Source organism: Gallinula chloropus (assembly GCF_964237585.1).
Source record: "Gallinula chloropus genome assembly, chromosome: 7".
NCBI lineage: Eukaryota > Metazoa > Chordata > Aves > Gruiformes > Rallidae > Gallinula > Gallinula chloropus.
The window spans coordinates 8,317,764-8,389,852 of NC_140092.1; the positions used below are offsets into that span (position 1 = coordinate 8,317,764).

At 38.1% G+C, this 72,089-nt stretch overlaps 1 long non-coding RNA gene across 1 annotated transcript; it reads right to left on the minus strand.

Annotated features, from left to right (window-relative positions):
• Positions 1 to 31,891: 31,891 nt before the first annotated feature.
• LOC311193734 lies at positions 31,892 to 59,799 on the minus strand. Its single transcript, XR_014617412.1, has 4 exons — positions 59,735 to 59,799; positions 55,922 to 56,046; positions 42,405 to 42,533; positions 31,892 to 31,964 (listed from the first exon to the last, which is right to left on the minus strand). It is a non-coding gene; the product is annotated as an uncharacterized lncRNA (long non-coding RNA).
• Positions 59,800 to 72,089: the final 12,290 nt, after the last annotated feature.

Genomic DNA, 72,089 nt, shown 5'->3' on the forward strand with positions numbered 1-72,089 from the left:
TGATACAACATATACAAGCAGTCTGTGGCTGATATGAAAAGATTAAAGCAAATAGCTATCTATCAATTTCAGGAGTATCAGAAATGTAAATAAGAACCTGACACTCCAATTCCTCTTTGAATGCTAGCTACTTTCTGCCATCCAGCTCTCTCTTGAATAAAATACTTTTTTTTTGCAATCTGCATTTCTGAGTTTGCATATTTACAGCTTTAAAGACCACTTTGCTCTGCTTCTTTCTTTTTCTTTATTTTTTATACTGCAACTTCTGGGCTTAAAAAAGAAAATACAACAAAACTTTTGTGTGTGTGGTTTTTTTTTAATTTCTTATTTTGGCACATGCGTCGAAGTTCATAATGTAAAAGTGAAAAGTCTGTTCCTAAGGAAAGATAGCAATAGATTGATGCTTGTAGATAGTTTGTATATAACACCCAGGGTAATACTAATCCAAATATAGAAAGTAATTACACTGACCTTGATATCTGTCATCATTATTTTGCTTATAGCAGAAATGTTTTGCTAAGAATGTCATCAAAACTGTAGTTTCAGATCTATTTCCAGTAAGAAACTCCTTCTAATCATTGCTCTACAAATGTTGTGGTTCTGAGCATACAAAAGTATCACTGTATCTAATCGCCATAATTGTTCCAAGGGAGAATTAAGATAAACTCCCTTAATAGACTTCATTCCAATGGCTTTCATGTACTTCTTGCAGTGTCAAAACATTTCAAAACATTGTTTTGTATGAAGATTATCTTGTACCTGAGGAAAAAGAAAGGAGAACAAAAAGAATGATTTTAGGGAGTTAAAACACCTGAAGTGCACTTCATTCTTTCATAGGAAAAGATGTCAGAAATTGACAAAACACCCTAATGTTTCCCAACTTGTAGGAAACATTTCTGGTATATAAGGTACGTACCAGCAGTGTGGCTATATGCTACACTAGCCCCTGAGAAACAAGAGGCCTATACATCCACACAAAGAGAATAACACACAGTGATTTTCAATCTTCTGACAACAGTAGTGAACTACTGGGCTTATTTCATGATTATAAAAGCCTCATAATCTATGATTGCTGCAAGCAGAAGTGATTTATTGGAGTACTCTCACATATATGAGATAAACCTATAACATGCTGGCAGCTATTTTTTTTTAAAGGAGGGTATTAAAGGAAAGGCCAACAGCTTGCTTACTTTGTATCCTCAGAAAGAGATGATTTGCAGCTCCAAAATATCGGTTTTGATAAAGAGTTGTGGTGAAATTATAACCAGTGTTGTACAATGAGATAAACTTTCACCTCCATGAGGAAAATATAGATTATAAAAACTGATTGTAAACAATCAATGCTTTATATTCTTCTTCCCTAACTGAGCAATTTTTGAATTTATGCCAGTCCGACAAATGCATTAATAATGTTTAGCCACTAGGTATTTGTGAAAGAAATTGGAAATTGTTTTTAATTTGTTAGTCTGGTGAAGCAATAACACCTGGATTCAAGAAGGAGGAAGAAGTGGTGGTAGGTGTTTGCTATTTTCATATGTAAATGCAGAAACGCACACATGGATGTGTGTTCTTTTACATACATACTCACTCTCCCACACAAAAGGTAAGTATAGTGAATACAGAGAAGGAAACCATCATCAGTTTCTAAAAGATAAGGATGGAAAGTAGTGCAAAAGCAGGACAGACTCCAATGAGTTATGAAGTTAATTTTCTAAGTATTACAAGCATTTTAAATATTCCTTTTATATATGTATATAATTTAAATTAGTTTTACTTTAAGTTCTTACTGAGTTTTCTTCAGTTATCATATCTGTAAAAAGCAGTGTACACCACACAGCCTATTTGATCTGTGTAATCCATGGGATGAGGTCTGGAAGAGAAATTTACTACAAAGAACATAGTGAGCTGATTTTTAAAAGATTTTTCCTATTCACCTGTATTCACTCACTTCGATTTCAAAATCAGTGCAAGGCTCATATGCTACAGGAATAAAGAAATGGATAATAAAGAAAAGAAGATCAGAACAACAGATAACTGCTTGAACATGACTCTCAGTTTTGCCAAACCTAAACATGAGATATTACATGTTACACTATTCAGATGAGAGCCTATGTTTGCACAACTGGATTTGGCCCCTGTTTCTGAATTAATTTAATTTAAAAGAATAAATCTTTTTTGAAGAGTGTTTAAGTTGACCTGGATTCACTATCCCTTTTTTTCCTTCAATAACAAAGGTCTTGGTACTAACTAGTTTATGTAGATTGATTAAGTGGTTTCAAAATTTACCAAAGAACTTGCCCATGCTGAATGTTGACTTTCAAATTTATCTCTTAATTCTCAGAGAGGGACTTCTCACCTGCAGACCATGGGATATTTGGAATAGGAGACACACAAGACTTCTTCCTCTTCTGCACAAAGACACTCTGAGATTCAAATTTTTGAAGAGAAGGTAGAGTGTGGCTCAGGGCCCCAGACTGATGGGGCAAACAGAGGCCTTCTGCAAAAATACAGAGATGGTTCCAAGGAGCAAGATCCTCGTCCACGGAGTTTCAGCTCCTCTTAGCAGGTACGCTTCCCCTAAATATAGCTCTCCAACTTGCACAGTCACTGTATCCCAAGAAGGAGAAGCAGAATGGGCAGAAGCCTTTTGTGAATCTTCTGAATGATATTTTGAGTCAGAAAAGTGTATTTCAGTAAAAATGCAACTTTTGCATGAATGTATTGGTTTCAGTGAAACATTCTTTGCAAAAGATTGCCTCAGATACAATTCCTGATGAGAGCTAATGTGTCTTAGAATAGGCCATTACTGGGGGAACCAGGAAAGTACCTTAGCCACGGAGCTAGTAATTCTTCTTATGTTGGCATTTTCAGCATCTTCCAGCTGGTGCTGTTCCAATTGAGTTTTCATTGTGCAGGAAGCACTGTCTCCAGGCTTGAGCATAGAGCACTGGGACTGGGGCAAATTAAACTTCCTCCTCCAGATCAGGAGGACAGGACAATTGTGTGAAACTGAGGTGTCTCATGTATGAACCAGTAGGCTATTCCAGGGTGCCTTGGTCTTTGTCATTTTGAAAGATACTTGAAATGTCTTTGTTTTGTCTGAATAAAGACTTTGACTAATTTTTAACTCTTCTTTTTGATTTTTTTTTGAAGGAAAAAAAACCCCTGGACATCTCAAATTATGGGTGTAAATGAGAATTACTGTCTTTCACACATTTATTGAAACCTTCAGTTTACTCCAGAAAAGAATTTACAGAGATCTGCCTAAAACAAAATAGCAACAAGGAAACCAGAAAGTTGGAATCCCACATAATTCAATTAAAAGGTGAAAGCTAAAGTGTTTAAAATCATTGAAGATCTACTTTGTACATAAACCAAAAGAAAGTAGCCCATTTTACTAATAGGTCTGACCAGGCAAAGCATTAAACAGAAAAAAGGTGAAAATTGAATTACATGTCTTCTAAAGATGGCATCAATTTTTATCTTCAGCCTGATTTGCTTTTTGATGTATTTTAAATTATCTTATAACTTTGCTTCTTACTATAAATTGTACAGTTCTGTCATTTAATTTCAAAGGTTTTGTGACTTCCAAATAAATTATTTTTTGAAAAAAATTAAATCACAGGCAAGTTAAATAAAACATTTGTTATTTCTTTCTTGCTTTGTGCTCAAATGCTTTGGCTGGATTTTTATCAAAGCAAAGGATCATATCCCTGAATAGACAATCCCTCACAGCCATCAACTGCCCTTTTTTTGGTCAGGAACCAAAAATAAGATTAATTATGTAATCTTCCAAAGAGAGATTTCCAGCTACACTTTAAATGAAACGCTCCCCCCCTTAAAAGGATTTAACTCAGACTTAATGAGAAAGTTATTGTATGTTAATTAAATACACACTGATTACTATGAATATTTATCAAAGTGTAACAATAATTTGCATGAAGATAGATGTTGAACAACTGAATTTCAGTAAATATGTTCCTAATAATTATTTAACATTCAGTAAATTATGCAACTAAATGATTTTTTGGCAAAGATATTGAGTATTTATTATATATTATAGGCCAAATTGTATCATTACCTACACAGGTGCAATCCCATTTAATTAAAGGGGAAGTTGTTGTCATGTAACTGAGGGCAAGATGCAATCATATATACCAACTGATTACTAAGCATATTTAATGACACTGAACAGCAGTTTTGAGATCTAAAGAAGCCAATCTCTGCACTTCTTTCAAAACCTCACTGAAAACTAAGCTGAATGATCCAGCCAGAGTCTTTCCTTGTTAATATACAAGGTATCCTTTGACCAGTTCCAGTCTTAGGATCCTCACTGCCTATGGAGTTTCTTGCCTGCTCACATTTATATCATGTTGTCTGAAGTTTCGACAGTCTGTTTGGTTGTGCGTGTATCCTAGCTGTACTCCAGCACCAAGCCCTGATAAAAGGTGTAATGGAAAAACACCCTAACTCAGTTCTTTCCTACTGCTGCTCCTTTATGAAGCAGTCCCCAAGTCCAAAGCTAATCTAATGTACCTATGGAAACAGTCAAATCTCATTTTGGATATTAATCTTCTCCTTTCTGGATGCAGTACAGATTAGTAAAAATATTATATGTGGCATCCTTAGTTTTGCTTAGTCTACCATTTGTTATCCTACTTAGCAGGAGGAATTTTAAGACAATTTCTAAGATGTCTTAGGAGAAAGCAACAATCTCCAGGCTACTGTCAGAACTGGCACTTTCCATGCCTCTTGTTCAAGTCAGTCCAGTGAGCAGTTCGGAAACTAAGCAGAAGGAAAGACTAAACATAAGAGACAACCTGTTTCTGTAGGTCAGTGATGACAACATTTATTTGGGACTGGAAAGCATCCTGCCCTCAATCTATCTTTGAAATTCTTGCTAGTGTACCCTTAAATGATTACTCAATCCTTGAATCAGTTATCAGAACAGAGATTCTCCATCCTTAGGCTTGCTTGTAAACAAAAGGGAGAGGAAATGTCACAGACTTTGTTCTAGGAATATCTTCATTTAGATCAATTTGTGAGTTTGCTGCATACCACTTATACTAACAGTCTCAAAGAGAATCAAACAGGACAGAGAGAATTGAGCCTGAAGTTATGCCTTTTGCACATATTTGTCAGTCTGCTTCTATATTTACTTCTCATGCCACATCTTTTGAATCAGCACAATGTCACAAATTCTCTCCCTTACGTGTGACAGTGAAGCATTGGAATGGGTATTGGGATTTGCATGCTCACTGCACATCCAGTGCACTTCAGCCAGAGGTGGAAGGATACTGAAAGGGAAGATGTACTTCTAAAGGAAAAATCTGTCAGTCATGGTGCAATGGTCGTCCATCTTCTTCCTTTCTATCTGTCAGTACTACAAGATAAGTGGAAATAGATTGTGTCTTGGAAATCTCAAGGTCTTTCTTAAAGCTGTTGGAACACAAAAGGTTCCTATCCTTAGCTGGAAAGTCCATCTGGAATTTTCTTCTCCATCCACTAAAACTTTTCAGATTACTTATTCTCTAAGAGTAAAAAAATTAAATACCTTCATGCAATTTTATTTTGGTGCTTATATGTGTCTGGAAATTGTCCTGTCTTCTGGCCTTAGTCTAATTTTCAGAAAGCTAAAAACTGAAAATGTTGAAGTAAGAAGTTTTCTTCGTACATCACTAAATTGTGGACATGTATGGGAATGACCCTGTTATTTAAAAAAGCTAATGGCATTATCAACTGGATGGAAAGAAAAACAGAATTATGAAAAGGGTTGCATAACAATATTACCTATGTTTAATAAGCCTTCTACAAGGTTAAAAATTAATTGTAATATCACTGATGTAGATAATAAATGCTGATATATCTGATGTATATTTAATGAGTGGGTTTTGTAAGCACTCAAAATTAAAAATCTTGAAGTTAACCAAATCTGACTTAGAACTGCCTGGAAAAAATTAGTGTCTAAGGCAAGTAAGATAGAACAAAAAAGTATACTTAAAAGAGTATTTCTTAGATTTTTTGTTACAAGAACTGGGCTACTTTATTCTTCCTGGTATTAATAAAGTAATAAAAAAAAATTTAAGTATAAACACAGATAACAAGCTGAAGTAGGCACTGTCTCCCACTGTGCTTTGATTTAATAATGAAGATTTTAATAATGAAGAATAGTAACTGTGAGCTGATGTCAGTGGCTGACTGCTTTTAACTTTTTTCAATCAAATGGTTAGTGATAAACCTAGCAGAAGTGACCAGTTTTTCAGTTAGATACTACCTGATCTGACCATCAACAACTCCCATCACAGCTGCACAATGAATATGAGGAAGGCACAAGAAGCTAGAAGCTCGGTCAGACTCCTCGCTGTTACCACCCTGACTGTATTTTCCACACACCATTTCCTAACTCCAGACACCACTGACAACCTCTCTTCAGACTTCACAGGAATCTTAGCACTTTTTTTGACACAAAGCAAAACATTTCAAGCCAAAGCCTTGATTGTTTCCTTCGCGGTCTAGGACATCAAAGGTGTCATGGTTTCCAGCCAAGAGTTCCCAGGTTTATTAGCTAATGTCCATCTCTATTATAAGCTCCAGCACTCCAAATCCTGCAAGCTTGAAACCTCTTTCAAACCGAGCTCATGCAGCTTCTCTAGTCCTCGGAAGAATGTCCACATCGTTAATGTATGCTAGAGTAAGGTGTTTTCAGCTGTACCTCTTCTAAGGAGTCATGCAGGACAGACAGCTGTTGCAGACAGTATTTCAGGAGGGAAGTATTATTGTCAGTGCTCCAGCAAGGCATTGCCTCCCACAGTCTGCAAGTGGAGAATTCAGAGGGGAAGCAGAAAAGAGGATAGAACAGTGTCAGAGCTGAATGGTTTTGAGCTGTGCTACCATCTTGCATATCTTACCCTCTTTTTGCTTAGGATTCGTAGACATAGTAGTCTCTGTAAATCCTCTGCATGGTGACTGGCAACACCTCTCTTGGAAACAAGCAGCCTTCTCAGAGATAGACGAAGGCCCAGTGTGAAGCGTTATGACTATGCATCTCCTGCAGTGGGGCTTAAGATGAGGTCAGGCCTTCAAGGAGAGTTGCAGAAAAGGGTAGGCACACATTCCTGATTTTCCTAGTAATGAGACACATACAACTTTACAAGTATTAACAGGTGTATTGGCTAGGTAATATGCAGGTGCAAGTGCAATAGTGTCATGTTGTATGGTGTCTATTGGGGTGAATGAATGGAGGGATTAAGGATTTCTTAGGACTTCTCAGTAACAATTTTCCACTTCTGTGGAACAAAGTAAAAAATAATGAATAATTACTAAAATGGTGAATGCAAGAGAGATATAGACATATAGATCCCATTTCCTTCCTTTTCCCCCCTCTTTTTTTCTTTTAATCTTCTTGATTTATTAGAATGTGGAGAGGGAATGGGGAGAATATTTCTCTGTCAACACCAATTCTTACTCGTGTTTCCGTTCAGTAAAGACCATCAGGCTTTGAGTCCCAGTGGGGGGGGTTGTAATTCTCTGTGGCTCTAAGCAAGGTTTTTGTGTCAAGAGCTGACTCTCTCCCCTGTGTAGTGGAGTCTACTGAAGAGGATCCAGACACATAAATCCTTTTATGGATCTGGCCTTAACCTTGTCAAGTTCTGCATCTTGGTTTTTGTCAGCTCCCAGACAAAGCGGACATGTTTAGATGTGTTCATTCTCTTAATATCTGTTTCCTCTGTAAGGTTTCTGTTCTAAATCAGACTGGTTTGGAGATCATTATTTTATGCTGTCATTTCCTGGACAAAAGAGTGTAGGTGCTTACCTGACAACGGACTTGCTGAGTTGTCAAACTGAATAGAAGATCACAAGTATTTAGCAACTTATGACACTATTCTTCAGAGAGGAGACTAGAGATGTCTAGGGCAAGAGTGCTGGTCCCAGAAGGTTGATGGCCAGGTGTCTAAGACTGATTGGAAACCCCTTACTGCAGTCAAAAATGGGGCCAAAAGTGCAATTAACTCAGAAACTGCTGTAATTTGTATTTCATTATTAGCTGTAAATCAATACAAATAGTCTTGCCAGACACAGTCAATTGCTTTTTTAATAAAAGAAAATTAGTAATGAAAGAGAATGCAGTATGTGTGATAAATATGTGTTATAAAAACTTTTTACACTGTGTCTCATGAAACCTTAGCTCCCATACCAAGTAACTGATGTGTGTACTGATTAGCATGGTTTAATTGTAACAAGATATTCCTAGTGTGCATCAGACTTCATGAACATCTGGAGCAGAAGAGAGTCTGCACTGAGAACAGCAATTAATAAAAGACCCCAGAAGAGTCAGATCATTGCAGGGATCTCCCAAACTCATAAAGTACACACTGAGAAAGAAGGAAGAAAAGATAAGCAGCTGGAGGGACCATCCATTTAGACTCTGTTGGACTTCCTGGATCAGAACCTCAGCATACAGGAATCAGAGGGCACTTTTTCTTATGCACTGCGATCAATCATTTTAGCCAAAATGCTGACAGTAACCAACCAACAAAATGCACATAACGTTAGGTTGTAAATTTCCATGTTTATGAAGTGGTGTTGTTACATGAAGGATTTCTTCTCATAAAACATTCTGGGTTTCTATTCTTTTAAAATAGCCTTTTAAAAATTAAATGGAGAAGATAAACATTTTAGTTTCTTGCCATTTAAAGTCCTTTTGACATCAATCTCCATTGCTACCGCAGTGCATAGCTTCAAAATGTTGTTACATAACCCAAGGCAGGACTAAGGAAAGAGTGTTCCTCTGCTGAGGTGTCTGGACATAGGTTTTGTGTTATGGAAAGAGAACTCTCCCATTCATTGAGAGAAACCTTGATGCAGGCCCTGGGTAAGCTGTCATAATTAGGTAGTAGAAAGCCTAGGGACAGGGAAAACATAAGTACCATAGATGACAAAAAAAGAAGTTGAGGATGAGATGGTGCAAGATCCTGCACAGCCAAGCAGCTCTCTTATGTAAGGAGCCCAGGCAGTGCTAAAGCAATTTAGAAGAGCTCCTTTGTCTACAAAAATTAGAGAAGACATTTTGTGTTCTTCTATCCCTTGGGGTCTCTATGCATAAAAGTAATTAAAAGGCACGTTTTCCTTTATCCTGCTCTAACTCTAGTCATTCCAAGGAAATTTTTTCTCCTTTAGTGTAGAAGGCTAAATTTCCAGGATGTTGAAATAAATTTGTGAATACAGTGTTGATGTTCATAACCGCTGAAAAACCACTCAGAGTTTGTTATTACCACTGTGAAAGATGTCTCACTCTACTATTATCTTAGCTTTATGATATCATGTTTTGTGTGGGATGAGACTTTGTGCATATATTAAAAGAAACAAAGACAATAATTATTGAATTGGCACACCAAGAGCAGGAGTGGTTCTTTAATCACACTCTATTCCTTGAATACTGAGTAGAATACTACAGTAAAAAACCCTGATATTTTGACTGAGACATAGCAGAGCTTTAGTGCTCATAATACTCTACTTTTATGGGGTCATATTTCTGTCTAAGATATATTAGTAGATTGTGCCAAGATTTAGGCTGCGCAGCTGCAGGAACTTGAAAAGTTGCCTCTAGTGTATCAGATACAAAACACGCAACATTAAATTTTGTGAACTATAACAGTTAGTGTATGATGTCTCTTTAAGGAAAGAGATTCAAATCAGATTTCACCTAGGGCCCACTGAAACAAATGTGGATTTTGCATGTAAAATGACCGGAGCTCTAGCTCTTCACCAGAAAAATGACAACAGGTTACATCATTTGATATCTGTTCCCAGCTGCTCCTTCCTTGGAGGAAGAGAGAGCGACAGAAAAGCTGACCTCTATCCAAAAGGAATTAGCAGGATAGAAACCGATTAAGATTTCTGATATCTAATTGATATCAGCTGCTGATACCAATTCCTTGCCATATAGTAAAAGGAACAATTAAGAAGGAAAGAAAAGTAGTATGTGGAGTTTTAATGGGATATTCTAAAAAGGTGATTTAATTCTGCTTTTCATTTTGTAGTTTTATTCCCTTATCTGTTGGCAGCTAATACACAATCCCATCAGGTAGAGATGTGTTATGATGTAGAATTTAAAATGCTAACACACTTGCTGTATTTATTTGCTTATAAATTGAGATCAAGGAGTTTAGAAATTATCTGGGTATGCTATGGACAATCATACAATCACAGAATCATAGTTTAGGTTGGAAAAGACCTTTAAGATCATCAAGTCCAACCATTAAACCTAAGGCTGCCAAGTCCACCACTAAATCATGTCCCTAAGTGCCACATCTGCATGTCTTTTAAATACCTTCAGGGATGGCAACTCAACCTCTTCCCTGGGCAGCCTGCTCCAGTGCTTGATAACAGTTTCAGTCAGGAAATTTTTCTTAATATCCAAAATAAACCCGCCCTGATGTAATCTGAGGCCATTTCTACTCGTCCTATCACTTGTTACTTGGGAAAAGAGTAATTCTGCTATTTAAAGTTTTTACTAACAGCATTAATTGCTACATTTGATAAAAATGACAACAAGGCAGGTGGGAGTTTGTTATAGACCAATCAACCAGGGTGGAGAGGAACATGAAGTATTCTATAAGCAGCTGAGAGAAGTATCACAATCTCCAGCCCTTTTTCTTGTGAGGAACTTCAATTTACTGTATGTCTGCTGGAAATACAATACAGCAGAGAGGAAACAGTCCTGGAGGTTCCTGGAGTGTGTGAAAGACAACTTCCTGAAACAGGTTGGGAGTAAGCCAACTGGGAAGATGCCCCACTGGACCTGTTTCTTACAGAGAAGGAATTGTGAGTTATGTGATGGTTGGAGGCTGTCCACTATAGCAGTCAAAAAGTGATTGAGTTTTTGATTATCAGAGAAGTAAGAAGGATGAGGTGTCAGCAGAACTGCTACCTTGGACTTCCAGAATGCAGACTTAGGCCTGTTTAGGAGCCTGGTTGACAGAGTCCCTTGGAATGCAGACCTGAAGAGCAAAGAAGTCCAGGAAGGCTGGACATTCCTCAAAAAGGAAATCTTAAAGACACAGGAGCAGGCTATCCCGATGTTCCAAAAGATGAGCTAGTGGGGAAGAAGACCAGTGCTTAACATCATCTTTGTCGCTGTCTTTAACGGTAAGACCAGTTCATTTCAGGGTACCCAGCCCCTGAGCTGGAAGACAGGGGCAGAAAGCAGAATGAAGCCCTCTATAATCCAAGGGGAAATTATTTGCAACCTGCTACACCATTTAGATACACACAATTCTATGGGGTGAGATGGGATCCACACAAGGGTACTGAGGGAGCTCGCAGAAGTGCTCACCAAGCCACTTTCCCTCATTTGTCAGTAGTCCTGACTAACCGGGGAGGCCCCAGTTGACTGAAGCACATGACTGTTAGCACATGACACTCATCTAGTACAAGAAGGGCCAGAAAGGGGAAATCCAGGAAACTACAAACATGGCTGAGGCCAACTGTATAAAGTTCAACAAGGCTAAAGGTTAGGTCATGTACTTGAGTCACAATGACCTCATGCAACACTACAGGCCTGGGGAAGAGTGGCTGGTGAGTTGCTGGGCAGAGAATGACCTGAGGGTGTTGGTTGATAGCTGACTAAATGTGAGGCCAACAGTAGCTTGATTTGCATCAGGAATAGTACGGACAGCAGGAGTAGGGAAGTGATTGTTGCCTTGGACTCAGTACTGCTGAAGCCATACCTCAAGTTTTGCAGAGTATGATTCCCAAGAAACTGCTGGAGCCAGAAAATCCTGAAAAGTAGAGTGAAAAAAATTCTAAGAAATAGGACAAGATATAAAATGGTTCATCAGTTAAGGAGATATATTTGGGGGAATACTAAATCATTTGATCTAGATGCAACTCCATTCTCTGGAAAGTTTATGTTAAATTACTCAATAGAAGACATTATCTGTAAAACAGATCATAGGTGAAGATTGCCTTGTGCTTTTAGTTGGATGGATTGTAACTGAAACTAAGGAGTGTAAAAGACACTATTTATTCAGGATGAATTAAAAAAGCAGTTAATATCAGTTGTGAATGAGACAACACCCAGATCACAAATCTTATGCAAAACTCGAAGCTGAGCAATGAGGACAGATGAAATTTTCAGTGGAAAAGATAAGTAAATAAAAAGGCGGAGTTTTAGTTTGCATTTTGTAGCCAATGGGTGGCAGCACCTGGATGCAGCTGAAGACGTCAGAAGAAAGGAGTGTTAGGAACCATGAAGCTAGACGTGATTCTTCTAACAGAATCCTGCTAGAAGGTCATCTGGAGAATCCTGAGGAAGGAACTGACTTTGCTTCATTCTCTCTGTCTGTAGGGAAATCAGAGCGAACTTACATTGCTTGTAAATAACAGGATCAATTTTTAAAAGTCCTGAATCTTCAATCCAATTTCATTTCTCCTACTACAAACAGTTCATACACCTTCAAATTTTGGCTAACTATTCTGGGCACAAGCAGATAAAATGCTTGAGAATATTCTACACATTCTCAGTATGCTCCAGAGGGCAATGGTATCTCTGAATGTTGTAAATAATGCAGAAAGGGCATAAGATGCAGAGAGGAGGTAAATATTTAGTCTGAGATTGTCAAAGAAGCATGAGGGAATTAGACTCCTAAATCCTAATAAAATTCAACAGGAGTTGGAAACCTTAATTCCCTTAGGCTCCTTGAAAATCCCATTCGTAATTTCATATTAAGGTAGAACAGTGATTCTACATAATATCAATTTCACTAAGAAGACACCAGACTATGTTCCACACTTTTTGTTTCAAAAGGCTTGATTTTCAGCATTGTAAAAGGACCCAGTCCAGCTGGTCAGTGAGCCAACATTAGACTCAATGTGGGGGGTTACTTTCTGTAGTGATTTATACAGTGAATACTCATACTATTTTTCATTTGCTTTCATTAACTAGCAGTATTTAGACTATTCCCCTGGTGTTTCCTACTCAAGCGCTTTAATTATGAGATAAGGACTTACTGTTTCCTGCTTCGATAGGAGTTGCTCACCTCTCAAGTAAGTTAGAGTTAACCATGTTTTTCTCTTTCTTCACATTAAATAGAACTCCTTTATTAATTTCTTGGTTTAGTGCATGTCAGTGTATTGGAAAAAAACGAAAATGAACTACACTAAACTAAACAAAAAACAGTTTTTCAGTGTTGTGTACTGAAAAATCACGTTTACATGATTTTTTCCATTCCTGAAGTCTATTTTCTTGTTTAGTGTAGCATTTGCTGTATTTTCCTCTTTGATTCCTTCACTGTTTTGATTTACTAAGCAAGCTAAACCATGACAGCTAAGAATTTTAAGAAACACTTCTTGTAAGGAGGAAAACAATGTTTCCTTTGTCACCTTCCAAGTTTGTTTTCATTTTTGTTTTCTGGGTTGTTTTGTTCAACAATGTGTATCAAACTGGGAAAGTAGTAATTTATACCTATTTGGCCCCGGTGTGCCCGAATACATGTGAGGCTGTGAAGAATCAAGCCCTCTGACTCTTAGCTTCCCTCTGTACGTTTTTGCTGCCAGACAACCCCAATTCTATTAGACAATACTTTTGGGGATGTAGCTGTGTACTAATTACCTTTCCAGCCAACCAGCAGAAAAATGAAAGCAATATAGTGTAGTCCATTAATTTTACAAACATTGGGTCAAATCCTCAACTGATGTATGTGGACGTAGCTGCAATGACTTTATCTGATGCATTTACTCCTGCCGGGGATAAGGCCTCCTTTAATGACTTTTCAAAGCCTTTCCAGGTTTCAGGCCAAGCTTTGCAGTGCAGTTTGATTAATTTCTCTCAGCCCATGTAGATCTTACCCATCTTGTTGCCTGTGCAGATTATACTCGTCCTGTATCTGAAGTGTAAGGTTACTATTGTATTTTATTTGCTGTGTTCTGTAAAGCTCCTCACTGACTTTTAATCTTTGGATCATTCTTATAAAGCATTACAAGTAGATTTACAGGATCTTAACACAATAAGTCCAAAAAAACCAAACTGCTGTCAGCTACAAGCTTTTCAGTTTAATAATTAAATAATTCTGCATTATTTGTGTATCAAACAATACTGAATAACCTTATATGTTGTTATGATTGAAAACATGCTATTCTTCTTAATGTCATTTTGGGGACTGCAGAGAATATTGAACAGTTATTGGATACATCTAAATAATTTCATTTTCCTTTTCTCTTTCTCTTGGCTGTAATGTGCTAATCTACCTACACTAAGGGCTGAATAGAAAGTATGAGGAAGAAAAAAATATGAGAAGGTCAATGGAAAGTAAAGGACCAATATTCATTGTTGATTTTGCTAATTTCAAGTTGAATTAAATCCATAATTTGAAAGTACCTTTTTAAAATGCTAAATTGAATGTGCTTCTAAGAAAGCAACTGAAATTAAAAGGATCCTGAACCAGCAGGGATACTGCCTTGTGGAGGAGTATTTGATAAGCCCATCCTGAAATGGCTCTGTGGTGAAAGCCAAGGCCAACATCTTTTATCCACATGGTGCCATGTAAGCACCTGAATTCAGTCTGAGTTAGAATGGGGCAGGGGGTGGGTTTTGTATCAGGCAACATCAAGTCTCATCTAGAAAGTACTCTTCAGGAAGAGGCAATGGTACAGCTGGAGGTGATGCACAGTGGACCCATGGTTGTCCATAAACATTCTCTGCTCTGAAGGTGATCCAAAATGAAAAGGACGCATCTGAAGGAGTCACAGGAAAAACACATGGATCCTTCCAAAACTGACTCCAAAGGCATTTCTTTAAATAAGAAGCATGAACAAATATCTCATCTGGCTTAAAGAGCAGCCTGGAAAAAAAAAAAGTGGTAGATAAATTCTTGATTAAGGAAGATAGGAACCACCAAAAGAAGTATAAAGTAACAGTTTCATTACAAAAATGTCTCCAGTTTCACATCCCAAGAAAAGGAGAACAGGAAAATTTATGCCTAGTATAGATGTTGTTGGGTTTGTACCTGTAAGTGCCAGAGAAATAGCAAAAATTAATTCTTAAAAAACAAAAAGAATCAAAGAGATAACATTCATTAAATATCCATGGAAATCCAAAACAAATACATTGCCTAATCAAGATGAAAGAACAGGAATACTTCTGATGTTTTAATCTGAAAAATAAACAGTTCAGTATATTGATAGGGCTTAATTATGTCCTTTCTTACTTAAATGACTTTCTGTATTAAAACTGTAGATATTAAATTATGCTAAAGTAAAATATTCTTTATCATTATTTAACATTTCTTTTATATTTGTGAAACTTTAGTGAGGTTAGTCCATAAATCCACATCAAGCATTTTAATACAAAGAATGTTGACTTAAACTCATCATCTGCTTAATCAACAGTTTTAGTTTATTATCACAAAGCATCAGTAACCTTGATGCACTTTTTCTTAATTCATGCTTTCATCAAATAGAGAAAGAACTAAATAATAAGTGATTGCATTACAAATACACTGCAAAATGTGCACCAGGAAAATACTTCAGCAACATTTGGCAGCAAATATTATCTTCATGCCACTAAACACTGACAAAATTGTAACACATCCATTATCACACTGGGGTGGAAACATCTCCATCTCCAATTATGAATATAGTTGCACCTACAGTACCACTGGGTTATACTTGACTCCCAAAGTCAGTACTATGATCCTGAGGTATCTTTTCTGGAAGATATCCTTTCCAACATTCTTCCCTGAGTCCTTGTATATAGTGACTTGAAGGGGTTCCCAAGCACTTCAATCACATTAACTTGTGGGCAAACTCAAGTTTATATTGGCAAGTCTGAAAAAAGCAATCCCATGCCAGCAGAAGGCAGGTGCTGAATGCAAAAAATGAGGGGTCTCCTACTACCATGGTCTCATGTAATAAAGAAGCATGGTAGCAAGAAGCATTTACATGAAGATTTTTTAGCTTCACTCTTCTCAAACACTCCTGAAAGCTTTGGAAGGTGAAAACTACAGTAAAAATTCCCATGACTTCTCCATAAAGATAGCTTCTTCACAGTTAGAAACATCCAAACCACTCAACTGTTAGAAGTGTGGGAAGGGGTTCCCCCACATACTTATGCACATCAGAAACACACTGGATCATTAGCTTCTATAACGTTTTTGCCTAGTTTCACTGCACTATTCATCCAAATGAAATATTAAATATACCATAAACCCAAAGGATGTCATGACCAAACATGGATTGTGACAGCAGCAAATCCTAGGTCCACGGGTTGTATGTGAGTCTGCCAGCCACTACATATGTTTCGAAAGCTGGTTCTCATCATTGTGGTTTTAAGATTTGCTTACTTTGAACAAAGCATTAAAAGCTTACATATTCACTGCATCCTCAGAGTAATCCATGATCATTAATGCATCATGGAACCAGGTCACAGTTATTTCCAAATGTCCTGGTTTCATCAGGGATAGAATTAGTTTCCTTACTAGCAGCAGGTATAGTGCTGTGTTTTGGGCTTAGGATGAGAATCATGTTGATCATGCACTGATGTTTTTAGTTGTTGACAAGCTGTCAAGGACTTTTCAGCTTCTCATACTGCCCTGTCAACAAGTAGGTGGGTGGTGCCCAAGAAGTTGTGAGGGGACACAAACAGGACAGCTGACTCCAACTTGCCAAAGGGATATTCTATACAATGTGAAGTCACGCTCCATATATAACTGGGGGTCGAGAAGGAAAACAGAGCAGCTTGGCAACTATCTGAGCATTGGTTTCAGGTCGTGAGTGATGCTGTGCACCACTTATTTTGTATATTCTTCTATTATTATTGCTGTGGTTGCTGTTGATGATGATGTTGTTGCTGCTGTTGTCTTCCTTTTGTGTTCTATTAAACTGTCTTTTATCTCAACCCACAACTTTTGTTGTTTTTTTTTTTCCTTTTGATTGTCTTCCCCATCCCACTGCAGTGGGGGAAAGTGAGTGAGCATCTGTGTGATATGGAGGAAATGGTGTATTTTTCCAAAAATATCAGACATTAACCAATTCTTCCAAGGCTGGACATTTTCTAGAGCTCACACCTTTTTTTTTTCTGGCATTCTCTAGCTGACTAGAATTTTTTAACACAGAAAAATGCCCCTAGTTTTGTCTGTCACACATCTTTTGCTTTATTTTTCTTGACTGTATTTGTATTTGCCCTTATCAGATTCTGTGATGAAAAGTAGAGTTACTTACTACATTTTTTTTTAAAACTATCATATTATTGTTACAGAAAAAAAGGTATAAATTCATGGAGACATCAAACTAAAGAAGGTAGATATACCAACTCACAGAGTAGGATGAAAGGTCAGACCTTGCACTGGACTCAAGGAAGCTAAACTAATTGTTTATGAGAGTCAGATGTTATGTTTGCTTTGATTAAAATCAATTTCCAGACAGAACTGTAGCATAGCCCTAATATTTTCAGCCAGAAGTGGTCTTCTTTCAGGGCTTGTTCTGTAAGACTGTTTTTTTGGAGACCATAGAAGTTCCTACTCATCTAAGCCAAAGTAGATTGTACATAATATAAATTCATACTGCCATTACATGGAGATAAATAAGTAGATGCTTTCACAAGCCTTCCACAAAGACTGCTTAAGTTTTTTACAGGACAAAAGCCAAATGAAAAACTCAGCCAGAAATAAGCAGTAGATTTCAATTTAACCACAAACAAGCCTTACAAATTCACTTCCAACACCTGGAAGAAACAAATGGAAAGAAATATGTAGGCTGAACCTTTGGATGTCCATCTCTTTTAGATGCTTCTGTTCTGAAGTTAAAGTCAGATAAGACAGCTGATTATCTTCTGCTGTGAAGTGTATGGCTGCCTCATGCTTGTGATATTTGCATAATGTAGTCTTTGCCTTTACAGTACCTTTTGCATTCTTGGATAGTGAACTCCATCACTATGAATAGATTATTAACTTTTTTGTGTCTTTCCCAGGAGAATGAAGTGAGCTCTTGGTTTTTGTGTGCTGTACTTGATGAATGTGTTTTTCTCCATGTTATTATCTTTTTGTACTAAGAACATTTTCAGTAAAAATCTTGTTTAGGAAACACATGAAACTGACACAAAGCATATGCATCCCCAGATTTATTTGTCTTTTTACAAAGTGAGTTTCTATTACCATGTGTACCCTTTTAAAAGCTGCTGAACTATAAAAGCTTTTACCATTTGGTGAGCACCTATTTTGCATTACTACTTTATGGAGTCACATCATAATCTGTCAAACTCCCCTTTATAATTATTAGTGAATCCTAAATGATTGAGTTCATTCCTTGGCACCATGTATGACAGTGAAAAAAAAAATTTCTTGTAAGTTGCTAGCAATATAGACTAATTGGCATACTAATTGACTTTTACTATAATTTAAGTTTATTGTTTATTGCTTTTAGATTGTTAGCTGACATTCGTTTTTCTGCTAGAACATAGTAGATGTTGGTTTTGTAAAGACAAATGCGCTTTAATTGTACTATACCAGTAGAGATGTTTGGGTTTTCCATTTGAACAACCTGTGTACCTATGGTGATTTTTTTGTCTCCAGTAAAGATCAAATTGTATTTTAAACTTCTATGGGAAAACCAGACTGTATTGTCATTACATTGGTAAAGAAATTAGTCTAGAGCAGATCTTATGCATTCCGCTGGAAGTCCAGTCTAACCTGAATTAGCATTACTCAAGTGTCAGGAGCCTTTACCTTCCAACTGGTTTAGGTCAGCCAAATGTATGTGTGCTAAGACGGTTTAATGTCCTTTAGATCACAATTAGCAGGTTGCATAGAGCCAGTAAATACAAAACTGAGTAGCACTAAGGATCTGTTCTAGGCCAAGAAACAGAAAAAAAGATAAATCAACTTTGGAGCAGTCTTTTGTAGACACATCCAGGAGAGCAAGACACTTGATAGCATGACTTAGAAACAGTCACAGGCTTACATCTGTATTTCTAGATTTTATAATGCTGATGTCAATCACTGGCTGCAATTTATTAAAATAAATTTAATAGTTGTGATTTATGCATATGCTGTGTCAAGGGATCTAGCTGATACATTAAAATTCCTAAAAAAAAAGTGCCGCAGATTTTTGTGTGACCTGTTAAGTTTCAGGATACACAACTGACCATTGCCTGGGCTCTATTCAGATTTTTCATCAAGAAAGACATCCATTTCTTTGACACTATCAATAAAATTAGTCTATTTCATTTAAAGCATGTATTATTCTAAAGTGTATACGAATATTACATCATCTTTATTTTTAAGCATCTATTTTACAGTAATGTTATTACCCGTAATAATTTTCATAGTGATAGTGCTGACAGCACTGAAAATTGTCCTCTCTTCATGCACACAGGCAAGCAAAGTTAATTTTCTCCCACTGCAGTCCAATTTTAGTGCCACAGAGATAGACACCATGATCTGTATCACATTTATACATACATGTCTAGGTATTCGACACAGTAAATTACAGTGATTACCATTATATGGTACAAGTAGTTCTCATTCTAAGGCTGTGGTACAGTTGCTCTTAAGCTTTGCTTAGGGAACTGGTTTGTCCTTATTATTGACTGAGGAGATGGATACAGGTTCATTTTTCCTCAGGATTAACTGAGGAGAACAAAATGACCTGCCAGAACTTGCACAAGTGTGGCAGAGCTGGGAGCAGGACACTAATTCTTTGAGAAATAAAACTTCACCACTTCTTGTGGACAACACGTATTTTTCACAAATGATTTCACAACTTGGGGAGGATTTAAGTGTTACAAATGAAATGCACATGTAACTTCAGAGCATGGAAACAAACAAACAAAAAAAACCCCTCAAACTTCTAACTTCTCTGTTTACATTTAGAATACAGAACCAAGAAATATTAATTTCAAACTGAGAACATTTGTGCATTTTTTAAGAACTAACATTCAAAGTTTTTAAAATGGAAAAAAAGTCAAGGCATTGATGGCCAGAGCTCTTTTTAGAGGTATTAAATGGACTGTCACTTCAAGAAACGATTGACATTGACAAAGAAATTAGATGCTCAGAACAAGACATTTTATCTTCCAGTTAAAGCCTGGAAAGCAGCGGGCAAAGACTGAGTCGCCAAGAAAATATTGAAAACTAGTTATGATAAGACTCCCAGTAAAATATCCTAAAATTTCAGTGGAGGAAGAAACCAGAAGAAAACTTAGAGCAAAGTGAAAGCCTGGCTGCAGTGGCTGCTGAGGTATTTCATGTCTTTCAATGACAGGCAAAGTCTTCTGTAGTGTCACATTAAGCAGACTAGCATATATAACCTGGGAAAACTACAGGAAACATAGAAAAGAAATGAAACATTCATTCAATAAAAAGGATTCATAACAAACACTGAGATCTGCAAAGGCTCTGCAAAACAGAAGATAGAAATATGTCTGGAAAATGTCAAGTATCTGCCACAACAAACATGCCATCAGGCAGCTGGTGAAACAGGGAGTTATTACTAAAAGCATCAACCCACTGAACCATTTTGAGAAGAAAGATGTGAGTGTGGTTTCTTAAGTACTCCTGTTGGGAAGAGACATACACAGAAATCATTACTGTAACAGTATCATTAATAATTCCATTCAACATCATCATTAAGTGTCCATGCACTTAATTTCTTTATGGCACTCAAGATGTTTCAGCAACCATATAAGCTCAAGAGGGATGGAAACCTCCCGTTGTGGTTGACTTCAGCAGACTTTATCTCAAGAAGAGCTTTTACATTATGGTGAAGTTACTAGGACAAATCAACCTTTTAATTTGATGGTTTAATTAGAGTTAGGGTGACTTTTAAAACTGAGCATACTGGAAACAAATATTTTGCTCTGTTCTACTAGGAAAAAGTATTCTTAATTGTGATCAAAGATATGCAGAACTTCAACAGTTCCAAATACAATGAGGTATTACCATATACCTGTTGTGCCAAAACATACATGGCATTAGAGAACATAATACTTTGGTAAAACATAAATTTTATACTAGCTGTGTATGTAAGTCACTATTTTCTCCTCTATAACTGGATATTTCACTTTGAAAACCTTAACTCAGACCATGGTTTTCCCACTGCAGCGTAGAATGGGATCAGCCTGGCCTAGGAGGTAAGGTGTGGAGTTGGGGAGCAGAAAGATGCTGGCACACAGAAAGAGCTCCTGGTTCTCCATGATACAGAACAGCTCCTTGGAATGCCAGTGAGTATGAGAGGAAGTGGCAAATCATACAGATGAAGTGTCTCCTGGTAGTGGAGAAACTGAAGCAAGCAGAGGTGTGACTGACATTTCCTCTCAGAGGTCATCAGGATGAGGCAGACCTAATGTGGACGAGAACTCTGAACAAGACATTAGAGGCAGGGAAGTCCCACTGGTGTAGAAGAAGCAGAAAGAGAAAGAAGGGACTTCCCAAAGAGGAGAGAGGACAAACTTCAGAGTCCTTGAAGACAAAGCTGCAGAAGTGGATGGATGGCGGTGGGGTGGAACAACAGAGGAAAAGATAAGAGGGAATTTCACAGGAAAATGGGATACATGGCACAGAGAGGCATCAGAAGGATTAAAATGAGAGCCAGGAAATGCTGAATAGCAGAATGGGAATATAATCTGAGTGAAACTGGAGTTGATGTCAACTTTCTAGGATTGAGCAGATATTTAAACAGGAAGAAAAGATTGTCTGCCTTTCAGGAAGAAGGATGAGAGAACAGGATTGGAGTCCAGGGGAAACACAAATAGGTAGAGAAAAATTTGAAGAAGGAAAGAATGTTGAATGTGCAGAACAGATAAATAGCAATGTATGAGGGACTTTTGAGAGTGGAAGGCTCCAGGGCCAAAGGAGAAGGTATAAATTAATGAAGATGTTGATAGGGATAATAAAACTTGTCTCTTCAAATACAACAGATTCCATAAATGTCTCTCTTCTATTTAAATAAATAGACAATTACTGGTTGGTTTCAATGAGATCAGTTCAGCTGTAAGGATGTGGTTTTCAGTTAAGTGCTAACCTGGGAGACATGGAAAGGGACAGGGACTTGTCCAGCAATTATATACTGTGTTTGAAAAATATTTATTGTGGACGTGTTCAAAGTTTAGTAAAGGCAATTGGGTTGGTGGTGTCTGTGTGAGGTGGGGTGAGTGGTGAAATTCCCCAGTTGTCTATGACCCTAACAAAATGAGAGTTGGACCCTCATGAAAGCTCTTTCCCTTCAAACTTAACACCTTAGTTACTCACTTAAACTGATTATTCTTTACACTCCTACTTTGTCCAATTGCAGAAGCCTGTGTCAGGATTTAAAATTCACCTCTTAAAACTGCATTTCGGTTTAACGACATAGGTCTTGTTAATGTTAATTGAAGTTTGCTATCTGAGTCCTTGGAAAACCATTTCAAATTTTACTCTCAGCTTTCAGTCTGTATCCTGACTTATCATTAAACTCATTGTGAAAGGGACTTATGGTTGTCAGGCAAATTCTGTTTCTGATTAATTAAACTTTAAAATTTCTCTTTCCTTATATAAGCAGAGGAATATTTCGTTAGTGTAATGCCCCACTTTGTCTATAGGATATATGAATCATTGTGTATCAGAATAACTTCACTCTCAGATAACATTCATGGGTGGTCTGTGTGTCTACTTACCTTTATTAATTCTTCCTTAACCTTTTAGCATTCAGCTTTCAATTTCCAGTATCACAGAGCAGACATCAGCTATATAAACTAATCAATAGTTCCTCCTGCTACAGGACACTAACAGAAAACAAGATGACATGCTATTTTTTCCTTTCTTTTAGACCACACACATTTTCTCATGATGAAAACTTAAATTCTGTGAGAACTGCTTTGGGTTTTTGAAATTAATTCTTCCCCCAAGCATAATACATGAATAGTTTGTTGAGTATTTTTTATGCTAACTCTATTTTCCTCAAACACATGCTATATGCTTACAACTTTTCAGCACTTCTAGTGTGCAACATTTTAAAATTCTTGTGACTTTAGACAATATTTTCTATCATTTTTCATCTAGCTCATACAATTTCCCTCACAATACTCTCTTTAATCCTACTTTTGCCATCTTGAATTTAAGATTTTTTGGTACCGATGGGTACTGACTACTTTCAAAAACTGGTTTTAAACTTATTTTTGTTGAATTTATGTTTGCCCTCATTAGTTATATTTAAGGCTTTTCATTTTCTTTCTTTTGATCTGCAATCTTCTCTCTGACATACTCTGCCTCAGATTTCTGGATCTTAATTTGTCTTTTTTTCCCCCCACTTTTTTCCTAATTGTGTTTCTTAAAACAACAATTACTTAGCTGAGCCAGCTCCTGATGTGGTGGTAAAACACTTTTTAAATATACTAAATTGATCACCTTTTGGGTGTAATGTTTGAGTACCACACTCTGAGTGGCTTACATTAACTGTATAAATGGTGCACTTGCTCTCAAAAATTTCACTTGACAGCCACACTAGCCATGGTAGCATTCTAGTGGTCTCAAAAATGTATCAGTGTTCTAACAGAGTCCCTAATTCTTCAAAAATACAGAACTGAATCAGTACAAATACCTTTGAATCTTCACTGACTAAAAATGGCGAGCCATGTGTCACAAATGACTCTCCAGCTTTCTGCAATCCGTTCACATAATGTGGTATGTAAAACAAGCATTTCAAATACCTGGCATACATAGTCCAAAATCATAAAGCTAAAGAAAATAATAATACTATGATATCTAGCATAAAATGACTTTCTTATTGGTTCCATTATGTTATTAATCTTTCTAGGTGATATTCATGGCATATTTTCTTCTTTATTGCCTTCTATGCATTTCTTTATAGTCCACCTCAACGATAGTCAGTCTTTATAATACCCAAAGTCTTGAATATGCCAGATTCAAAATGTCTGCTTTTAGTTTTCAGGGTCCTGCCAACAAAATAATTTAACCTACACATTCATTTCACACTGCTGAGCCCTAGGTTTGCAGCTTCATTTGCAGTCACTCTTCTGTCTGAACACATCTCCTCAGTTCCACCATTCCATCATTTTCTTCTCCCTGTCCCACTTCATTTGTGCTCATTTCATGAGGCATAACATATCTTGTAATGCAGTATATATTCTTCTACCCTGACTTGTTTTGCAGTAAGCATGCAAATGCACTGGTCTTGTTGAGCTTTCTTGATTTTTTTTCTGAAGTTATCATTGCAGTTGAAACTCTAGTCATTTTATATTTGCAGAAATTAAAATGTTAAAGAATGCAAAACTTCTGGTTATTTTGTAATTTAATCGAAAGCAGCAATTGTACAGGAATCGGAGAGTGATGTGTATCCACACTAACACAAGCTCCTATTTATTTCCTAAATAGAGGCAGTCATTTCTTACTGGGATACATTTCTGTGGTCGTAATTATTTTGGCATACAAAGGCTTTCCTAATGCCCCAGAGAGTATTTGTAGTAACCCTTTTTTAAACATCTATCAAATTATACATATTTCAGTACATTTGCAGAAAATTACCTATTTTTATGTCAGTGATAGGAAGGTGTTTGCATTTTCTTAATCTTAAGAATGCAAGTCCTTTAAAATCCTGCTGGTGTGATTTAGACTTATGGGGACTCAATTATTAGCTGAGCACTAGCATTTGACAAAGGTATGGTAAATGTTATACAGAAAAAATGGGGTTTTTCTCTTCCTTCAGTTAATATATGCATTCTTCCATGTTGTTGTTTCCTTTTATTTTAATAGCTTCTTTGTTTTCTAGGCTTAGTCACGGCATACCAACCACCTTGTTTTCTGCCCAGATTCTGTTCCACTTCCTTGTTCCCCCTAAGATACAAACTTCTAAACAGACCTATACTAACTATTTTAACCTACCTAACCTTTCTAACAGTTTACTTTGTCCCACATTATTTTATCTTCTTCCTCTAATACTGTGGTAGTTTAGCCCTGGCTGGAGGCCAAATGCCCACCAAAATCAGTCTATCACTTCCCTTTTCAGTTGGACAGGGGAGAAAATATATATTGAGAAGCTTAGGAGTCAAGATAAGGACAGGGAGAGATCATTCAGCAATTAGCGTCATGGGTAAAACAGACTCAACACAAAGTAAAGGAAAGAAACTCTCTAATTTATTACACCCTACTACACACCCAGTGAAACTATAGTGGGATAATGATAAGCACGACCAGATCTTAAAGCATGTCTCCTCACCCCTCCCTTCTTAGCAGACTTCACCCTAGTCATGATTTTATTCCCTTCTTCCCCCACACTGTGGCATGAGGAGGGGCAAATGGGGGGTTTTGGTCAGTTCCTTACAAGTTGGTTTTCTTCTTGGCCAGGGAGGGCATTCCACACATCCTTCCCCTGCTGCACCATGGGGTCCTGCCCACGGGAGACAGTCCTTCACAAAATTGTCCAATGTGAGTCCTTTCCCACAGGGCTTCAGATCTTCACCAGCTGCCCCAGCGTGGGTCACTGCTATGGTAGGCAGTCATAAATCACGATGTCTCTCAGTCCCAGTCATCCACAGGGTCATAAGCCTCTCCCAAGCAAACCTGTTCCGGCACAAATCTCTCTCTCTCTCATCTCTGTGTCTCTGTCTCTCTCCACGGGCTGCAAGTGCTGGCAGAGGCTTGCTCCAATGTGGGTCACAGCATCTTCTGTATGTCTCCACCTGCTCCAGTGTGGGGCCTCTCCACGGGCTACAGGTGGGGTCTCAACCTTTTCCATGGGCTGCAGGGGTTCACCCGCTCCAGCATGGGTTTCTCCATGGGCTGCAGGGACATCACTCTCTCTGGCACCTTGGGTGCCTCCTCCCCTGCCTTGGTGTCTGCACAGCTTGTTACATCTTCTCACTCCCTTCTCCGGTGGCAAAATGCAGCTGCTTGCATTTTTATTCTCCTAAATGTGACTCCCAGCGGTGCTGTGACCATCGCTGATTGACTCAGCCTTGGTCAGCAACGACTCTGGCCTTGAATTGGCTGATGTTTACTCTCTGGGGCCTGCAGAGAGCTTCTGGCTGCTCCTTGCAGAGCACCTCCTGCAGCCCACCCCTTCTCCACCAGGACCCAGGCACACAAAACTGTGACAAATACACATTGTATACCTTGTCACTTCAGTTCTATTAAGCCCTGTCATTTGTACTACAGTAAGTCATTCCAGAGTTAATCAACATCCCTACTTACAATGCTTATTAATGTGACACATTGTGCTGTTCCTTCTTCTGTGACCACTAAATTTTAAAAGCATATTCCTACTCCTGTCATCCCTTTCCTTCTTAGAAAGTGATTTTTGTATTTTACTTTTTTCTTCTCATTTCTTTCCCCACCCTTCATGTCATTTTAATTACCTTTATTTTATATCCCATTGTCAAGTAAGTCTAATATGGTCCTTCCTTCCTTCCTTCCTTCCTTCCTTCCTTCCTTCCTTCCTTCCTTCCTTCCTTCCTTCCTTCCTTCCTTCCTTCCTTCCTTCCTTCCTTCCTTCCTTCCTTCCTTCCTTCCTTCCTTCCTTCCTTCCTTCCTTCCTTCCTTCCTTCCTTCCTTCCTTCCTTCCTTCCTTCCTTCCTTCCTTCCTTCCTTCCTTCCTTCCTTCCTTCCTTCCTTCCTTCCTTCCTTCCTTCCTTCCTTCCTTCCTTCCTTCCTTCCTTCCTTCCTTCCTTCCTTCCTTCCTTCCTTCCTTCCTTCCTTCCTTCCTCCCTCCCTTCCTCCCTTCCTCCCTTCCTCCCTTCCTCCCTTCCTCCCTTCCTCCCTTCCTCCCTTCCTCCCTTCCTTCCATTTACTTACCACAAGTCTCTATGATATCTATAAAGTAGAATTTTCCACTTTACAGGGACAGAAATGCATTTGGGTTAGAGCATAGACACTATTTAATTTGGGGTTAAATGTACTACCTTGCTCTCCTAACAACTCTACCTTAGAAGAAGAGCTGCAGGACTGATAAGGAGCATGCTTTGCTAAAAAGTATCCTTGGAGGAGAGCTGAAGGACTGATAAAGAGAAAACATCCTGCCCCAGCAGGTGCAAGAGCTGGGGCATTGCCAGAGAGGCCTGAAGGCAACAAAAGTCAGCAGTAAGTAGAGGAAACGTAAAGGTGGCAGAGCAAGTTCACAATCACCTGCCCAATTTAAGGACTATGCTAAATTGAATATGCTTGACCAAAAGTAGATGATGCGGTAATTACTAACCAGTTAAAGTAAATTTAGGTGGTTTCTTCTATACAAGATAAATAGGTTGTAGGTTCTATGTGTAGTGTGCTGGTTTTGAGGAATTACCTCCTAGCACCCATCTCTGGGCAGACTTAGAATAATTGGAATACCTTTGCTCTGTCTGAATACCGGCTAACAATCCCAATTTTGGAAAAACATCTGCAGAGTCTACAGGGACAGACAACTAGAATGAAGCAGTGTGGGAGCTAGCAGCCTCCACACCAGACCAATATAACTTGGCATCTTATTTTAGTCCTGCAGAATGGGAAATCCTGGAAATTCACATTCAGATGTGACAAAACTTGATATGTCTGTACAAGCAAGTATTTGTACTGACTATCAACATTTCCTTCCTATGGCTAGTGGCCATTGCCATTTGTAAAGCCTCTTTGTCAGTATTGATCCAACAAATCTGGCATGACGATAGGAAACCCCATTTACTCAGTACTTCCAAACTCTTGGCTGAGTTATGAGATGAGAAAAGTGGAGTTTATCATGTTTTCTTCATCCTTACAACACACAGTTGATTTCAAGTTCCTATTTAGGCTTAGTTTAATGGCAAATCACAGGTCTTTTTATCATTTTTTATTGTCAGGAATATTGCATGATGCCAAGATGAAACATTTACCTGGATTATCTTGGAAACAATTATAACTATATATTTTACCACTTAAAGTAAATCTTCACCTTTTTCTTCTACCAAATTCTTCAAATACTAGCAGAATGTCAACACATCTTGTCTTCCCTACATTTTACTGCTGTATCTGAGTATGCAAGAGATAATTAGTGAACTTTGCAGTTGTAGTACCACAAGCATTTTTACCTTATTCCTCCAGAAGTGGCAAAAAGAAGAAATTTCTGTTTCAATTGCCATTCAATCTGCCCCTTTCAAACCACTCCAAGGCACCAACCATTACCTGGGTATTAAAATGCCATTACCACATCTACACAGTTCTTTCTTCACAGGTCAGCCCATCTGCATTACTGTTAAATTGCTACTTACCTGGGTGTGAGCTGCCAGCAACTTAATGACATTGGTCTTGTAATGCAGAATTTACAAATAAATATTGTATTTTGGGGCTGTTTCATCAGAATCTAACTTGCAGAGATTATCATTGCATTTGCCTTTTCACTGACATATACCATAGGCTTGTATCTACAGGTCAGGTCTATACTTGAATGTTATACTGCTCCAATTTGGATGATGATCTTGTTATTTAAAAATAGTGTGCACTTTAATGTGAAGATATAAGTACAAAAGTACTTTAGATAGAGATTTCCTAACTCCATTACTGGGTGGAATATCTATACTATTATATAACACCTTCATATCTATATGATCATGAGCGCGCAAAGAAGATTGTACAACTTTAAATATATACTATAGTTAAAGCAGGAGAACTTGCTGTTTAAGATGAGCTTCTTTGCTTCCTCTAATCACTCAGACTTTTTCAACCCTAAAAACTTCCAAGTTTTCCCTTCTAGTTAAATATTTGAGCTGCAGATCATTTTTTCCTGAGGTATATTAGTTTTCATTTTTCCCATGTTAAATCTCATGGGCAGTTAGCCAGCTTCTTTATTACTCCTCCTATAATCTTTTAACCCTCCCTTCATTTTCTACTTTCTGAACCTTTTTTGCTAGTACCAAAGAGAAGTCTAGAACATACATACACACAGCAACATACATTTTAAATTGCTAAATGCACCTTTTTTTCCTGAAGACTGGGAATAGATTTTATTTCTTTGTAGCTTTATACTGATATAATGCCACTGGCTTCTATAACATTGCTTAATATGAGAGAAGAGTCAGGCAGCAAGGTTCTGATTTGAAGTCTACTGTTGAAAAGACTCTTATTGACTTCAGTAGGCTTGGGATTCAGCCATAAATCTGTAAAACCAAATTATAGGGTCAATGGTTTAGTACTCTATAAATTTCGTTTAATAAATGAATGCAAAATTTGATCCAAAATGTCCCCATAAATTTATACCTCTCTTTTCTCATTCTTTAAATCGATATAGATGCAACACAAGGAATGTATCAGTGTCAAGCTATCAATAGTTCTGCCACTGTTGTCTTTTGTTTTATATATTTTTCCCTTTCCAGCTAGGAATACAAATATCTCTACATGGTTCATTTTTTATAACTATATAAATTCAAATTCAGAATGACTTTTCTGGGTTTATTTCAATTATAGCTTTAAAAAAAAATTACTCACTGAGAGAAAAAGAATCTGTCTGCAAAATTTTAACCCCATGCAATGGCTCTTAATGAAACAACAGTGTTAGAAACCCAGGGAAAGGAAGCTCTTTAACAGCAGCAATGACTGTTGATGGTGCTACTGCATCATCAGAGCCTGCAGAGGGCATATAGGCCTTCTTTAGAAAGTTATGGAAGGACGTTGATGTATCTCATAAAGCTGACAGGTCATTGCTATCCATTGTCTTGCAGAACAGATTAATAGATTCATTGGTTCTTACTAGACAAAACTGTTCACAGCAGATAGAATTTATCCTGAAAAGTTGCTGCATTCTGCTTGCTGGTACAAAATGCTCTTCAGCTTTCCATCTTTCAGTTGTTGGCAGGTACTTAAATAAGAAACACAGAGAACCCGTTTACAGTTATGGGTCTCTGTCCTCACTCATAATTATCGTCCTCAGATAGATTTTTAAAGCTCTTTTTGTCCAGAATAGAACATTACATAGCCCCCAGGGGCACAATTAATCACCCTCCAGATATGTCAGCAGCATGATACAAGACTTGGTAAATTTAATACTATTTTTTTGTGTTGGATGGAAATCAAAAAGGAACTATTTGGCAATACTCCTCAGCTCATTACAAAGTTGTCTACTGTGGCATTCCAACCTTGACAGCCACAGATCAGCTCTGGAGGAAACTTGCAGAGCCAAAGGGGCTTGTAAAACCAAATTCACCCACATTCTGTTATCCTAAATATTTTCACCTGAGACACTCTGATGTATTTGTTATGATAAAGGGGGGAAGAAGGGAAAAACCTAATGCCTTTTACATCAGTGAACCAAATAGAGCAGTAGTTTGGTGCTCACTGCTTATTGGTGAATGGCTAGCATTTGTATGAGTGTTTCCTTTGACGGGACTGAGTGATGGCACATCAAGTGCATGTGTAGTGTTCATAACCTGACTCTATACCATCTTGGAACTGATCTAACAACTGTTCTATCAAGGTTGCTGTGTCCACTACCTTTCAAACCACATGCAAAACAATTAAAAAATCCAAAAAGATGATAGTTTATACCCTGCTGTTATAAAACAAATATCGTGGGAATATATGTGGGCTTACAAATTAATGCTTTTTACAACTGTGTTTTTGTATTATATTACTCATTCCAGAATACTGGAAAATGTTTTGCAATAGCTCTCACACAGTGTTACCAGTATCACAGTGTTATCTGAGATAATGTCTTGAGCAGGCTCGATTACTATGACTGCTTCTTGTTCTTCTCTTTGTATTGTATCTTCATCTTCTTTCATTTAACTGAAGCGTGTTGGCAAGTTAAAGTCTGAAACTGCTTCACCATAGAGGTTTTTTGATTCTTGAGTAGCAGGGGCACTAGCATTGGCTTAAATCTCCTCTTTTCAAGTCCAAAGGGGAATTCCTGTAAGCAATGAAAGCAGAACCTCATTGGTTAAAGATAAACCAAAACAGTGGCAGCCATATTTCATTGTCTTCCCCATGCTGAAGGAGAAACAAAGAGATATTTGCAAAAGCAAAACAGTAATCTGGTTGCTGGACTTTATTGCCCTCTCAAATGACATCATATGGGAAAGCTAGATGTTGTATAGATTATACCAAATGGAAAGATTTTGTGAGAAAAGTATTGCTTCCAAAACCAGCGAGTCTATGGATTTTTCTAAGAAAGTATCATTCATCCAAAATTCTCCTAAGGCTATTGGCAGGTGACTAGCTAAGTGATTGTAAACCACAGTGAAGAATTGCTTCTGTGGAGGTAGAAGGTGCATTTGATGTACTTTGTCTCTCTTAAACGGTTCCATTTTGGTGTTTAAGAGTGACACAGCATTTTTTTAATTCTGTTTTGTTGAGAGATCGTGGTCCAACTAAGACCATGCATCAATGAATTGGAATACAGTCTACCACATTTATGAAGACAGAAGGCCTTCAGGCTGCCTTTCTCAGTTGTTCTGCATCATGGAGAAGAAAATAAGATGTCCTCAGTCATAAGGGGTTGGTACAGAGTTTAGGACATCAGGATTGTGTAGCTACATGTCTTATAGACCTACATATCTGCTATGAAAATTAGAATGAGAGTATCTCTCTAATGCATAGCTGTATTTCAATACTAAATTCTGATACTCTAATGCACTGAAATGCTCTAGACGGGCCAAATTAATGGTAATAAGGTGTATGGGTGTGTGGAATTTCTAACTGGGGGATTTTTAAACTAATAATTTTAAAGCTTCAGCCTGCCAGTTCTGACCAGTATGCATTCTCCCCATCAAAAATATACAGCACCATGGACAGTCAGAGCTTCTGGGGCTTACCTTAGGCTCTAGTGCTATTTTTTACTTTCAGTGCTGCATCTTGCTCTCTGCCTTTAGGAAAAGTGAATATATGATAATCAGTTTGCTGTTTCAGAATTACAGAGGAAAAAAGGGAGGGATGACTATACCTTGGGGCTTCTTTAGTTCTTTCTTCTACCCAGAAACACTCTAGTCTTCAAAACAAATATTTTCTAATCATTGAGGGCAGCAGCTCTCCAAAGGTCTTTAGCTGTCCAAAAAAAAAATAATAATAATAAATAACAAATGTCTACATTTTTAAAAGAAACATAAAATCTCCTTCCTCTTGCACTCTAGCCTTCAAATTATTGTACAATTCCATGTAGATTTTCCAGGTCATATATAGGATTCTAAGTGCTCTTTGGAATAGCCTGTTCCTCAGCAGAGCTAAATACCTCAGCCTCAGCAAACCCAGGTACAGGGGATGCAGAAGCTCATTCTTCAGATTTTCCTAAGTTTTTGGCTCTTCTGTACCTGATAATATCTCTAAAAGGTGTAGGCAGAGACATACTCTAAAATATCTGCAAGGGGAAGGCTTTTAGTGATCCCAGCTTGTCCATCATAACTCTTCTGCCAAGAAATATTCCCTTTGGAGCCACTGCTTATGGCCTTCTCCCTAACCCATTTCAGTTACAGTGAGATAAGCTAGCCCTGTCATTTAAATAGCATGAGCCAACCTGGCTCATCTTCACAGGAACATGTTAGGGAATTATTAGATGAGCAACGGACTCAGGAGATACGAGGCTGAGTTGTGGGGGGAGTCAGAGGAGGAATAATCTCTAAAAGGTCAGTAGTGAAGCAGTTATGGCCACAATGGAGAAGGGAAACAGTTGCAGTGGCACAGTTGGAGCTGGACAAAAACAGCCATCCAGTCCTGAGATGCCACCATGCTGGAGGCTGAGGCTAAAGACGTAGAATAGGTACTGAGGGGTATCAAAACCATTAACAGCACCCCTAGTCTTGATGTCAGGTAATTCTGGAAAGGTCTAATGTGGTGAGAGTGGACAGTACTGACTGTGGAAGAAGATGAGACAGCTTTAGCTGCTCTCTGCCCTCTTTCCTCAGCTGCCTGCTCTTGCTGCTGTGGCAGAAAGTGCACTACACTCACGATACATCGAAGGGAAGGCATTTTATTTATATTACTGATGTGCTTTGCAAAAAAAGGCATTTAAACCAAAGTGTTTGACTTAGCACTGAAGCACATATGAAATGCTCATGCAGCCATGTATTGTCTCTCTTATGGGGGTTGTATTCTCCTGGAGATATGTAGTAACAGGAGGTGACATTTTAAATGCCCTGGCTGTTGGGTTTTTTTCAGTGAGCAGCTGACTAAAGCCTGACCCATTTATTTCTAAACTGCTTCCCTGCCACTGATGCAGTTACAAAGAGATCAGCTCTTTGGTGCAGACAAAACCTGAACTGATCTTTAGGGCTTTTATTGCTGCACTTCAAAGTAGACTCTTTCTAGAAAAGAACTCGGAGGCAACCGGGATGCTGGCAGATTTGCCAATGTCATACAAAATATGCTTTTGAAGAAGGTGATGTGAAACAAAAACATTTAATCAGAGAACTTGTATTTTAGTTTTCTGTGTTTCCTACTGCCAAAAGGCGAGCAAACATATTGCAGGTCTTTGTGTGGATCTAATCCCAGGAAGGTGGAGGCTGTGGAATGATTCTCTGGTTGAGTCATTATGTTCTTGCATCATGAACAAGGTATTGCAATGCCAGGAACCTGGCTACTGTGGGCCAGTGTTTGAGATTGCAATTTTGTTAAAGACTGAATGAAAGGAATATAAGCTCTTTCATTCTCTCTGTGCTTCTCTCACCTTTTTTTTTTTTTTGAGAGGAAAAAGTAGAAGCATTGCAATGTCACAGTATTAAAATATTTGCGTTTTTTATCTCATGTTCTTCAAATTTTCCCTTTGCCATATCCGTGCCCTCTTATTAGTGTCCCCTTTGCTTCCGAATTTTGTTTCATAAGCCCTTCTTTGTCATTTCTTCCTCCCTCCTTTGCTTGTCTCTGACACATAACCTCTCTATCTTGCTTTTCCTTGCAATTTATGAAATTCTAGTTAGTTTTCCATAAGATTTGTCATATTGCAGGGCTACTATCTAAATGCAAATATTTAAGGAAAAACATAAGAAGATAAAGTGAAGTAGTTCATCACTGAAATGTGTATTCATCTGGCTTCAATATTAAGACAGCAGCAGCTATCAAAATGCTTAGTAGTATTCCTTAGTAAAAAAAATCTTAAAATTACTGAATTGTGATCAAAAATGGTTTTCATTAGTATATCCCATATGAATTGTCTCTTTCTTATTGTTTGTGGGAATATACTTGAAAATACTGTTATATGTATTCAAAAAGTGTCCAATGAGACAAGAGTAAAATACAAATCATGCATCTGTGAAACCTCACTCGATCAGTACATTTAGAGTACCAAAACTACCATTGTCTACTCCACTACAGAACCCTCTGTTCAGGAATTTATTCATATCACCTGTTTATGAATTGCATTCAAAACAAAAACATAGTAATTAGGCCTTTATGCCAGAATTTCAAGAGAATTAAAATGCAACTCTTCCCTATAATTTTAATCTGGCTAAAATCAGAGGTAATTGCAGAGCTGAAGGAGCTTTCTTTGCTTTTAGGATATGGTTTAGATGAACCCTTTGATAATACCATGTGACATGAGTTGATATAAAGAGATTTCCAATACAAGACTAGCAGTGACAGTGACAGGCATCTGGAATTACCTATGATAGATGGACAGATAGGTAGGATAAGCAGTTTTAAATCAGTTTTTCTAGGAAATGAAATCTTTCACTTCCAAGATCTCCAGAGCAGTTTAATTTAGTTTCCACTGGGCAACTCATCTATAACAGCACCCTTTACTCCATGAGCAGTGATTTAGGCAGCCAGAATTTTCAGAGTGCCTCTGAAGAGTGACTCTACCACTTGTGTCTGCAGAAGCCTCTGACACCCTGGCTTGGCTCCCTTTGGCCACTCCATGCTCACACCCCCGAGGCTCAGGATAGCACTGCTCCTGCTGCTCCATGGCACCTTCCCACATTGCTGACACATCAGATCACTAACCCTTTGCAGTTTCCCTTCAGGCAGAGTCATCCCTTTTGGGTATCAGCAGGTGCAGCTGAGCAGCTTCCCAGGACTACAGGAGCCAGTTCAAATGTCTTACTGTGCTAGGAGAGGCGGAACCTGATCCAAGGACTTTCTGTACTATAACATAACAGCCAGGCTCCAAAGGTGCATTGGGTAAATTGGAGATGATTGCCCCTAAAGAGAAGAATCTCTCATCTTTTACTCCACCTTTGCCTGATGGACTTATTTGCTTTCACATGGTACTTCAGAGTGTTTCCACTTCCGCGTTCCTGTGGGTTTGAAAAGTGTCATGATCCCATTTCAAAGGTAATTCAAGACAAAGATGCACCTTCTCAAAAGACTACACATACCCTGTTAAAGTCATCTGTCTTAGCCAATGGTCCCTTGGCCATAGGCTAAGTGGTCGACTGATCATACTTTTCACATTACTCAGGTTTTGCTCCCTCTAGAACAGACTGGATAAATCCACACTGACTAGCCAATGACTCTGTATATCCTTTTGGTTCCAGGTAGTGGCCTTAATGCATACATCTCTTTTCTGTGTGTTTAACACTTAAAAGTGCATAAACCTGAGAATTATCACAGCTCACTAGAGTGATGTTTTTGGCATGCCCTCAAGGGTTCTGTTCTCAGGCATGAAATAAAAGCTTAGGATTGCCTTAGATTTATTGCTTTGGATGTTATACACAGATATATTTGAAAGATTTTATAAAAAAGGATGTGGCAGTCTGGTCTACACTGCCTGCAGTGAACTGCCACTTGAGGAAAGCTCCCCACATTTAACCCAAATTAGATCTTTCTTTGAAAGAATAAATTGAATTCATCCCAAGGAGTAATCCAAGGGCAAACACACATGTACAGTGTTGATGATCAGTGGACCAGGACCCAGGAGTGAAATGGAAAGTCAAGTTATTTGAGGATGTAGCTGCACTGCAAGTATTAAGACATTTAATTTCTATCATTATCAATGGAGACCTAAATCCACATTAGGATATTGGTCTAACTAACCTGTCTGAAGCAAAGACAGACCAGGACAAAGAAAACAAGATAACACAGAGTACTGCCTGTCATCTTCCCAGGCTGACATACTATGAGGAAGTTCGTCTTGGACTTTCTACTTGTGCTACTTAGTCCCATGCCAAGATAGGCTTTAGGTTCCTTCTCAATTTTTCTTCAGTTGGAACAGTGGGCCTGTGATGGGGTTAAGCATTTGTGCTGTGAGCCCCAAGCTACCATTACAGCTCCTGACTTTAAATGGCAGTGGAGAGAAAAATCAACTCCCAGTATAGTCTTCACAAGTTAGTTACTCTAAGCATATATCATCAAAACATGTGCTGGAATTATGGTCACAATGTGCTGGAGCAGTTTACCCAGCTATTGGCAGGGTGGAAGCTAACAAATCTGTATTTTAAGCATATCCTGAATCAAGAAAAAGTGCCCAAAAAGGTACATGCATAAGTGAAAAAACAAACATGAGTGGGCTGGCCTGAGGATATCATTATTTATTGAAACAGATTTTTCTTTTCCTTATGGTTTTAGGAACAAATGGCAGGTGCAAACAAAGAATAAAATTAGTCACAATTAGTACTGCAGACTATTTTGAATCACACAGCTGAGATCTGGATAAATAATTCAGATTTACTCAGTAAATCTAAAACTAAAATCCATTTATAAAGTGAGAATGCTTATTAATCTGTAGCTCTCAGCCTAACAGTTTGTGTCAATTACCCAAGTAGTCTTGCATCGCTGGTAACCTTAATCATATGCTGTGTTTCTCTTCTTCAGTACAACACCGAGGGTAAAATTCACAATTTATCTGTTTAATGTCAGTCAATTCCTTTATTAGAATATTTGTGGAAATGAGAAGCTGGGGGCTGAGTCGAGACAGGTTTCTTCTTAAAGTCAGCAAATTTTCAGAATTTACCACCTTGTCTGTGCAGCTCTGGTGGCTAACCAACACCTACCCAAATGCTGCATCAGCAATCAGGACCCACTTTCCAACATTTTTAAAAAAAACTTTATTGTAATTTTTGGCAAGTTCTCAAGGCTTAGATCCTCAAAACTTATAGAGGTGTGGAGAGTTAAGTGCACTGTGTAGTCTGCTGAGTGTATCTGAAGATCTTTGGAAAATATTGTGGGTATCTAATACAGGTATTTCTGACTGAATAAGCATATGTTAATAGTGAAATTATGTATTAGTGGTGGAACATCTTGTGCCATCCCTTGGAAGGGACCTTTAAAAGTCATGCAGTCCAAACACCCTACAGCAAGCAGGGACACCTTTAATGAGATCAGGTAACTCAGAGCTTCATCAAGCCTGAACTTAAATGCCTCCACCACCTCTCTGAGCAATGTGTTCCAGTGCCTCACCACCCTCATGGTGAAGAACTTCATCCTAATGTCTGATCTAAACCTACCCTGTTCTAGTTTAAAACCATTGCTCTTCATTCTATCACACCATGGCCTGGCCAGCAGTCCCTTCCAGCTTCCCTGTAGGCCTCCTTCATGTACTGGAAGGCAGCTATAAGGTCTCCCCGAGTCTTCCCTTCTCCAGGCTGAACAGCCCTAACTCTCTCAGCCTACCTTCACAGAAGAGGTACTTCTGTGGCCCTCCCGTGGACCTGCAAAAATGCCAGGATGATGCACAGATGAATAAGGAGGTCCTGGGCAAACTCAAACACAAAAAAGAAGCCTACAGAGGGTGGAGACAAGAACAGGTAGCCTGGAAGGAATATAGAGAAACTGTCGAAGCAGCCTGGTGTCAGGTTAGGAGAGGTAAAGCCCTGATAGAATCAAATCTGTCCAGAGACAGCAAGAGCAGCAAGCAAAATTTCTATAGGTATGTCTGTGCTGAAAGGAAGACAACAGAAAATATGAGCCCTGTCCAGAAGGGAACAGGAGACATGACCACCTGGGATATGGAGAAGGTTGAGGTACTTAATGAATTTTTTGCCCCAGTCTTCACCAGCAAGTGCTCTAGCCACACCGCCCAAGTCGCAGAAGACAAAGCAGGGACTGGGAAAATGAAGAACCACCTGTTATGGGAGAAAATCAGGTTCAAGACCATCTAAAGAAACTGAAAGTGCACAAGTTTTTGGGTCCTGATGAAATGCATCCACAAGTCCTGAGGGAACTACTGGGGGCCACAGGAAAGCTGGAGAAGGACTGAGCACATGTAGTGATAGGACAAGGGGTCTAAGCTGAAAGAGGACAGACTTAGATAAGATATTCTATACTGTGAGGGTTGTGAGGCCCTGGCACAGATTGGACAGAGAAGTTGTAGTTTCACCCTGCCTGGCGGTGTTCAAGGCCAAGTTGGATGGGGCTTTGGACAGCTTGGTCTAGTGGAGGGCTTCCCTGCCTATGGCAGGAAGGTTGGAACTAGATGTTCTTTGAGGTCCCTTCCAACCCAAACCATTCCAGGGTTCTATGATTCCCCCAACTGACAAATTATGTCACCACTCACTAAACCTAATGGTTAAAAAAGCCTGCAGTATCTCTGAATTCTTTTTCATAGAATCATAGAGTTATTTTTTTTTTTTTTGCTGCCAGTGGTAATCAGTGCCTCTTCACATGACATTTCTTCTCCATTTCTAAAAATCAAAAGAACTCTTCTCCTTTTAAATATTTGTGGAAAATAATTAAGTCACCTACTCAACATAGAAAATGGACCAAGCTTCATTAATGTCCTGCTAAATATTTTGTATTTCAGATCTTGGAGTGCTTTTATCCAAATCTCATCTAATGTATCAGTTTCTGTCTCAGACTCATTGTTCTCTCTGAAGTTTGGGCCCAGGTACCAAAGTATTGACAGCAACAGGATGTGTAAGAAGTTATACATTCAGTAGCAACAGAACATCGTATTCTTTGCTGCTTTTACCCAAAAAAACCCGCTCATCAACCCAAAGTTCTTCAGTGCTTGCATCTCACCTCATCAGTTTTACTTTCATCATTGAACTGTCACCTGTAAATGTCACCATTAAAAATACAATACTAGTTGCAGGTAATTAATAAATATACAGAAGAACACAAGAATGAATATGGGAATTCTCTTCAAATATGTGTGTCTTTAAATACCTATATATTTAAAGAGGTTCTGAGTGTTTGGGAAAATAATAGGCCAGAAAGCTTTATAGATGAACATAATGAATTAGTTGAAATAATAATTTAAAACAGAGTAGCAAAACACTTGGGATGCCATGGCCAAATAGGGGCCAATCAGCACTGCTCCTGCAGAGGGGAATATTGTTGTGTTAATCTTCTAGAACTCCTTGAATATGTTAATAAAGAAGAGCAGCTGGCATAATTTATTCTAACCTCTCTGGGCCACTGACAAAATTCTTTGCGAGAAGCTACGAAGGAAGCTAAGTAGTGATGGATCAAGAAGTGGTGGAGGGAAAGGAGGTGAAGGGCAGGATTAAATGGTCAATTTCATCATGTCAAAGGATAACAGCGGTGGGCCCCAAGGTTCCTGCTCGTCTACTTATTTATTAATCATCTAGGAAACGGGAATTGCTGTGAGGCAGCAAAATTTGCAAGGGATAAAAAATAGTTCAGCCTAAGTTCAGGGATGATTGTGTGCAACTTCTGAAACAAACAAAACTGTGTGACCTACTGAATCTGACAAATGAATTCTCAACAAAAGCAAAGTAAGGTACACTTGGTGGAAAAAATATGAATTACTCAACACCTGACAGAGCTCTAAATTAGCGTACAAACTTTAGAAAGGGACCTAGTTATCCTTGTAAATTACTTCAGTAAAGACTTCTGCTTAATGTGCAGCTGTACCAGATAAGCAAACATATTAAGATGCATAAAGAATGGGAACTAATAGAGAAAGGATTAAACTGCCAATGCTATAGTCTGATCTGAAATACTGTGTGCAGTACCAGTGACTCCATCTTATAAACAATAATGCTGATTTAGAGAGGGTTCAGTGAAGGACAATGGGAATCATCAAGAGCATTAAAAATTTCTCTTATGAAAAAAGATTGAAGACACTGGGGCTGTTGACCATGAAAAAAAGGGATGTCAAATATACAAAATGTAATGAAGGCTGAAGTGAAGGAATGTCTTATAAAACACACTCACACACACACAAAGGGAGAGGCAAAGCAATTAGAAAAAGTAAAATGGGAAAAGAAATACTTTTTCATATACTTTGCAGTTAGATTCTGAAACTGAGAATGTCACTGGCACCCAGAATTGAAGAGGATTCACACAGAGACTGCTAGACAGGAACATGGGTACCCAGAACTTAAGGGGTAACAGGTCTTATCTGAGCCAAACTTAGTTAGGAACAGCAGCTGTGTCACAAATTATCCCACATCCCTACCCTTTCTCTGAGCACCTTCATCTGAATCATCTGAAGTGCTGCAGAAGACAAAGTATTGAATAAGACTGATTTGAGACAAATCCGATGGGTCCTATGACTCAGTTGTGAATGCCTTTATTTTATATTGGATCCCACTTGCAGTTCCTAATTATGCTTTATTCATTAGCAGATTTCTAACCAATTTCATTCGTCTTTTACACTGCTCTGCACTGAGTCTACACGGTGCTATTTTTTAAAATTGTAAAGTAAAAGCAGTAACATTCATCACAGAATCTAAGTATATTATGTCAACAGTTTAATCTTTATCACCCAGACTTAGATGATCTCATGAAAAAATGATAACAAATTTTCTTGATAAGACCTATTTTCCATAAAACCCTATTAACTAGCATTATTTATGCTAAAATCATAGTATTTTTTACTGATTGTGTCCCATACAAGCTCTTCCATGGTTTTGAGAGAAACTGATATGAGACAAAGTAGTCTGTAGCTCCTCATATCACCTCATTTCACTCCTTTTAAAATTATAGCACTCTTTACTAGTCCTCTGGAACTTTTTTCCCCACAAATCAAGATTTGTTCAAAATCAGCATTAATATTCAAAGAGCTCTTAAACCAATTCTTTAATACTACTGGGTGCAAGTTATCGGGCATAGTAGATCCTAAAATGCTTAATGGTTTTTGTTTCACATCCTCCCCAGTTACTAATGGAATAGAAAGTATTTAATTAATCACTGTAAGAGATGAATACATCATGCTAATGATGAATATTTCTGTTTTTCCTGCATAGAGATTGACAATTTTGCAATCCTGGTCAAGCTCTGGATCTATGCCATTTGTAGGATTTCATTTGTTTCTGATTTAGTTAAAACATTCCTTCTCAACCCTATCAGTCAGAAATTCTTTTTACATGCCTTTTATTGTTAATTGTCTCATTATCCTGAATGCTGGCTTAGAATCACTGTGAGGAGCTTCCTTGTGTTCCCCTTCTTCTGCATGTGTTATTGCTCTTGTAGCAGCTGCTTTCACCTTTCCTGTAATGAAATATTCACAGGGAGATCATGCGGCTACACCAAGGGGAACAAGTAGAGAGATGCAATTGGAGCACACCTATGAAGAGAAGCAGCAAGCACTGAGCATCCATCATCCACACTGTTTCTCAGGGGTCTTTCCTTAGGACTAGGTCAGGGCTCCTGCACTGAACGGGACACATAGGGGTTTAGTGAACAGGGACTACCAAAAGAGTCACTTCAGGAACCTCGTACTGACCTGAGCTGATCTACTAATGCAGATGCACTTCATAATAAACAAAATCCTGACTGGATTTTTACAGAATCTACCCAATCTTCATTTATCAAATAGCCATTAAAAAATTCACTGGCTGTTGCTTGTTTGTTTGCTTGGTTTTTAATTGCTTGTGTGATGAAAATAACTTACTATTTCCTCTTGAGAACCACTTACTCTTGCAGAATGAACCTATGAAACACCACTTTTTTTCTTCTGAATCCCATAGAAAGGGCATCTACAGAAATAAAGGTACAAAAATATGGCCAAAGACAATCTGCAGAAAAAAATCAATACTCTTTCAAAATGGCAGGTTTTGGGTTTGTATTTTTCTCTTTTAGTTAAGATGTACAAGAATTATCAAATGGATCTAAATACAGGAAAAGTTTGAAGAGGTTATGACAAGCAGCTTTTGAGTTAGAGGTAGCAAAACATTAAATAAGTAAATTTCCAAGCAGGGTAATTTTTAAATGACCTCTAAATCAAAAGTAGTTTGATTATACACTGTTTGAAGAAAATTAATTATCCTTCTTTTCCTTCAAAGTATGGAAATTTTTAGGCCAAACCAATTCCAACCAAAGTTAAAAAAGGGCAAAAATAGGACTTTAAAAGATGGTTGCAACCTTAGCAATAGGGAGAATACTGCTTTTTCCATAATAAAGAGAAGGTAGACGTGACAAAACTGCCTGAGAGGGCTACGGACTTGATAAAAAGAGGGGGTGAACCAAATCTTTTAAAAAATCCAGTACTTTTTTCATGGGTGGTGTTGAACAGAGTCTGAAATGGGACTAGCACGGGACCTGCCCCTGGGATGCGCTGTCTCTCCGAAAGGAAACCCTGCAATGTGCAAATATTAGCTAGGAAAATGGACAAAAATGGGGCACTGCATTTCTTCTTCCCTGAGACATTACCCTGTAAGTAGAATGGAAAACCGGATGTTTTCTGTTCCTATAAACTCAGCAATGCAAAGCTTGTTTCACACATGGAACCACTGCTTCTCAGTCCAGCATCTTAACTTCTTCTGTCAGTTGGTGGTGGACCTGTTGGATAAAGATAAGACGATGAAGATTGAGCCAAGGTGAAATAGCATGTTATAGCTTAACTCAAACTTCCCTGATACCATCAGGGCTGAACTTGACTGTGGGTTGCACTTCTCTCTCTGGAGGTAGTGATGAAATACAGTCATTGAATTTCCTTGAGTCACCCATTTGCCAGGCGGTTCAGGTTTCTAAAAAACTTGATTATGTAGCTGACTGGAGAAAGTCATATATCAACAGCAAAGCTGGAAGAATGATAACTCATTTATGATGAAAGCCTTTTGCTTCATTTTCCATTTGTCGCTTTACATGCATCTATTTGGATTTTTTTTGTTTAAAAATATCTATAAAGGTTATTGGTAGGCAGATTAATCAAAGTATTCGATATGAGAAATTCAAAAGGGACTCCTTCAATTGGACATATCAGTCACATGGTTTCCTTCTAATTGGTTGAGGATATCTCTTAGAATCTGCCTGCTAGTAAAAATAATAATAATTACAAATGCAAAGTCATCGCTGCATTGATCATTGCTGCCAATAAACTGATATGCTGGAATATTTGTGGAAAGCAAACACAAAAAGGATGTGAATAGTTAATTACAGCTTATTCATTTGAGCAACTATTTGCAAAAAATGCTTGGGAATGTTCCACAAACGGTAGTCACTGTTATCTTCTTTCCTCTCCTGTCTTTGTGCCTCTTTGTTGAAGGACGGATGCTGGCATTCAGTTGTCTTTTCAGGACTTGTCAAAAAGCCATACTCAGTGTGAAACCTCAGGTTATAATATTTAAATAGAAATATTTAATTTAGGATTCCCTGTCCCCAGTACCATCCAGTGTAGAGTACAGAGCGATGGTTTACATTGCCCTGCATATACTATCTGCTTATAAAAAAGTGTTTTAAAAGAATGTAAAATATCTCTTAGCTAACTTTTACAAGCTATAGATATTTAACTCTGGGTGGATTTTTCCCAAAGTACATCCCTGGTGACTCCTTATATGAATCACAAAAATTGAAGTGTGATTTATAGCAACTGTCTCATAGTTTGGAATTCCCAGCAGAAGACATATATGCTTTTATTTCAATGCACAGATACATGGCTCCTCTGATCCTCTTTACAGATGACTTCCAGTTAGCACATGGCCTAATTCAGAGAGTTATTCACTCTGCTTCAGTCATTAAAGTAGAACTGGAAGAAAAACTACTTGATCTCCATCCATACCCAAATGCTTCTGCCTCGCCAGCAAGAATTCACTGATTCCTTCTGGATAACTATATTATAGACCTGACTACACTGGGCATCAAAAAAGCTGGAGATACAATCTGCATAAAATTTACATATATTTGCATATATATGCCTGGCCAGAAAGTATAGCAATTCACATTTCCACATCATAAGAGGGCTAATGGAAGTATTCTCTGTTCCTTTACTGTGCCTTTCATTATTTTTTTTCTTTTTCAGGCATCTGTTTTATTCACAAAGTTTCCAAGTTATCCCTGCGCCCCAGGTTTGCTTTTGCTCAGCCATGTTCAGAGATGACAGTTTGTCAATTTTTGTCCTTACTGTGACTCTACCCACCCTACACAAATTTCTCATCCCAGCAGGATTCTTTAAAAACATTTTACTTTGTCATAATTAATCTATTTGAAACATTTCCACTGCAAGCCTTTGGTAGAGTCCTCCACCTTTGTCCTTCACCATCCTAGAGCTCCTCTTCAGTCCTTCTTCCTCAGCTCCTCATGCATTTTATCACCACTGTGGAAGAGGGACAGAAGAGCAGGATTGGGATGGTGCTGCAGTCCCTGAACTCAGCTTGGTGCCATTTATATAATTCCAGCAGCTTCTCCATTTTTTGTTAGGCTAACACAGCTATCACAGGTGGAGTGGTCAATGATCCTCAACTATCATCACAGGTTTATCAGGCTGTGCATAAAATGCACAGAACTTATCAAGGAGATGCTGGGGAATGGAGATAGAGGTCCCATAAGATGGTAGCTAAATATACTTGGTGCAATCATCACCTCTTAAATTTCCTAGTATAGTCAGATGAAGAGGTTATTTCAAGAAGAGTAACCACAAGGAGCACCGTGTTAAAGGGGAAAAAATAGGGAAAGGTTTCTTCTTACACTCAGAAAAAAAGTCAGAATGTAGACATCACCTCAGAATTCAGAAGTCTACCTCATGTGCAGTCTATGCTAAAAGGAGGAGACAGTTGTTAATATGTGACTGTGATTACTGCAGCCTTCGTAGAAACAGAAAGGCAAAAAATAACCCCTGAGCCTTTTCCCTTGGACTCGAAATTATGCTGCAAATGATTCACTGATTTCCGTGAGGACATCCACCACACCAGAGTTGGAGGTGTGCTCTGAGTTAGGTCAACAGCAGCAGTATTCTTTAAAGGGATCTGTTTTCTTATTCAGACTTTCAGCTTAGCCTAACTGCCAAAGCTAATCATGTTGTTTTTCCCCTAGAGCCCTGATTCAGTCAATTCTGGGGCAAAGATTTTGTATAGAATTTCTTCCCCAATTAGAGATTTCCACAGACTGGTTTCAAGTGGCTAATGAGAATGTACAGGGATTATAAACACACTTTCTTCTGGGTATTTTTGGTATGATTAATCCTGTTTCCTGACTTCAGAACACTAATATGTATATAATGAATTCTTTCCACTGTTGTTCTTGGTTTCTTTGGACTTCAGGTATGAAAAAAGGGGTAAAAAAGAAAAGTTGATTAGAACTGCTTTTGGCATTAAACAATTGGGTTGGAGTTAGAAAAATGCTTTTGAAGGGATTTTTCTGTCACAGTTTGCAAGCTGCTTGAACTTACAAAATACCCAATGAAGGCTTAAGGACCTTGTGGCAAATTTTCTGCTAAAAGCAGGTTTATATATTCCATTTCTCATACTGTCACCAAAAGTGAATATATGTATACTTGCATTAACAGTTTAAAGGTAGAATGAAGCACAGATGCAGGAGAAGCACTTCGCAAAGTTATAGTTAATTAGTTCATTGCTGCTAGGTGTGCAAAAGAGGTGTTTGTTCTGTTTGTTTGGAGGTTTTGGGGGGTGATGTTTTTGTGGGGTTTCTTTAAGTATTTCACTAATTTAGAACATAGACTATCCTGGAGAAATCTAAGAGAATCTTCCATGTAACCTTCCTATGGACAAGTCAAATCTTGTAACCTTATTACTTCTACTGGAGCAGAGACTGAGGGAAAAAATTGCTGTGAAATAACTGAACAGTGTATAATGGGTTAACCAAGTCAAGAGAAGTATTGGATGAGTGTGATACATTCTGATACTAGCAAATGTATCAACAAAACATATACCTGCCTAGGAAAAGTAAAAAATATAGATCTTATGTGCCTTTATACAGGGGTGATTGTCTTCCTTAAGGATAATGTAATACGAAGAGCAGAGGATTTTAAAAATGTTTTCCTTTGAGGAAATGTATAGGAAACCTTTCTTGCTTTGGAAATACCTGTATTTCTGGTTTGTATGGCTATCCTGCGTATTGACCTGAGACAAAAGAAGATTTACTGTCATCTATTCTACCTCATTTATTTTTTTCCACTCAGATATGATATCAGTTAGTATCTTCTCCCAGTCTCTAGTCAGGACCAAGTGAAGGAGAAAAAGGCTGTAAAATGCCTTGCTAGCTATATCTGTTAAACTTTGTTCAAGGCAACTAAGCCTTCAAGAACAACTGTTTCGCCTCTGTGCACATATGCTTCTATTTTTCTCTGTACATTCAATGCTACAATTATGATCCTCAATTACTGTCACATTAAAAAGTTAAACATAATCCATAGATGTACTCCAATTTTTCCAAGTCTAAAACTGTCATCCAGTGCCTGAATTGTAAGCTCTAACTTAAATGAGTGCCCTTTTATGAGTTACATTGCACAGTGGTTCACATCCATCTTCAGAGAAACAGAGTGAGAGAATTTAACTGATTGCAGAGGTTAATTTGGTCCATATACTTTGTCAATAGCAGGTCTGAGGAAAATTAGCACCAATAATTATAATACTGGTGTAAGTCATGAATCTTATTAGAGTGATTTTTAGCAATTTAAGGACTGAAGGATCACGAATGTCAGGACTTCAGTAATATCCTTGGCTTTTAATAAATTGCAAACATTGTTAGAATTCAGGCTCCTTTTGCTTGCAAGCTTAATCACTACCCAAGAACCAGAAGACACAATGATGATTTTTAAACTAGTGTTACAAAATTAAGAGATTCAAAGCAAATTGGACATGGATATTATTAGACTGTATTTATTGTAAAAGGCAAACTTACTGATTTTCTCTACTAGCATCAATCAGAAATAATTATCCTTTATTTTCCTTTTGAATGATTGTGTATGCTACCAAGGTACAGGGATTGCAGCTTCTCATAGACAGAAGAATTCTGTTTTATTACAATATAACATGCAAGTTGTGGGTGATTTAACTACCCAAGTAGTGACACTTTTTAATTATTTCTAGAGATAAAGGTGCTCACAGAATCTAAAGGAAATGTGTATTTTGGAGGTAATCTCAACAGCTTAATTGTTGTATTTCTGTTAAACTTCCAAAAGGGTTTGTCTCCAGTACAGCACCAGACAATATTTCTATCGCTAGTAACTGGAAGTCTAGAAAAATTATTATTATATTTATATGGCACCAAGTGGGGAAGAACTGTTTAGAATATAGTGTAGAATAGAAAAGAATGGACTAGAATAGACATATTATAAAAGAAATGGTTCTGGGTTTTTTTTCTGATAAATAAAACATTCTAGATAAACTTTGAACTTTTATGAAACCAGGTTTCATAAAATTGAGGCATTGGAGTTGACAGCCCTGTAAGGTCTCATGAACAGATTAGACTAACATCTGCCCAAAACAACAGTACCACTGATCCTTCCATCCAGTGGTAAAATAGGCTCATAAAGTCTTTTTCAGGTATGTAATTTGTTTTAGTTTCAATTACGGAGTTATGAATACATGAATGGAGTAAAGATGCTGAGATTCTCTTGTGCCAGCAGAATCCTTTCAGACTTTGTAGAGTTCTGCTAAACATAATAAACAACTTTTACTTTTCCAACATCAGTCCTTCAGGCACAAATGGTTCATTAGTATACTAGCATTTACCTTCATCAGATATCTATGGAGCCTGCCTCAGTCTCACAGCAGGGCCCTTGCGTATCTTCCACCCTGCCAGGATTTCAATCTGTTAGAGGCTAACAAAACTGATTTATTTTTATTCTGAGTTTCAGGCTTCCATCTTACTGGCTTCTCTAGCTTACTGTTTCAATTTATAGATAAATTTGCTGTTTCTAAACATACAAGCAACAAACTTGTAGATGCATATACCTAAAATTTACAGCTACACATGATGTCAGACATTGGCTTTGATTTGTCCACAACACATGGATTTCCTAGTTTCATTTCCACATTCATGATCTACAATAGTAACTTGCCTTATCTATAACTTCTATATTCCTGTTATTGTAAGTTTTATTAGAGTTATGCTTGAATTTCTCCTTGCTTTACTTTTTTAAATGCTCTTTGACTACACACTGAAGTCCAATGTTGCTGCCTAATGTTGTCTCACATGCGATTGTGATACATATAATATTTTTCTGGTATACGAAACCCTAGATTTTGACTCTTGCATTTGAATACCTCTTGCATTCTCATACAGGATTTGAGCTTATCCAATTTACACTTGCCCTTCAAGGATTTTTATTTCTTTTATGTCCTGATACAGGCTTGATCTTATCTCCAATTTGATCCTGGACTAATGTTGGATCTTTTCTCGGCAGCTGCAGAATATATACACAGTCGTTAGAGTTCAGAGCTCGCTCTTATAGATAAGACATTGAATTCTTTAGCTCTGTGATTTGCCTGGACTTGGGACTGTTTCAATAACTACTAATATTAAGCTTTAGCATGATTTCTTGAAACAAAAAGTATTCCATAGCAAGGCAATCCCTTTTATGTGTATAAAACCAGAATTCAGTGGTGTTCATACATTTGACACAGTTGTAGGAATTGCAGAAGCAAAAGTGGAGACAATGAATCATTTGTCTGGAGTCCACAGTGTGACCAGTATCAAATAAATACATTTTAAACCCTCTCTTTTTCTATTTACTGCTATTTTTTTCAAATATATATGGTTTATCCTAGACTTATAGACCTTCATTCTCTATTGGAGACCTGCACCTGTACTGGAAAGTCATCCTGTACTTAAGTTTTCTGAGTATTAATGCTCTGTAATGGCAGATGTTACTGCCTTTACAGTGGGAAGGGAAGGGAAGGGAAGGGAAGAGGGAAGAGGGAAGAGGGAAGAGGGAAGAGGGAAGAGGGAAGAGGGAAGAGGGAAGAGAAGAGAAGAGAAGAGAAGAGAAGAGAAGAGAAGAGAAGAGAAGAGAAGAGAAGAGAAGAGAAGAGAAGAGAAGAGAAGAGAAGAGAAGAGAAGAGAAGAGAAGAGAAGAGAAGAGAAGAGAAGAGAAGAGAAGAGAAGAGAAGAGAAGAAAAGAAAAGAAAAGAAAAGAAAAGAAAAGAAAAGAAAAGAAAAGAAAAGAAAAGAAAAGAAAAGAAAGAAAAGAAAAGAAAAGAAAGAAAAGAAAAGAAAAGAAAAGAAAAGAAAGAGAAAAGAGAAAAGGAGGACACTGTCCTCTAACAGCATAAGGTTGTATTTCTAGAGTATCCTGCCAATGACACTGCCATTTAGATTTCCCAAAATAGTGGTTAACATCTCATGCCATGACATCTTAAAAGGCATCATTACAGTCTATCACGTTGCGATTTGTAGAAAAATAGTATGTGACAGACATTTCTATGGAAATCATAATGACCTTAGTGTCAATGGGAAAATCACAGGCCTTTCATGTGTATGTTCTCTGGCATAAGGAAAACCTAAGGACAAAGAAAAGATGGGGAAATATAAATGGTTAAGTGGATTAAGATACAAACCTGCATTCAGATTTTAACATTAAATTTTTATAAATTTTTATATTCTATGATAACATCTTTTTTATTAGAGGACTATTTCACATGCATGTGTCTCTGCATTCTCAAACATCTGGGATAGACACCATAAAATGGATCACTGAAGTCTGGGTTAAACCAGACCTATTGGATCACTCAATTTCCTTTGTCGTGATGTTTACTCAGCTGTTCATCAAACTACATCTCTTTCTGCTTTCAGCTCACTTGGAAATTCTCTTTATTCCTATTTCACATTCATTGTCCTGTAACCAAAAGGTTTTCTAAGAGTAATTTGACAAGTATCTGGCTTTAGCATTCCCTTTTCCAGCTTTTTCCCCTTGAGAAGGAACCTGTCTATAGAGCCAGCTACGACATGTGCTGTTGCATCTGAAGAGTTGCTCCAGTAGCATGCCTCCTAACAGGTATTTGAGGGTAAATAATAAATTATTTGAATTAATTAATCATTTTCTCTTTCTAGAATCCTATACAAATTAAGAATTCTGTGGACCTCTGATTCCTTCATCTTCAACATGTCCTGCTCTAAGTTCAGTGGAGGAAACACAAGCTTTTGTTCACAAACTACATCCTATAGAACTGAGATAGCCCCTTTAATGAGCATTGACTGCCTTCATTTCGTGTTTTCTGGAGCACGAAACTGGCTTTAGTTCCAACTCTTAGGGAATAATTTGCTACACCTAAGCTTTGTCATAAGAGTAGATTCAATGCCTGTTTTTGAAATATCTCCTATTCTTTAAAAAATGTTATAGTCTTAAGGAGCACCAATAGGACCAAAGCAGCATGAATGCCTGACCAAGAGTCAGCTAAAGCAAGGCTTTGTGTTTTGGAGAAGGATGTGTGCATCTGTGTTGATGCAAGATTCTCTGGTGTGAGCAAAGTTATCTCCTCTTCTCTTACCTTTTTAGCTAGAGCTGTTAGTGTTGCTAGCTTTACCAAATACCAAAGAAGATCTTGCAAGAAGACAAAATGAAAAGCGTGAGGCAGCAGTTCAAGTGCTGAAGGATGTGAGCAAAGCCAGTGGTGACAGATAAACAAAGGAGGAGTTCCAGGAAGGAACCGAATGAAAGAGCTTTTTGAAAAACAGGCAAGGGTGTGTGTGCACTCTGCACATGACTTGCACTTCCTCACTTCATTCTATTCATTTCTATGTTTTCCATTTCTTGTATGGAAAAGTACTCTGAACCTATTGCCTCAGACAATAATCTTTCTAAAAACTTTCATGCAAAATTATCATTATTGTTAAATTCCATTACATACTTTCTAATTATTTCCCAGTAATTAACTATCTGAATCCAAACAATCTATGTGGTAAAACATAAATAAGGGATTTTCAATCCACAGACTGCTTCTGAGGGGCTTAGAAAAGCAAATTAAAATATTCAAGCTAGTTACCAAAGGGTTCAAATTTGTCATACAGCAACCTTGACTTGGACATATTTAGAAATCTATGTGCAGAAATAAGGATGAAAATCACTGATGTAAATGATACCAGAAGAAGTATTAGCCTTTTTGCATGGTTGGGGGCATATCCTTTTTACTTATTATTCCATGTTCTTTGTGAAGTGCCAATAGCTGTACTTGGCATTGTACAATATTCATACAGCCTCTGCAGAAAAGAGCAAGCATTGAAAGGAGACAGTTGCAAAATAGACACTGTGCCTTGAGAAGCACAAAGGAAGTTATAAGTAGGAGGGTTGACATTTTTTTCTCTATCTTTTATCTTTTCTGGACATCATCAAAAAAGGAGGCCTTCATTTTGAAGATTTACAATGCAGAACTTGAGAAAAGATCGCTGCGTGTTGTGGCACACTGTGCAAGAGAGTCACCATTTCACGGGTCTTGCAAAAAACCAGTGGCTCAATTTGCATCGCTAATTGTGAGTAACCACAAACACGCAATTGCAGTACATTGTTGGTTCCACTAGAGGGGTCAATTGTTCCTGCATCATAAATGCTTAGCCATAGGACTGGTAAGTGGTTAGCCTTTCAGTATTACCGGATAGGTCCCACTTTCTCCTATCCCTAAGGAATAAAAGAAAAAATTATTTGACTTAGTAGGAGATGAACAGACAGCTACTGAACTTGCATATACTGCTTGCTTTACAAAGCCCATAGGGAGGTTCGGTGTCTGATGGCTTGTGCTGCCATTCTGAGGCGTCAACTACAGCTTGACTTCAGATATGTTATAAATCTCAAGTCTCTTCCTCCTTTGGAGATGAATGACTTCTTATTGGGGTAAGTTGGAAGACCGGATGAAATAACTGTGATATTGAAGGTGGGATTTAGAGGACGTAATTCTAAAGAGGATTTACCCGGCTCTAGAAGCAGCCCGGCAGAAATCAAGGTGAATGAAGTAAGGGCAGTCTGGCTGAAAATCTGCACATGCAGTATCTACCCAGGATAGCACAGCTGGAAAACACTTCTGATCATTTTTAGCTTACAGGATTTTAAGTGGTGAAAGAAAGATGTCAAATAACCCTTATTTTATAATTACAGCTTTGTTTCGAGAAGCGGACAGTTATAAAGCAGCCTGGAAAATGAAGACATGCTAAGACTCCCTGTCTTTGCATTTGGGGAAGAGGTGGGCCATGGGCCCAGATTTCCTCTATTTATTCCCTCTGCTTTTCTTAATCTGTTCTTAACTGGGCACCTGCTGCAAATGAGAAAGCATGAAGGAAGAGGAAATGGAAATGCTGCGGTACAAAGTATGGTTAATAATATTTATTAATACATGCAGAGAACTATTAAATTAAAAAAATTAATGGAGGTCAAAAGCCAGTTTCTAATTCTCTTCAGGCAAAAGAAAGAATTTATTAAAAAGCAGAAAAGGTATCCACAGAGAAACTTTTCCCATTTGCTTTATGTGCATAAAATATAGACATCATCTTGACATGCAGTTTATGAAAGAGAAGAAAAGAAAATAAAATTAACACTCCAACAGTTAACATCAGCCACATTGTGGGATGGGTGGACAAAAATTCAGCACATTGTTTGACACAGGTTGTTCCAGAGATCTGTTAAAGTTTGCAGAGCTCCATTTCCTAAGAAATCTTTTTTCAGAACCAGCTTTCATCATACCATATCTTCAGTGCAGATAATCTTGGCATGGCATTATTTTACACACTGCATCTAGCTGAAAATCTGAAAAAAGGATATCCTCATCGTCTGGCTGTGTGGATCTGACACAAAAAATTGGAGCATAGAGGAAAAGAGTCAGAAGCATGCAAAAAACATGACTTTTGTTACTGGAGGCATTCTTCTCTGCTGACAAAAATATTTGTTTAAATTTTCACATGAAGACAAGATTCAGGTGTAGTTGATCAAATAAACTAAAGCTGCCTAGTATCTAAAATAAATTCCCAGAAAACATGTGAAATATTCTTTAATTTTCTGTGTGCTGGAAACATGATCCTCGATGTAGTTCCCCTGCATAATCCATATGAGGACAGAAAAAGGAAGACAATTTGAACCTGTTGTTACATTCCACAAAGACAGTTTGCAGGTTAAAAAAAAAAAGTTTTAAAATGTTCACTGTTCTGCTGCCACCACTGAAGCCAATTGCAAATCTCCATAGTTTTCTCACAAAGACGTGCCTAAGGGAAACATAATGGCTGGACACTGCTTGAATCTTGCACAAGCTTTTGAAAAAAGGGATTTGTGGAGGCTTGGAACAGGATCCTCAGCACATAGTCGAATTTCACTCTGGCAACAAATTGAGACTCTTGTCTCGAACACAGGATTTTTTAAATTTTTACATGTCACCTTCCCAGATATAACTGCTTGTACTTCACCAGTCTTGTTAAAATCTGACATTATTTCCCATGATATTAACCCCCAATTTATCATTTACTGAAGACTGCACAAGGTTTTATCCTGGGAGTAGTTTTTTTTTTTTTCTTTATCCATTTCCTTAAAAACATAATTATGCTTTTGTCAGTTTGCTGTGATCAGAGGTGTTCCTGGCTTCACGAACACACAGGAAGAAGAGGATCTTGCATTCTAATTATAATTACAAACAATTAAATGTGAGACCTGAGTCTAGGAGCAGACCTTTAGGAGGCATGAAATAGCACTGGCAAGAAATAGAAGGAACTGCATAGAGCGCTCCAAGTTCAGTCATGTGTAAAATTTACATGACTGAAGGGCAGGTCCATCATTTTTGCTTTCTACTTCGGCTTGTATTATTTAAAAAGTTATGTTTTAAATCCAGAAGCATAAGGTCTGCATTCATTACCTTACAACATCCTTAGCAGGACCTTTTGTCTCAAGCTTAGCACTGTGCTAGCACAGTTACGCAGCTCCTGCCCTGGAGCTGGCTTCTGCCTCGGCACTTCAGAGAGGACAAGGAATATTCCATGATGTGGACATCTCGAAGATGTATATGAATTTCTCCCAGCGTTTTCAGGCTCTGAATAATGTCAAAAAATACTGCACTGAAGGCTATTATCCAGCTAATCAGCAAACAAAAGTTTTTCCACAAAAATTATCTGAGGAAGTATTCATAACTGGCTCCCTGCAAATGTTCTAATCCAATCTGTTATGTAAATATTACAGCTGGGGCTGAAAGGGAATGTGTGTATTGTATGCAGTGATAAAGCCGGAGCCTCAGCCTAGATGTGCGCAGCTCTACACGCAATGGAAGACTTGGACAAGGGCACTGGGACACTGCTAATGTCACCAATGATGTCATGGGCATTTTAGGGTGTGAGGCAATGATCTGAAGTCATGCCTCTCTGGCATTTGTTAGAAAATCAGTAACTCTTAGGGCTTTTCTGCTTCTGCATCATAGAACCTCTAGATCATACTTAATTTATATGACTCAAGTGCTGTTTCACAAACAAGGTATTTTTGCACTCCCATGTGTTATCAATATTTGGAGACGTACATCAGAATATCAACCATCCCAGACAAGCTGTCTTTATTTAATGTCTCTTTTCCAACCTCTGATAATGGTCAGTGTCAGAAAATGAGTACCATATATCCAAACAATACAATTCTTTAATATTCTGTGAATATTTTGCTTGGCTTTTGTGTAGCTTCTGAACACCATAGCAAAGCCCTGCAACCTGCTTTCCAGATAAACTCTTCTTGCAGGCAGCCCTAGGTTACAGGGAAAAATGGTCCAGGAACAAGAAGTGAGGCAGCAAAAACATTGTAAGCAGAGGAATATACTTTGTGAAGGGGACTGCTTCCAACCTGCATCTCAGTTAGGAGATACTCCTACTAGGAGTCCAGAGACATAATGTTCCTGCTCCAGGACATGAAATATTAAGTGTATCTGACCTTTTGCATATGGCACTGAAGGAGGCAAGGGCATAGATTTGGACACTGTGTGACACTGAAAATTCAGGGAGGAGAGAGACAGAGTAAAAAACATAGTTACAAAATAATTGTGGTTTCATGTGCATTGGTTTTATACACGTGTGAGTGTGTGTACAAGCTTCTGTGTAGGCTATTAAACCCTCCCATTTCACTACTCTGGGATATTATTTTTAAATGCTGTCTTGCTCCAATTTTAAATTGTGTAGCTCTACTGACCAAATAAAGATAAACAAGGCATTAACTGTAGAAATCATAAACATAGGCAGGAAACATATTTACTCATCTAACACAAAATCTGTAAACATAGTATTGTTGAGGGAGTTGTTGTGACTTGGCCCTTTCCCTCCTATTCGTGTGTGGCTTTTCCCTCACTGCAAAGGAGAAGCCATACAGGACACAGTACCCGGCTTCTGAGCTGCCACCACAGTTCATCGCCTCCTGCTTCAGCTCTGCACCCTCTCAGCTGGGGAGGCAGGGTGGATAGGGGAGGTAGGAAATGTTTCTTTGACAGTCCCCAACAAGATATCAAAAGTGATTAGTATAGGAACAGCTCTCAACATCCATACTGCACCTAAGCAGGGGTTATTCCAGTGCAAAACAGTTGTGACAAAACAGAGAACTCATTTCAAACCTTTTAATGTACTTTTTCATTTCAAACTTTTTAATGTATTAACAGGCCACAAAAAAAACCCAACAACAAAAAACCTAAACCACACCCAACCTATAGTTTCAGATATTTACTTTAAGTTTTACCAAGGATTAAAATACTGTAGCCTAGCTGCAGAGTGAGTGGGATTTTGCTGATTTGGTTTGATGTTTTTATATACAGACTGCTTTAGATCTTTGTCATTTCTTCCTATGCTGAAACTGCATTCTCAGAAACGTAAAATGCAAATTATACTATTTTTAAAGTAGTTTTCATTATATTCTTGAGTGAAGGAGAGTGAAAGTATTAAGGTTAAACTAAAACGTTTCCTCTGAAAAAGAAATAAATGAATAGTTCCAAACTTAATTTAAGGTGCACAAATTATTTTCTTCCATTTGTTTTGAGCTTATGCTATGAAAAAATTTGAGTTACCTGCCAGGAAATTCCCATTTTTCCTTCTAAAGCTTCCAGACTGTAGTTTCACTCTTTGTTCAGCTGAAGCATCCGCCCCTAACATTTCCTAGGCAGTCCCTTCCACCAGGGAGTACAGGTTCCTCCTGCAGGCACATCCCAACAGCCCTCAGTCACAAGTGGGACCACATCAACAGCCCTCTCCAAGAGTTTAGTTAAACACCTCTAAACACCTAATCACATCCCAGTCTGTCCCTGTTGACCTTTTTTTTTTTTATCTGCCTAACAATAACCTGACTAAGAATAGTTTCCCAGTCACAGTAAAAAGTCCTTATGGTTTGTATTTAATTCTCTACATCCTTATAGTTTCTCATTTGATGATATTTGTCTATATAGTTTTGTAATCCTATATTCTTCAAAACTATGTTTCCCATCTACTACTTAGAAGTAATTCCAGCATTTTTTAATTATTTCCAAGTTAATTATTCTTCCTTGGCTTTCTTTGGCATAGCCATTTATATGGGGTGCTATGCTATGCTCACTTTTGACTGTGTGTCTTCCCACTTCATAATTAATCCCCACTCTGAACCCACTGCCCCTACACACACACACACCCTTACCTTCAATTGTTTCTTCATGTCTTGAGTTCCTAGGTGGCTTGTTTTGCTTTGGGGTTTGTTACTTTTTCCCATCAGCTACTGGTAAATGAATGTTATTAATGTCATATCAAATACCTTCCTCTCTCTTTCTAAATTGGATTGCCTATGACAATAGGCTCATGGAAATTTCATCTGTTTCATTTCTTTTTCATGGTAGAGTCCTTTATCACATTAACACCTCTCCATATACAGGGAATGAATTACAGGTTAATTAGATATTTTTGTTGTGACAGCTTAGTTGTCTGCATCTGGATTTTGGCATTGCCTAATAAGCAACATGAATTTCCATTTGCTCTCCAGGATCAGACTTCTACATTTTTCACAGGTGTCCCCTTGCTTTTCTTGAACTTGGCATCTAAGCAGCACCTGAGAAGAGCAGGTGTCCAGAAATAATGTGGTTTTGTGATATTCTTTACACCCCTTTGTAAAAATGTCTGTCTACAGTTACTTGCCAACTCTGCACCCTACTACTTACATAAATGGCCTAATTTTAAAATAGAAATTGTTATTGTTGAACATCTAACATTTCCCACTAAATGGAATGAACTTGAAATCTCAGATCAAACAGAATTACATAAAAACTCCAAGGTAAATGCTGGAATATATAATTGACTCTGAGCAGAAACCTCAGATATACCTATTAATTAACATCACTATATCGAGTTCTGCTATTGTTATTTTGTGTAAAATCCCATTCAGTGAACAGATTTAAATACTTACACCTCCAACAGTGGTATGTTAATGTAAACTATCACTAAATAACAGTCGCCAAAATATGCATGTTCATCCCAAGTGAATTACAAGATGATATAGCTTCAACCTTTGTATCCTTTTGCAATGATTTGTAATCACACCCAGCACATTAAGATTTGTTAAACAAAATTGAAATCATTTCCATTTATAAAAAAATCGCAACAGTATTTCCATTTACTTCTTTTCTTTTTATTAGGATTGTCTTTAATGGGTAATTTTTCAATTATATCCCCAGCTCTGCTTCAGATTTGAAAAATACTCTTAATGAGGAACACAACTTGCCTGATGCACCATAGCAGAAGAGGCAGACACATCAATATGAGTATACAAGTGATAGTGAAAAATGAACTATAGAATGTTTTCCCTATATACCTGTTTGATGAAACATTTGTTGAATTATGTTTATTTAGCCTGTTGGATTTGTTTATACATGTGGGGTTTTTTTCATAGAAAATGGATAAAATTTCAGCAGGAAAAATAAGAACAGAGATTTTAATAAATTGTATTGTTCAAATGTAATCTTACAGGCAAAGTCCTCTAATGTATTTAATAAAGTAGGCCAGAGAACACTCCTTTGTGGATAAAACTCTGTTTCAAGTTCCAAGCTGTTGGTGAGATAGATCTATTACATTATTAGCTCTGGGGTAAGGTTTCCCAGTGCTGCTAAAATATGCTCAATTTAAATTCTATATTATATCACCCCATCTGAATAATTTTATATCTATATTTTACTTTTAAATGCTTAGCTGACTCGTGTATTTTAAAGAATTATAAACACCTTTAAAAAAAATATACATCTTTATGTTACCTTTTTTTATTACTTTTCACTAGAATAAGAGGAGGATCAAGGCCAAGGTTAAAACCGGAGGTTGCACTATATTTACATTTTGTTCAATACCAGCACTTAAGAACAGAGGCCAAGCATTTAAAAATAGGCTGAAGGGGATGAAGAGATTTAGAAGGGAATGCCTGGCTGTCTCAGAAACTACCAGGTGAGTCATAGCTCTGCCACTGCAAGGAGCTCCGGGCTGGGAAATTGGTAGGATTTACCTCAGGGATGGGAGACAGCGAAATACAGAGGCAGAGCAGGGCTGTATTTCGATTGTGTGAAGAAATCCTCCCCTCTCTGGGCTGCATCTACAGAGTCTCCCAGGACCTCTGAGGATCAATACGGGATGCTGACACCAGTGTGCAGATTTCTATGGCAGCACTAGGGCTGTCAAGGACAGAACTGGTCAGTAGCTCAGGATACTGCCTCCAAGCCATCCATCTGCACCTCTCCTGTACCAGAGAGCAGGGACAAGGCAAACTGTTCTGTGTGACTGTGTTCCCAGACTCATGCAAACCACTTAATGCTAGCACACACTCTGAGAAACCACACAGCGAGATATTTATGTTACTTGTCCCCAAAAAGGCAACAGGGGAAGGCATATATAGTAGCTGTGCCAAAGAGCCCTGAACCTGAGGCAAGCTCATAAATTCAGGGGGTTGGATTTAGGAAATTTTAAAATGTGAAGTATTTTTCTTTGCTTTTCAATAAAGATGGATTTGATATTGATGGAAGTGACATTGGTTCTGACAGAAGAAGCTTTCTTCCTTCAATACTTTCAACATGAAAAATTCCCACGGAGACTATTTTCTTCAGGTAAAACTCCAATCTGTGTAGAGTAAAGTAAGCAAACCCATGGTACTTCTTATAAGAAAAGGCTATATGTAATTCAGCATCCTGGCCAAAGCTGAACTCAGGTAAAAATACTGCTTCCTTACCCAAGGTGATTCTCACTCTCCAAGAATAAACTTCATCTCTTGTTCTGTACTAAATTTTCCCAGATTAGCACCCAAAGGCAGGTATGCTTTTGCTTAAAACAAGTCAAAACATAAACAAAAGGTTAAAAGCTAAAATAATTGTTCAGACTCGGACAGGTAAAATGGCATCTGGGAAAAAAACCAAACAAAACCCCATCAAAAGCAAAACAAAGCAAAACAAAACAAAAGCTCCCAAAATTCCACCCAAATCTCAGCAGTTTGTTCTAAATTTCAGCAGCCTGTTAAACAGCTGCCTACATCCAGGCTCTTGACTCATGATAAATGTGAGTTCCTTCAGGACTGCCACTAACCTTCAAGTCCAAAATGACCCCTGCTTTCTAAGTCTATATCAAATGGAATAAAGGGCAACCTAAACTTGAGTAAAATGATATACGTTCTCTCTGTGTCTTATGCTTCATGTTGTTATCACATAATAATTTTTCACTTCCTGGGGCTGCTAGTTGCTAATTCCAATTTTTTTCCACCTCTCTGTCTTCTTTCCCTTTGTTTCCAGAGGCTCATTCCCCACAGGTAATGCCAGCATTGAGTCAAAGTGTCACTCAAGCCCACAAATTCAGCATTTTCAGCTGGGAGATGGGTCTGATTATCTAATTACCTTTTGACACTTCCATTGTCTTCTTTGGCACCTCGGTACAATAAGTTGGGCATTTCAATATCTGCTCATCCTCAATTTAGACCTGTTTTGAAAATACAAAAGAACCTTAAGTTATCTGTCCACAGCATTGAAATACCAACTTTAGTGGATACTTTGAAAACTCAAAGGCTTTACAAGATGAATAGCAAACTGTGGATGACAGCTCCTGTGGAGCCATTATTGAATTGCAGCGGTGATGACTGCATTGCTTTGGATTTAGATAAAAGACTCCATACAAGACAAATGGTAGGAGGACATCAAACAAGACTGTGTCCATGCAGTGACAGAAGCAATCCAGCTGAAGAAGCTGTTGATTTCCCCAAGGTAACTTACTATTCCTTCTTGAGTAATTTATATTAAGGAACTAAAGGTTGTGTATTCATCTTCTATTTAGACTTTTCCTTGAAATAGTGTTTTGAGTTGTCAAATGTAAGACTTGCTAAACCTATTTGCTGGAAAGGAAACGCCAGTATCAGAATTTGTTAATTATTTTGCATCTGTGTTTTATTTACCCACAAGATCACTGTGTCTAAAGGTTATAGACTGAGAGTTACAATCAATACTGATCAGATAAAGAGATTAGTCAGCAAATCAATAACATACATACCAACAGGAAGCACTGTGCACTCAAGACAACCATGAATACAAAGGGTACAGATAAGCATCGTCACCTTTATTTAGATGAAAGCTGATTCTAGAGCACTTCCACTATCTCATTAATAATGCACAAACCTTTCAGAGTCTTAGTTTGTTACACAGGCATAATGTAGATCTTGAATAAGTTTCAAGATGTGACATAAAATAGCTTTGTACAAGCCCATTGGATTTGGGGTTTACTGACAGCTACACAAGCAGCACCACTGAAAAGATACAGAACGTTTATTTAACTTTTTGCAGAAGCTCTACAGTAGCATTTGAGTCTTCCTGTCATTCCCACCAACTGTGACTTACTGGTTTACAACTGCCATGGACCTGGATCACACAAACCAGCTGGCTTTGTGACAAGCTGAAGAGGGAGATACACGCTGTAAGCACACATCTTGCACTCCAGCTTGGAATGACCATTCAGCCTGCAGGGCTGGAGTACAACTTTCCCTGAGCAGAACTGCCTGAAATGCACATAATGTTGTCAGTGGGTCTTTAATACATACTGGTTCCACAGTACCCCTCGGATCCGTATTTATTTGTCCATCATAATTGCAAACAGATACTTATTCTCTTAGACTACAAGCACAGATGAAGGTTAGCATTTTGTTTAGCATAGCTTTTTAAGAGCTAATATTTATGGTTTTGAGATATATGTGTGCGTTTTGTGGATATGAAGAGATTAAACACATACAGACACATAGGCACACATAGAAGCATAAAAAATTTCTTGTAATTCAGATAATTTTCTATCTGTCCTCCTTGTATCCTATTTTATAGCACACCAAAACTTCCTATGCTTGCTTTCTATTTTGGACCAGGTCTAGTTGCGTTCCTCATATTTTCCCCTCTTCTCCAATATACCTTGTCACATTTTTCTCTCTGCCTGCCTTTCTCTTCTCCCCTTCTAACATACTCTCCCAGGCCCTTTTCATTAAACCTGGAGTAGGCTAAAGTGAGATTAAAACAAATAACCTTCAAATAACTTGTCCATCTATTTTCTGATTCTTCTACTTCTCCCTCCCACACAAACTGGCTGACAGACAGACTGTGGTCAGCTGTCATGAATAATTTTACCTGGGATGCCACCTTGCCAGGAGGCACGATGCAAAATCCCTCCTCACCCTGATGCAGCATTTGCCATTCTTGATGAAACTTTAAATTCCCAGGGATGTAATTCCCTAAAACAATACCCATTTTCAAATGACATTAGAGCAGTAGGAGCCTTTTGCCTCTCCTCACAATGGGAATAGGACTTCTATATCCCAAGAGTTTTGGGAAAAATCTCTGAGTAGCAAATCTTTTCCAAAAATCAAGCACTTTATTCCCCTCCACCCCACATTCAAATGCTTGACTGATTTAATGTGTGCCATGTGAGTATTTGAACTCTTTGCAGTGATCTTGGTCCTGCCAGGTATTATCCACATCTGCTCCTTTCCTTTCAGAATACTATGAGCAATATACCAACAAATCTAAAAGCTAAGTTTGTTCTGAGCAGCTTCATTGAAAAGAACAGGTTTTAATAATCTAAACTTAAAAATAGCTTCAATAGTGTCTAATCTGTGATTCCTTCTTGCCACTTATAATTAGGACTTAAAAAAAAAAAAAGACAGAAAACTAACATGATTGATCTCAGTGAACACAGGGGGTTTTTTGTTCTTTTGCAGCTACCCCTCAGAATTCTGCTTTGCATGATTACTTGCAGTATTTTTCCATCTTCATTTTTACTTTTCAGAACTGGTGAATTTGTCCAAGAACCAAATAACTAGTGAAGGCAATTGCCAGCCTAGGGATAAGTTGCAAATGAAATTATTCTCACTTCCTCTTTTTCACCCACGTCCTAATGGGAACAAGGTTACCTTTCCATTTACTCAGTTTTTACTTTTAATTAGCCCCTTCCTCTTGCTGACATGGGCACTACTGTGCCCCTGGTTGCGAGGGTGGAGCACTCCGCACCTTCTTGGCTCTTCCCTTGGTGAGCCAGTTGGAGAACGAAGAACAGAATTACATCCCTCTCTAAAAACATAGCATTAGTACCTTTAGCTCCCCCGACTTAATCTGTATTTATGGCTGCTCAGCATCTTAAGAAAGCAGACCACAGCAGCATCCTTTATGCTTTGTAGTCAAAAACTAGACACCTTCAGTCTCAAGCTGTTTCCTCCCCTGTAGGAAATTATACGTGCAGAACATCATCTGTAGGGATCCATTTGGTTTTCCTTCACATCCATACGTGTACTGCCCTCTCAATGTGAGTAACTGGGAAGAGAATAAAACTGGGTACCCTCTCAATACTTTTTCAAATAATCATTTGGAAAGCAGAGATTTGCTTTATTTCCTACTGCAGAGGCATCAGCCTCTTTGCCCTCCCATTTTTATTGTTCATATTTTTGGGAAAATCACTTTTCCTCTTAAAGAAAGTTTCTCATGTGGATTTTGTCTTTGGGATTCTTCCTTCCCACAGACTCTTATCTGATTTTGGATCCAAAGAACTGAATAGAAACTCCCTTATGGTGATAGGCTGCAGTTACACTGAAACAAAACCCCATACTCCAAAAAAATAAATTCAAACAAACAAACAAAAATTAAAAAAGAAACAAACCACCTCAAAGCCAGTGTCAAATGCAGGTCTTCAAAGCACGTGTTGATTCCACAGTACAAAGTCACTTTAAATCCCCTAGTTCCTCATTCGCACTCCCCAAGAGGAATCAAACTAAACAGAGAACAGCTTACATTGTCAAGACCTGGGAGCTTGTAAGAATAACTAGTTCTTGACATTTGAAATTACTCTGGTTCAAACATTTTTTGATCTTTCTTATTAGCCCTGTGTCTTGAGAAATAAAAATATGATAATCAGAAAGTACATAATTGGGTTCAGGGTATTCTGTGGTCACCCTTGCTGGCTGTGGAGATAAAGGCACTTTGAAAGATTACTCACGGATATCTGGAATTTATTCTGCACAGTGTGTGAAATGACAGATCTTTTTTCTTAATTATACCAGCTATCAGTCTAACACCTGTAGTTAACCATTCTGACCCGAGGAATCTCTTCTGATACGTTTTATTGTTCTACCAGACACATGGTAGCAAAACGGCACGTGGTTGCTGAGACATGTATTACTGCAGATGCGGAGGGACCTCAAATCCCCACGACTGCTGTTTTAGACCACCACGTCTCCACTGCCTCTGTGCTCGGAGGGACCATCCGCAGAAGGTGCTGCCACACTTCCCCAAGCATTATGGATTGGAAGCTACAGTTTTACAAGGTGTTTGGACAGAAATACATGAGCGTTAGCCAACCCTCGCAACTTCTAATTAGATGTCTTCAGGAGCATTGCTTTGTGGCCAGGCCAGCCCTGTGCAACCACAGAGTGATGCTGGCACGCAGTTGCCAACAGCCGCCTCTCCCTTCTGCCCAGCCCACCACCAGCTCCTCTTTAAGTCTCCACCAGGACCCTTGCTGCAGCAATGAATCATGTGCAGAGGGCTTTCCATAAGCTGGGTTTATTGAGCTGTATTATAGGAAAATATAGCTCAGACAGCCCCACTGCAGCCAAAACAATCTGTCATTTTTAATTCTTTCTGTCACCTCATTAGGTATATAGCTGGAGTGACAGTAAAACAAAAAAAAAAGAAAAAGAAAGAAAAAAAGAAACAACAAAAAAATCACCAACAGAACAAAATGCTTCCACAACTCCTGCTCAGACTTTAACATAAATATCAAGGCACGGAAAGATTCATTGACCAAACATATGTGCCTCGGTGCTGTATATAACAAAGTGACATGCAGAATGGTCTCAACAGGCATATAAAGCAATTAAAAATAACTGTGCTTCAAAGCATTGTACTATAGTATGAAAGGTCATTCCTATAAACATGAAGAAGATGACAGGGGTTTTTTTTCTACAAACAGACACACAAATACTCAGCTAGAGGTTCCAGTCTCAAAAGGTAGTCTTTAAAAATCTTTGAAAGTATGCCATGTCCTGTATGCTTCACCCTTAGACCATGTATTTTCATCAATGGTTAATATTTTAGGTGAAGACAATAGGAAATGTTCTCAAGGCCTGCAATATGTCAGAAGACAATGCTTCACTAAATAAAAAATTTTTACACCATGCATACACATGATAGCAAGGGACACACAGGCTAACCTCCTGTGAAAATGAAAAGCCTGTTTTTTCCCTCTTCGAGCTTGTTTGCTTTCACATGAATGCATTAAAGTTGTGTTCCAATGGAAGCTGCAGTGAGTACATTTTGAGGACTCTGATAATTTTTGCAGTAACACTCTGAGTTTGTGATAATAATGTTTATGCACAGATGTAAAGAATGTGCTGACAGATTAAAAAGGAGTCAGCTGGTGTTTGCTCAGTGTTCATTTTTATTTAAGGGGAGGAACAGGAAAGAAAGCAAAACAAAAACAAGGAGTAGTACACCTGGCTATGAACAAACAGCTTTTATCAATGTGGAAGTAGATCAGTGTATTGCAACTCCCTAAGCCACCCTTGGATTAATTAAAAAATTAAAGTTATGGGCACATCAGAGAATCACAAGCTTTTGTTTTCACTGCAATTGAAGTTTTCACTTTAAATTCTTGTACTACTAGTAGTAGAGGAAACTTAAGCCAGACAGCAGAATTAAGTAAAGATGTGTTCAAAAAAATTGTTCAGTTATTGCAGAGATGATCCTCACCACAGAGACCTTTCTTCCTTATGTATTTAGGCAGTCTGTATTCACACTGGAATGCTACAATGCCCCCAGGAGTGTCTTGAAGGTAAGTGGAGCTACAAACATAGCATATGGCAATAGGTATTTGCTGTTTCTTAATATACAGCTATGGTATTTTAAAGCTAATTGATGTGCTGAAACTTCATATTTTATAGGGCCATAGCATGGGAAGAGATCACAGGGAATGCCATTTGCTCTCCAACTGCTCAGAGAGACTGCCCTGATCAATACCTGCAGAAGTACGCAGCAGCTACAGTCAGAGGAAGCGTACTGATTCAGGTAGAAAAAAAGAAAACACTCATGGGGAGAAAAGGAGAAGCAGTGAAACATTCTGTCAGAAGAAACATTAACATGGGAAGTCGAAGCATGCAGAAACCTGCAACTTCACAGCAGACGCCAGAACTGCAACAGGTAACCTCAAACCATTGCCTCCCGGTTCTGAAGGATTTACCTTTCAACCTAATTAGAGCAGGGGCAGAGAGATCAGACGTTCCTTGCTCCTTTTGAAAAGCAACTGGGAAAACTCCAGGTAATCAGGAGGTATTTATGATTTCCATTGACTTTCAATTTTCTTGCTTCATCTGTTCCCTTTCAGACCGTTTGATGCTAGTCTGTTCTAAACTGTATGTTGAATTTGCTTTAATCAGGTGTCTTTGTAACAGGCATTAGGTCATTTACTGTTTGATTTTTTTTCTGTGAAAATACAGGTTTTCTTAGTTTCAAAAGTGTCTTTTGAAGAAGACTGTCATATTCCATGCAGAAATAAAAAATAAATAAAAAAAGAAAATAAGAGGAGCAGGGAGGGAAGCAGGTAGCAAACCTGTAAATCTGTTCTTTTCCACAACTAAGGAGGGGAATTGTGCACAGTTGTGAGTGGGGCCCCTTGTTCCCATCATTGCCCCCTGCAAGCTCCTTTGTCCTGTGATCTGGATTCTGTCACTGAAGCCAATTAGGATAAGCAGAACTTAATATTCAAGTAGATAATTGCATGCACTGACAAGTGCTATCTAAAAAGAATGCTCTTCCTCGTTTCACACCTCCTCTCTCTGGACCCTGCCGCACATTTTCTGCCCTGGGACTCTCAAAGTCCCCTTTCCCCAACTCCCATCCCAACACCCCCCACATCCCCCCCACACCCATCTTTCAGCTCCTCATACCACCTCACCTTTCTGCTGGCCATTGCAGGCACCTGTAACTCCTCTTGCTTGAGCTCACTCCATAAAATCAAAAGTCCTGTTGCTCACAAGGATATTCTAAGTGCTGCATTTAGTAAAAAAAACACTTTTTGGTAAGGAGCAGAGTCTCACACAATCAGTGGGTATAGATTGGCTCAGGTATACTGAATTTCCCTTTGAAAGGACACGTCTTCCTCCATTGCCTACAGAAGGAGCCCAGGGTAAGCTGCTCCTTTGCTCCTAGCCTAGCAAACCTCAATGAAGTAATTTAGTTTAAAAGTTTAGCTTGAATTAGTGTGTTAAACTAGAAGTTAGCTGCTACACTTGGCAGTGAGATCCTCTCTGGAAAGTCTCTGTCAAAGAAAAATATAGTCACCTCTAATAGACATATGTCTGCTTTTTAGAGGGAGCTCGCTCTCATATTTGAGATTCAATGATAATAGTAGGTGCTGAACACCATTGAAAAACAAGTCATAAACCATTTTGAAAATCAATTTTAATTGCCCCTAATATACATTTTTAAGATTAATATCATCTTACTTGCATTACAAGAGCGGCTTCTAAGATGGTACTGTTTGGGCCAAGGAAAAAATAAATCGTATAATGCCAACAGAAAAGGTGCTGAGGTAGCTGGTAATTGACAGAGTTAATGAAGTATGTTAAGCAGGTACAATATAGATGAAGTTGTCCCCTGCAGGGTGATTGGCCACTGGAGAAATAATGTGACAGTTGTCTTTGTGTTAAAATAATGTGGTACTCTTTCTTTGCCAGATAATATCTGCAACGAGAGGCAAAAGATCATGCAAGGATACCCAGGTCTTCCTATAGCAAATACTGTGCTTGAAGCTGGCAGGTAAAGGAAAAGATAAAGGGAGTGCAATGTGCTGTCTGTAAAGAAGTTAGGCTGTTTCCTACAACCCACACATGAATTATCCACTATTGAAAAGTAATAATTTGACACTATTTTCTATAATCTGCTCTCATACGCTACAATACACTGTGGTGCTGTCTGGGGATGAATGAAAACAGATCTTGGCCTGCCAATTTTTCTGGAAGCTGATTATTTTTAGACATTGTTTTAATAATTAACTCACTAGCTCCCGAGCAGTACAATGGATTTAGACAGCAAAGGATGGTTTTCAAGAGTAACATAGGTTTTGTATTATTATCGAGGTCTATTGCATGTGAATATTACCATTGGAACAGCAGGGAAAATGTCAAATGGAAACAGAGCTCAGTCTCTCAATTATACCAAGCTGTGGGGTCAGCATTGGTTCCAAAAGAGGCACATAGACTGTGGAGTAACGAAAAATCACTGATAGCATCAGTTTGGTGTCTAAATAGTCTAATGTGCTATTTCAGCATTGTTCTTATTAAAAACATCTCCAAAGAGCAGTTAGCCTTCCTTACCCATCAGATCTCAAAATATCCTGAAGTTTTCTTGACTCTTTCAGGTGCTGAGAGTATTTTCGTGTCATGGACACATGTAAATTATACATTTTTTAATTACTGAAGTTGTGGCTGTTGACATTTTTTAGTTATTTACCTGCTCATAATAAAAGTTAGATAGTTGCTATTGGATTTTGAGTTTTAATGTGGTTTTATCCTCATCGACATCTTATAAATACAAGAAAGAAAAAAAATAACCTTTAAAAGATGTCCTTCAAATAGAGGCAATGAATAAATTAACCAAGAGTTCTTCTCGAGGTTCTAAAAGGTAGTGATATTTAGGAAAAGTGATCCTTAGCAAATGTCTGAGAACATAACTAAGAAAATATTTCAAAATATCACACAGTAAACAATTTTTAATTTTCAAAACATAGCAAGTAGGAAAGTTTAAATGGGAACACTTGTTCATTGTAGCATATAGTCTTACAATAACCATGATCTCTTTCCCCGATCTTTCTTATAGCTGAAAAATTTGTGTAGACATTTGTTATTAAGTTTTTAAGGGCAACCTGGACATGAGAACATTTCCAACATAGCTTCTTACTATGGGAATTTTAAAATCACTCCCTTACAATTTATTATGGACCACAGTTTAAAACATTTTTGTGCCCAAAGAATCTCAGGTGATGCCATTAAAACAGCATAAAATACCACAAAATACCAAGAGATCAAACCAACTAGCAATTATCTAAAGCATTTTTCTGGTATCTACCCAGATTTGCCTTTTGGGAGTGCTAACTCAGTAAATGATCACTATACATAAACAAAGTATTGGCTATAACTCTCAAAAGAACCTAAAATCGTCTTCAAAGTGTTTTGCTTTGTTTGACAAAATACCCTTTGGGGATGTGCTAATGGACAAAGGTAAAGATCCAAGGAAAGGCAACTTGATCCATTTGAAAGAGAATAGAAGGCTGAAGGAAGCAAATGTAAAAATGTGCTGGTAATCACTCAAAAAGTGCTGACTTCCTCCTGTAGGTCATCTCACTGGCCCACCTTGTACCACAAAAGAGCGTAGTTAGAAAGTGCTGATGCTCAGTGCTAGCAAGACTAGCGCCAGTCTCTCTTCAACCCTTGTTTAAGACAGAATACGTTATATGTGGGGTTGTGAGTTTGTATTTTACAGTCTAACTTAAAAAATAAAAGAGATCATATAAATCCCACAAAATCAGATCATCCAGAGCACTCCTAATCTATTAGTCATAATTAATAAACTCTGAAATTATATTTTATGTCTCAGGGTTTTGTACAAATATCCACATGATACCTCTGTAATTAACTACAACTGACACAATTGCAAATTGCATGTGCATGAATGAGATACCCACATGCTCAGACTGACAGTGTGTCCTATACGATGTAATGCATAAAAATGTCAGGTATAATGAGCATTTTACAAAATCTAGCTAGAAAGTGACTACTCATCTCTCCCTCCCTTTCATCTTCTTGCTAAATATACTACCTTTGCTAAACCTTTATGCAAGTATTTGAAGGGCAACAAGTCTGGGCCAGTTGTGACGAATTAATTGAACATACAAGGGGGTTGTTCTGTGTGCAATATCTCAATTAACTTACTTGTTAAATAGGTAATAGCACTTGACTGTTAAGTTGTGAAGGAACCTGTTTGTTAAATGGATGTTGCTACTTATTTAAAGGATACGGTCTAAGGTCTGGCTAAATAATGAGGACTCCAAAGTGTGCAGAAATCTAAATAGTGTAGCAGCAGAAGCTAGATGGCAAAAGGCTGCCCTTCCTCCTGGTTCAAATACTTTCATCTTCTTCACAGTATTTGAACGAGAAGACGTGTTTTCTCAGAATTGAGGCACATCTGGCCACAGATACACAGCAAGGAGAAGGAACTAATCACATTCAGATGAAAACTGTGATGTCCTATGAAAGCTGAAAAAGGTTAGTTTTGTTTTGAGGTTTGGTTGGTTGGTTTTGGGGCGCATTTCTTTTTTCTCCTTCTCTTTTTCATTTAATAACCTTTCAGATCTCTGCAGAGCCAAGAACAGAGCTCAGAAATCAAATATATTTCTCAAAAAAAATCAGCAGTTTCCTGCTCCTCCAAAAAGGTACATTTTTATTTGTTCTTCCATTCCAAAAGTTTCCCTTACATCAGTAGCGTCCTTAACAACAGGGATAACTGAGCTTGAAAGGGTTTTGCTCTGAAACGTCAGTGTTGTTTACTTCCTCTGCTCTTCATTTCAGCATTTTGGCCTGAATTTTTAGATCTTGGTCTGTGGGAATCATAAATCATGGGGAATAGATACATAGAAAATGAAATAGTATGGTCCATCTACTTAGTTTTCAAGGAACTTTGAGTCTATAGCTCCCCAGTTGTCAGCTCTAAGCTTTTGTCCAATCAATTTTTTATTTCTAAAGGAAGTTAGACCAGGGTGTGTGGGGGGAATAAAAATCGCTGCATTATCTGGATTTCCCCAAAGTTTGAAGAGAATATGTTCTGATCTGCAGTTCTTCTTAGGAACATGTCTAATGTTAATTAAAGCAAACTACTTCAGAATGTGAAGGCTGCATGGTTCGGTTTGATTCTCCCTTGGTACAGACTTACAAATACAGTGGCATCTCTCTAACCTCTTGCAGGATACACAAAATCCTGCCCATATATCATGTGCCCGTCACCTTACCTTCTCATGGGACAGAAAGACCTGGCAAACACTTCAGAAGTTCAAAGAGCTTTTTTTAAAGAAAGTTAATCAAATTAAAACAAAGCTTTACATTGTTTAAAGCATCATCTGAGATTCTTTTTGAAGGATAACTCCTTTCCTTAGTGCTTCATTCATGCTTCTTAGCTGGATACCAGGAAGCTAAGTTAAAGGAAAGGGAGAAGCATTTTTTTTGTAGATTATAAGAAAGACATTGCTTCTACTTAAGAAATTACATTCATCTAGTGGCTTCTCCTCACACTGTTCAATGTGAAAAAAATCATGAATCAGATTTACTTATTTATTGGAGTGATTGCAGAAATTTCTTCCTCTGAAACTGGAAAATGCCTTTGCAGAAGATGGAAGCTGCTTTTTGAAAGACCATTTCCAATAGTGATATATTAGGAGGAGATCCTCATCCCATAATATGATTCTGTAAGCAAGGGTGGCCCTTGGCACTGGACAGATTTCATTGAAGCCATCAGAGCTGGACCCAAAGCCAGGAACTCCCTTGGATCTGGCAGCAGGACTGATGGTTACAGTTTGGCTGCTACTTTTGCATTGTCTCTGACATGCTTGCCTACATGGTCACTTTTTACATTTCTATATGTGCAATCCGCACAAGGGGAGTGGAAAAAGAAAATATCTCTGTCACATGCAAACAGAGGCAAGCGCAGCAAACACTGTGCATTTCAAAAAGCCATAATTACACATACAAATTCATCAACGAATCTTGGGCATGCAATTAGTAGGCTAATTATACTGTAATTGTACCAAATTACAATGGCATTCCAAATACCAAAACAGATGACCATGAGCCAGCCTCCACCCCTCCTAGCCACCTTTGTGCTGTAGCTCCTGCATACTGTAGTGTCTCTACTCTTCTGCAGCTCCTGCTGGTACCAAAGTACCACTTACCAGTAAATGCCATTGGTTTCTCACTTAAGTCACCAGTTCTTCCAATTCTATATTTACAAGCAGCTCACCAATACAATAGCCATGACTGAGGCCCTTTTGTGATGAGTTGTGTCAGGAGACAGTCAGAGACATCCCCCAACTCAAAAGCCTACAGTCACAGAAGACAAGCTTTGGAGAAGTGCTGTTGTCCTTGTTCATCATACATGAACCTGAGCTATGGACAGATAAGAGGTGTGTTGATTTCAACATATACCAAAGTATTTAATTCTCTCTTACCCCAACAGACTTAGCAGTGATAGCCACCAATGAAAGGTTTCACCAAACTTGAGGTATTTCATTGAAATGGCCTTGTTGGTTGTAAGTTCCCAGAATAATTGACATACAGAGTCACCTCCACCAAGCAATTGCACAGAGAGCATGACTGAGCAGAGAGGTGCCTTGCTTACCTTCCAGGTGTCAGCTGGGAGGAGTCCAGGCATAAATTAGTCCTCCATATACTTTACTCAAGATGACATGAACAGTTCATAGCAGAGAGAAGGAATCAACACCCACAGTCCTTTTTTTTTCCACTTTCAGCACATTAGCTCCTTGTGTTGTATGGCTTCTTTGTGTAAATTTGCCTAGAGTTGTCTAAATGTACTGATGCCATCAGCAGTGTCTAAATATCAGTATTTTGATTACTGTTAATATTCATATGTTTCAATAAAATGAATTTAGCTAAGAATAAAAATACCTTTT